We start from the raw sequence: 64,136 nt of genomic DNA on the forward strand, positions 1-64,136 counted from the left end.
TAGGACAATTATGACAAATTCATGATTATTTAATGTAAAGCAGACGACCTCATCAGAGACCGTTCAGAACTTATTTCGTGCCACGAGGGATTTCATAATTTATAGTGACTGACCTTTGTAAATATTTGTGTAGACTATTGATTTTATTTGTGCATGATTTGTATCTGTACTTGTGTGTTTAATTATTACGAAGAACCAAAATGGAGATTGAATACACAGTCATAAAGTGTCATATCGAAAAAAGCCACACTGTTCATTGTATCTAGTTTACACAAATCTCATACCGTATTTCATGCATTCCAAATTTATGACGACACACTCGACCTCGGATGAGTCGAACCTCGGATGAGTCGAATACTTTAGTCCGGTCCCTTCGACTTCGACACAACGAGGTTCAACTGTATATAGCTTACTCATATTGTCATACTGAACAACCAAAATATATTGCTTACACCTATGGCCTCACTAAACAACCAAAATATATGACTTACTCCTATGGCCTCACTGACCAACCAAAATATATGGTTTATTCATATTGCCTTAATAACCAACCAAAATATATGGTTTACTCCAATGGCCTCACTTACCAACCAAACTGTGTGGCTTGCTCCTATGCCTCACAGACCTACCAAAATATAATGAGAACCTAAGTTAGGACCCCAGAGTGGACGCACAGACAGAAAAAAACTGGATGCACCTAAAATCACAGATTATCAATAATAGTACACAAAAGATTTGACTACTGTTTGATCCAGGTATGAAATTCAATAAAGTTACAGAGAAATAAAAAACTTAGATAATTCTTTATTTTCTTATAAAATGACAAATGATTTATGTGCTAATGAATCATTTAACTAATAATATAAAATATATAAACACAGATCTAAATCTATTTAAGGGATTTCATCCTATAAATGAAGTCACAATATAACAGTAACAATATAGGTTAACAAATACATCAACAAGTTTATTTTATGGGTCATAACTGTCTCGCTCAATGAAGTCTAGAGAAACTATAGAAATCTAACAAAGTGTACTGGGGTTACTTTAATAGTCCTTCTCTCAAAATTATTACAATTAAGAATTTGACTTTAAAATAATACAGGAAGCAAATACTGTAAATTCACAAATTATTGCGTGCATTTATTATTGCGATTTTTGAAGAATGAACAAAAATGTGAGTTTAATAGTTGAGATTTTAGGAAAGGCTACACATAGATGTATGTATCTGTTATCAGAATGCGAGGTCTTATTATTGTGATATTGAAGAAGTCACATTATAAACATTAATAAAAACCTCACAAGAATTTCTGAATTTACAGTACTTCCCTTGCTAGAAAGAAATAAATGTTTACTGAACAGCACAAGGGGGTCAAAAGCAACTAATCACTGATTTTTCACTACAGGGAACCAGTCCTACTTCTTAAAAAGGGAAATAACGTACTTTATATTATACTTTCAGATTCAGATAGGTTGTTTTGAAATAGCTACATTATAAGGCAAATATATGAATGTTTATCAACATTTAGTATGGTAACACTATATTGGTGATTACATAAAATTAAAATTTTTGTAGTCTTTCCCGTTATGCAACTAGTTTTTATTGGTAGAGGAGGCCGTAGGAACCCACTGACCTTCATCAGGAAAACAAGTAATCCTAGTCAAAAAAGTTCAGAGTAGAACTCACCTTGCCAAGAGCTGGGTTCAAAATCACAATCTTTTTGCACTAAACACCAATGAAGAGTTAATGCGAGGACAGTGTTGCATTTTGTACTTGAAGCAGAAATACATAGATGCTAAAACAGGTGCATACCACCAGTCTATTACAAGTACTTTTCCAAATACAGAGCTAATCAGGCAATTTTGAACCAAATCATTGCCTCATCTTGACAACAAAATGAACAACAAATGTTTTTAGTGCAATATTCTTCATTTTCACTGATATTTTACGTTGATGATACAAACAAAACTGTAAAGAATTTTCCATTCTCTATTCTATTTTGACTTTTCCCCATTACATAATTCTAGATCCCAGCTTATATTGTCTAATCCAAACATAAAGGCTTCAATTGTTGATGAACAGAACCTATGTATTGTATGTCAGAGACTTATTGCTACAACATTTTGACCTAATAGCATCATATTATACCTTATCTATACATGTATATATATATAGAACTCTTATTGAGAAAGTTTCACACACAACGAAAATAAAACAATAATTTATAGATAGAGATAATGAACACATATGGGTACATTTAAATCTTAATTGTTTGTTTTCCATCTTTCTTTAATCTAACAAACAATAAATACACAAGAAACTGCTTATCCTTCAGAATGCCCATCGATTATAAAATGGCTATAAGCTTACTCTTTGGTTCATGTTTGTATCATGATTTTATGTTCAGCATGATTAAGTTTTATACTTCTTAGTAATTCTTGACCACTTAAACTTGACTAATACAATCTTTTGGCTTTTATAGTCAGTTGTCATGGTAACCAATAGTTTACAACATCTAGGAAGCTGTATCCATGGAAACAAGATTTGTTCTGAATATCACACAGCTATGGCTGCTTTTGCATCAGCTGTGAAGAGAAAATAAAAGAATTTGCAAACTATTCAATAGGTATAAGTATTTACATGAACACATACTTTCCAATAAACTTCATTTTGAAGCAGTTAAAAGTAGAAAAACAAACTGGACAAATGCATTTGAATTCCTTTGAAAATTAGCTTCCAAGTCTTTCTTTAACACAAACAAATCAAGTCTATCAACAATTTTTGGATAATTTCATTTTTTTCCTATATCCTACCATTCCAATTTGTAGAATGTCCAGTAATCAAAGCCATTGTCAAATTCTAAATTTGTTCAATATATCATAGAATTGTACATTTCATATCAAATTGATGATAAAAATATTCTAATTTAACTGAGAAATATATTTATTTTAAAGAAACCTCTATCTTTAATTTCTGAAAAGGCGATATTTTCATGTAGTTATCCTTTTATTCAAAAACATATATTTCATGCAAGTAATTTCAAAATAATAGTTATTTCGTTTCATCAAATACCTATAGAAAGTACATTTATATGTTCCAGGATTAACTATCTTTCAGAGTTCTTAGTTCCTAAGTCAAAAAATTGTTCCAAGTATTACATTTGAATTAAATTATGCTTTTTACAATAAATATTTAGAAGTTGGACGACTTTAAATATTTAGCAGAGGCCATGTTTTAAACATTTTTAATTTAGCAAAATTTACACTACAACACTAACTGAATTTTTCCATCAAGAAAATTAATTTAGTTTTTACTCTCCAAATATAAAAAGACATCTAAAGGGTCATAATCAAATAGCGTTAAAGGTTAGTTAGGTAAATGTAAACAGGTGTATGTCTGTTTTTTCTTATAGATCCTAATCAGCCTTCTTATCACTTATATAGATATAAAACCTACTGATGAACTCTGACACTGGGTCACTCCCATCATCCATTCTGATTGATCCTGTTATATCTTTGTTCTCTATTAATGGCAGAAATAATTGGGCAAAATCAGCAGTGTATGGAGGAGCTATCACATCTAAAACCTAGAAATAATAATAACAAGATCAATGTTATGGTGTGATTACACTTATGAAACATAAAAATTTGTAAAGGGTTCCAAAGAAGCTTGTGTCTCACCGGTGATTGCTGCTGACAGTGTAAAAGTGTAATTGTCAAAAAACTAAATCCATTTATCAGTAAAATATAAGAAAAATTAAAAAAATATCTAACTTTTTTCTTCAGATGCTATTTCTTGATCTTGAAGAGGCTTATTTCCAAGTTTTAAAACATTCCATGAAGGTTCAACAAATTTATTGAAGTCTAAAAATTGTAATCTGAGACTGTATGTAAACGTTAATTGCATTGTAAAACAAGGTCAACTTATCAGTAAAATATGGAAAAATGGAAATTATATTTTCAAAATTTGGATTCGAACAAAATCTTTTCATCATAAAAAGGATTCTGCCAAAGTTTCATTAAAATTCTATAAAGGTTTAACAAAGTTATTGATTACTACAAAACTTTAACCCCAAGCTGTATCTAAATGTTAACTACAAAAAAAGAAACTAAGTCTGGCTATCAGTAAAAATTTCCAGTATCAAAAAATGAAAAGATGTATTTTCAAATTTTGCTGTGGATACTGTCTTTTGATCATAATAAAGCTTCTGTCTTAGTATCATAAGATTCCATGAAGTTTTGACAAAGTTACTACTGTCTGAAATACTTTAAACTTGGACTTTATCTTAACTTTAACTGTGAAAAAAAATAAGTTCATGTATCAGTGAAGATGGGAAAATGAAAATATGCTGTGGGTACTGTCCTTTGATCATAATAAAGCTGCTGTCCATGTTTCATAAGATTCCATAAAGGTTTGACAAAGTTTTAACTTCAACCTTAGACTGTATCTTAATGTTAACTGTGAAACAATCTAAGTCCATATATCAGTAAAATATGGAAAAATTTTACTCAGGATACTGACTTTTGATCATAAAAAAACTTCTGTCCAAGTTTCATAAAATTCCATGAAGGGTTGATAAAGTTATTGAGGTCTAAAAATACTTTAACCACAGACTGAACCTATATGCTGACAATGTAGTCCACGGAATGTAAAATTGCTATGTCATTTCTGCACAAAATGTTACAGGCTCGACAAAAATACAGTAAAGTAAGCAGAACTGGATGCACTTGAAACTGAATCATTGATCCAAAATCAAAATGAATGTATAATATAGGGAAACCTGTAGCTTTGACTGCAAACTACAGCTAAACCTAAATAAGTCAAAGTCAAGGGAAGAAGATATATCTATTAGTTTATCTTCAGGTTATCTGAGGTCGCAAGTTACAACAAGTTCATGTTTCAATATTTAACCTTATTTGTCAAAAAGGTGTGCTAATGTCAGCTTTATCTGAAAACTTTTTTTTAATGAAGATCAATTTGACAAAATAAATAATATTTTATTGATATATAGCAACAGTTTAACAGGAGAAACAACTTCAAAAAGACATATTGATGGCTCCAGTAAAGTTCCTATTATGGGGCTCTAGCAGAGTACTAACCTCTGTAACAAAATGTCTGATTAATGAGATATCTGTGTCTTGCTTGTCCCAACATTTACATATATATGACACAACAGGTAAGACAAATCCTTTACTAAATAGATGTACCATTCTGTCCAGTAATGTCTTCTTCAATTCAAGCTGCAGAATAATAATAAAATAAATACATTGTTAATCATGTAAATCATATAATCTTTAAAGCTAATATTAATTATAGAATTCTGTATCTTTTTTTATCGACTTTAAATTACTTAAAACTTCTTCAATCTTAATAAAAAGTATTGTATTCAATTCTTTATGACTCTTTATTGTGTACTAAACCTTATTTCTAAATGTGTTGATAAACCATCACCTCTCATCATTTTCCATTTATTTTATTATCTATATAAAGTCTATTTGACATTTATAGCATGATAGAAAAAAGTTGTTAAACTCATTAGAACTTATAAGCAACTACCAATTCTATATACTATAATTAATAGAAATCTAATTACTGTGGATTCATCTATTTTCATGGGTATCAATTTACATGGATAGAGGAAATATTGTATTTTTGTGTATATTTGATCTCGTGGTTTTGTCAAAGTTTCAACACAAGCCAATGGAAAGTTTGTACTTTGTGGAACATTAAATTTGTTTTTCACCTATACCCACAAAAAACAATGAAAATTGGTATCCCACTTCACAGTATTTCCAAACATTACAACTAATCATTTCATATGTATCTGCATGACAACTCTATGTAAACAGACTTACTCTGACTAAAACATCTAGTTCTTCAAATGTTGATTCAAATAACCTGACTAGAAGATCTAATGCTTTTTGATGTAACAACACATGATTGGTCACTATCTGTAATACATAGAATAGAAATGAGGCCTAAAGGGGAATAATTCTCTCATTTCATATTATACATTTTCCCTTTCATGCTAATCTGACTAATATTTTGTTTTTAAATCAAGGACAGGACAGGATACACAAAAACATTAGGCAATGACATCACATAACAATACAACAATCTAAAGTTTTCATGTCCATCCATGTCAATTCATCAATGAAATGTGTGTGCCGTCATTCATGCAAATAAACAACTATTGTAACATTTTGCATAAAGAATTGTTTTTAAACGATTTTAATAAGGACTTATAGTTTCAATCAAATTCACAACCCTACTTTCAATTGATATAATAAAAAAAAATTCAATGCATTTTGATTTTCATTTTACACACAAATAAAATAGAACTAAATCAACATGAATTATCATAAAATCTTAAATTTTACCTTCCAAAAGAATTGCATTAAACATTTTAACAGAGAAGATTCAAACAAAAAACATTACATTCTTAAAACAGAAAAATTTGTGCCAGTCAGACTTTTTTTGTCTGATCCCTTAAGACTAAGTAACAAAAGGCAATCATGGTAATCAGTTGGGCATCATATAAACAATGATTGACATAAAAACGATATTAAACCTTGACTTTTGATACAAATTCGATGTACTGATGTAAACTGTTAAATTGACAGTGCATTGATCATTCAAAGTGTCAAACATTAGCATACTAATATCTGCCTTAGAATCTTTATTTGTGCAAAATTACGTTTTTTAACTTTCGTTTTAAGAAGGCACATTTTCTTATACTGGATGTTGACTTGACAATGGTAAAACACGGACCAGAGATGGATACGTAAAATCAGTGTACATTCTCAAAGCACGATTGAGTTTAAGTAGCTCTTTAAACATTATTTCTTCAAGAAAATACTTGAAATGAACGTTAGATAAAGGTATCAATGATAATTTTAGCATTTTTGAAGAATTCAGATGCATAAATTAAATCTTGCACCTGTGCACATGTGCATGCGTGTACTAGTTCAAACAAAGTGGTTCTGACAATTTTTTTGCTTAATACGCATATAACTACCTTTTTCATCAAATCATATTTATATGCGTATTTTTGACAATCTAAATCTTTTTGACTAAATTAATTAGATGGAAACCGCTGAAATTTATGAAAATAATTTTAAACAGACCTATCAATGTCCAGTAAATATTAGTTTACCTGTCATCTGAACAGGTAAATTTCAACTGTCTGACAACTAATTAACCTTGATTGTAATGAGAGGGTATTAAAGTAGGGTTTGTTTTGATAGTACTTATTCACCATGTCACTTTTATGACCGGAAATGTGGCAGTTTAAGGCAAAAGGTCAGGTCGAAAAGATCGCAATAACTTCATTTTTTTTCTGAATTATGTTAAAATGGCAAACCCACGTTAAATGTCCCTTTCAGGTTCGACACAACAAATCATAATTATAATTTATCGGACAAGTCCGGACAATACTACCATTTTGGAAGCCCTGTTTTAGAAGCACGTTTATTTTTCATGTCCTTATAAAGGTAAGTTCTGATAAATATATATATATATATATATATATATATATGTAACACTCAGAAACGTGTCCTTCCCCCCAAACGTGTCTGATTCCCCCAAACGTGTCCACGACGTCACTGAACTGCAAAACATGTCCTAATGTAAAAGGGCGCCAAAGCGTGTCATTTGTATACACACCAAAACGTGCCCAATACCCCAAACGTGTCCAATCCCCCAAACGTGTCCATATCAAGCTTAATTTTTTTCCTTTACTGGAACTATCATTCGTGTCCATATTATAAATTCGTAGGTTATTTGGTTATTGCTTTTTCATTAACGTATACTCATTTTACTATTTCATTAAAAAAATAGAAATAAATTACTTTAGGTCTTTTTTTAACCGGCAGTATAATCTGGGTAAAAGTGCCAATATGTTCGGCTATGTTGGATGTAAATGTAAGCAGCCATGCTCAGTTAATTTGTAGATATTAAATCAAATACCTCGTGTAGGGAGAATGTCACTCTCTCTGCGCATTAAAACCTGTGTAGCAATTCACTCTTTCATGGTGCCATCAGTTGTATTTTGGAAGGCAACATTCTTTTTTTTTTAATTTCCGCAACTTTTATTTAAAACGGCCTCTTACATAACGGAGATTGAAGTAGTTTCTCACTGAAGTCATAAAAAAATTGGTTGTTACTGGCTCTTAATTTTTTTAGATTAAAACCCCAACTAGTGTTAATCCCGAATAACCGTAAAAATTAAGGCCTAATCCTAAATTCCCGGTATGATAATAAAACCTATGTACAATATTTATTGTTAACATGATGTCATTCAAATAATGCATGAAATATTTGGCACTGGACGTTATGTCTCTTGTTTGTGTGTCTTTAGTGATGCTCGAAACCTAAAATTTATTAAAAAACCTGATAAACAGTAAACTTTTGATTTGAAGAGTTTTTAAAATACCAGAACTGTTGAAAAAAGGGAAGTCAATTCTGCGGAAAGCCCGCCGTGCAATATTCGGTTTAATATAAAAGGCATCATCAGAATTTATTAGTACAAAATAATTCACTTGGTAAACGATTAATTCAACTGTACTAAAATTATTTGTATGTTCGCTCTAAATCAGAATGCAATACTTGCAACTTGCATTTCAGTCAAAAGTTAATTCATATGTTACAGATTAAATTTGCAATTATGATAATCATTAACAACCGGCATTGAACAAACTAATGATAATAAATGACCACTTCATCAACTGTGTCCCCCATCATAGAATTGCCGTAAACGTTATTTATGTCATTTGTACATGTATTAGCGCTAAAAGACGTGAGACGTTCTGGCGTTTAACAGTGGACACGTTTTGGCGAAAAACAATTATCAGACACGTTTGGGGGTTATGAAATCGGACACGTTTGGGCAATATTGAATATAACGAACACGTTTGGGGAGAATGGACACGTTTGGGGGAATCGGACACGTTTGGGGGGATGGACACGTTTGGGAGTGTTACATATATATCATAAGTTACCTCCCCTCATTAGGTTGTTTTTCAGTGCTTACAATGCTTGATAGATGCTTTCTGAAATGCCAGTGGCAAATGTTTCATTCATATTCAGGAAGATAAGCTTTAGCGTAAACCAAAATAATACATAAGTTATTCTGGATGTAACTATATATTCTGAAATCAATGAAATGTCAATATAAGGTTTATACTGTTTACCATGGCCTGTCAAGCACTATACAATTTTAAACTCAGACACAGAGAATATTATTATTCTACCTCATCTATAAGGACTAAATGTAGCGGAGTATGGTCTGTGTTTAATTTGAAGTAGTTGGTATCTGAAACTGTATAGTCCACCCATTTCAACACACCATAGGCTATCACAGGAAATCTGTAAAATATAGAATCTATACAGTTATCTTGAATCTTTGGATAGTAATAGCAAACAGACAACATGAAGAGTCAACAATATTAGACACCATGGCAAACTGCTACAACTACCCATATCTACAAATCTACATACATAGGCGGAATCTCACACGAGGAACACAAAGCAGATTACCCTTCCAGAGAATCTCATATGGAGACACATTTTATTTTTATCATGGAGTTGCCTTTATTTTTTTATTTATGATTAATTTTTGAATTGCACTACCTTGGTACATTATAGTTTTCTACTTACAATTAAGAAAAAAATAAAGGCTTGTCTATTTATAAGATAAAGAGTCGGATTAAAAGATTATCTATTGTTCTGAAAAGATGAAGGAGTTTCTCTGCTTCTATCTCATCATTCACCTATTGTGATTCCCAATACAAAGTATAACTTTTGCTAGAAAATTTCATTTCATCACTGTTACTGTTAAAAGTGTCTCATCCAAGAGAGGGAGTAACTCTTAGTTAGCCTTGAAGCAATTCAGAAAAAAACAATCACACAATGGATCAGCTAATTAGGATTTTTGTGTAGTTTAGACAAAACTTTGAAATTTATATTATTAAATCATAATTCCTTTCATATGAGTTATAAACCAAAAATATTTGTAAATGTGAAAAATTAAAGTGTTTGTCTTGAAATATCCGGAAAGTAATTATTGAATTTGGACTCTTTTTGCTAGCATCTAAGTTTTCACAAATTTTCGTTAACTGACGAATACTACTAAACTTGTATGAAATTCTTACTTTAAATTCAGAAATAATACATTGACATCTGCAATAAGTTCAGAAGAATTTTTGTTCTCAGCACACAATGACTGAACCTTCTCTAAGGCTTGTGTAGTTGGTTTCAATTCATCTTTAATGATTGATTTTCTTTGTCCCTACAAAAAAAATTTTTTGTTATAGCATTATTTTCAATGAACTTAAATCTTGTTAATGTTTGTAATGGTCTAAAACACCAGTACCATCTAAATCTCACAGACACAGAGTAATATAAATGATGTTATATTTTTAGTAAATTTGAACACAACAAGAGATAACACTTCTATAGGATGGACAGACAGAAAACTTACATCTGACACAGAGATATGTTAAAAGCTGAAAATGGCTCCTTTTACCAGCTGTGCTGATAATGAATACAAATGGTGATGAAAGTTGGCAGATTTGAAAATTTACAAAAGATCACTTTGTGATGTTACAATAAATATTGCTTTGTCCAAATTTTGAAATGGAAGAATTAAAATTTGTATATATTTTCAATTGCAACACATTAAACTTCAACACAAAATACAATATGCAACATATATAAACAAAACCAGAGGCATAGTAGTACACAATTCACAAATGTATCACTTTTCAGAATAAGTCTGATTATCAGGGGTTGTCTTCCCATTTTTCATCTTGACACAGTAATATGTATTGATGACCTGGGGACAACCTTTTGTCTCACTCTACAGGATAATTTTAGGGGTTTCCTCAGGGATAAAAACTGATTCCCTTCAATTTTTGCTTTGGAAATGTCAAACATACATTACCTTTCCAATTCAGGCACTCAAAGGTATTAAATAAATGTATGCTATTTATAAGCATTTATCAATACCTTCTTATATGTTTCTGTGACACTTGCAGCATATGACAAAACATATATATATTTAGCTTTATGTTCAGGGTTCACTTTTGATACTGGTTTGAACATGGCATCTATCAGTAAATCTGAAATTAAAAAATGAAATAAAACATACTGTTAAAGTTCTATACCATGAATATTTGTTAGTAAATAAAGATGAATTTTTCCATTGACTTGTGTGTTTTCACTAAGACAATGAATTAAATCAAAGTGCCTGTGAGCACTGAAGAGTAAATATTGCTTTCATTTTGCAATTGAAATTATACATTGAATTGTATTTTGCAATTGAAAACATGTAAGCAAATTATATATTTTGAATTAAAGTTATCTTTCTTTGTTTTTTATTGTATAATTGTAGTCAAACCTATTTGGTTTTTTTTTAATAACAAATTGATTCATATGTCATGTACACATTATGTAATTTTTAAATAGAATAGCTTTCATGACAAGTATGGTTATACAAATACACATCTTTTGTAACTTGAATAAATATCTGAGTATAATATATACTGTGGATTCATTATTATTCGTTGGATACCAATTTTCGTTGGTTTCGTGGGTACAGTTGAACCAAGAATTCAAATGTTCAACGAATTACAAATTTTCTATAGGTTTTGTATGCAGAGATTGGCAAAACCATGAAATCAAATATCCACGAAAAAACAAGTTTTCCTCAATCCACGAAAATTTATACCCACAAAAATAAATGAATCCACAGTAATTAATAAATTGTATGACATTGGGTAGATAGGATCTTAAGCATGTTTATCTCACTGCACTTTGTTTTTTTAACAATAAAAGTTAGTGATGAGGCCTGGAAGATATAGATAGGAAGCCAGTAACATAAGGGTTTTGATTGCATTTCAGGCAATTTTTACCCTGAAAAATCCCCACAAACTATTTAAATGATTTTTCAACTAAGTATAAAATTGGATTCCACAGATAAAATTATTTCAACAGTAGGAAGAGGATATATTGAAATCTGTTGTATAAGACTTAGTATCTAGTCCCAAGATATATCAGACTGGGCTTGAGGCTCAGTTGTTACCATGACCCTCTCCATAATCAGATATACACATTTCAACAACAGATTTTAACCCTGACCCCCTGCTTATTTAGATACACACATTTTAACAACAGACCCGACTTTTATTTGTATCTGAGAACAGACACCAGATAATTACTTTCTGCAAAACTTATAACTGATTGACAAAATTTCAATTTTAATAAATTCAGTTATTCCATGTAGATTGTTCTTCTCAAAGACTCTTCAGTCTCCTTGTTTCCCTACTGCTGAAATTCACAATTCTAAGTGCAATAAAATGCTTCGCTGGGCGCAGCTTGATACGACCGCAGAGGTCGAACCCTGAACAGTTGGGGCAAGTATGGACACAACATTCAAGCTTGATACAGCTCTGAATTTGGATTGTGATTAAATATTTGACACAGCATAGGTTTCTGACACAGAAAAAATGTGGTCTAAGAACTTCAATATTTTTAATTTACCTATTATGGTCCAATGTCCAAAATCAAAATAAATGGTTAGATTCAGCATATCAAAGAACCCCATATATTCAATTTTTGTTGAAATCAAACAAAGTTTAATTTTAGACCCCAACTTGGACAAACTTGAAAACTGGTCCCATAATCAAAAATCTAAACACATGTTTAGATTCAGCATATCAAAGTACCCCAAGAATTCATTTTTTGTTAAAATCAAACTAAGTTTAATTTTGGACCCTTTGGACCTTAATGTAGACCAATTTAAAAAACGGGACCCAAAATTAAAAATCTAAAAACACGGTTATATTTGGCATATCAAAGAACCCCAATAATTCAATTTTTGATGAAATCAAACAAAGTTTGATTTTGGACCCTTTTGACCTCAATATGAACCAATTTGATAGCGGGCCCACAAATAAAAAATCTAAATACAAGGTAAGATTCAGCATATCAAAGAACCCCATATATTAAATTTTTGTTGAAATCAAACAAAGTTTAATTTTGGACCCCAATTTGGACCAACTTGAAAACTTGGCCAAAAATCTAAAATCTAAATACATGTTTAGATTCAGCATATCAAAGAACCCCATATATTCAATTTTTGTTGAAATCAAACAAAGTTTAATTTTGTTGGACCCCAACTTGGACCAACTTGAAAACTGGGCTCATAATCAAAAATCTAAACACATGTTTAGATTCAGCATATCAAAGAACCCCAAAAATTCAATTTTTGTTAAAATCAAACTAAGTTTAATTTTGGACCCTTTGGACCTTAATGTAGACCAATTTAAAAAACGGGACCCAAAATTAAAAATCTAAATACACGGTTAGATTTGGCATATCAAAGAACCCAAATAATTAAATTTTTGATGAAATCAAACAAAGTTTAATTTTGGACCCTTTTGACCTCAATATGAACCAATTTGATAGCAGGCCCACAAATAAAAAATCTAAATACATGGTAAGATTCAGCATATCAAAGAACCCCATATATTCAATTTTTGTTGAAATCAAACAAAGTTTAATTTTGGACCCCAGTTTGGACCAACTTGAAAACTGGGCCAAAAAACTAAAATCTAAATACATGTTTAGATTCAGCATATCAAAGAACCCCATATATTCAATTTTTGTTGAAATCAAACAAAGTTTAATTTTGGACCCCAACTTGGACCAACTTGAAAACTGGGCTCATATTCAAAAATCTAAACACATGTTTAGATTCAGCATATCAAAGAACCCCAAGAATTCAATTTTTGTTAAAATCAAACAAAGTTTAATTTTGGACCCTTTGGACCTTAATGTAGACCAATTTAAATAACGGGACCCAAAATTAAAAATCTAAATACACGGTTAGATTTGGCATATCAAAGTACCCCAATAATTCAATTTTTGATGAAATCAAACAAAGTTTAATTTTGGACCCTTTTGACCTCAATATGAACCAATTTGATAGCGGGGTCCACAAATAAAAAATCTAAATACATGGTTAGATTCAGCATATCAAAGAACCCCATATATTCAATTTTTGTTGAAATCAAACAAAGTTTAATTTTGGACCCCAATTTGGACCAACTTGAAAACTGGGCCAAAAATCGAATTTCTAAATACATGTTTAGATTCAGCATATCAAAGAACCCCATATATTCAATTTTTGTTAAAATCAAACAAATTTTAATTTTGGACCCTTTGGACCTTAATGTAGACCAATTTGAAAACTGGATCCAAAATTAAAAATCTAAATACATCGTTAGATTCGGCATAACAAATAAATAAATGTGGTCAAAGATTTTACAAATCTAATGCGCCATACTGTGCAATTAAAGATTACTTCTTGAAATTTTTCAATATTTGAAATTTGAAAAAAAAATAATATTTGAAGAATAATTCTTTTTAATTTCTGAAATCTGAAATGAGAAAAAATTGACCCCCCACAATTTCTTTTTACCCCCCCCCCCCATTTTTTCCCCCAAACCATAATTACCCATTTAAATTTACCATAGTGCTAACTTAATCTATTTTATAATAGAATTTAAAATATAGTGTCAAATCTTTCATATGGATTTTTTTGTAAAAAAAAAAAATGCAACATTTGCAGATATTTTTACTGGTCTTCCTTTATAAATATGCATTTCTTTAAACATAATTTAAAAGCAGTGTAAGGGAAGTAACCAAAACGTTGTATTTGGATTACCTCCCTTACACTGTTTTAAATTATCTTAATTGTTCATTAACCATTACTTTATACATAATTTAAAAGCAGTGTAAGGGAGATAATTTCAATGATGTATTTGATTTATCTCCCTTACACTGCTTTAAATTATGTTTTGTACTAAAGTATTTGTCCATTAACCAGGACAACCTTGTTTTTCCCCCTTTTTTGCCCCTAATTCTTAAACGGTTTGAGCCATAACCCCTCAAAGCAAATCCTAACCATCCCTTTGTCGTATGGAAACTTGTAGTATAATTTCAGAGAGATCCATACACCGTTCCACAGTTATTGTCTGGAAACTAGAAAATGCATATTTTTGGCCCCTTTTTGGCCCCTAATTCCTTAACTGTTGGTACCATAACCCCCAAAATCAATCCCCATCTTCCTTTTGTTGTATTGAACCTTATGGTAAAATTTCATAGAGATCCATTCACTTAAACTAAAGTTAGAGTGCGAAAACTAATGCGTCTTCGGACGACGACGACGACGACGACGCCAACGTCATACCAATATACGACCACAAAAATTTTTTTGCGGTCGTATAAAAACCATACCAAGATGCAAAATTACACAATATAAGATGTATCTCAATATAAGATATATCCATTATGTGTTATTGGAAAAAGAAACAGGATTATTGAATAGATTTGAAACTTGAAAATAAAACTGTGATGCAAATAAAGCTGATATCTATTAGGTTTTGAAGTCAAGCATAAAAGAAATATCCTTGTGGTCCCCCACCTCCATTTTTTGAATTCAAGTAAATATATCTGCATTTAAGTAAATCTTACCAAGGAACGCTGGTACCCTGATCAAATCAACTGGTGGTGGGTTCATGTCTGTGTACATTTTGTATAACTGAAAAAGAAAACATTGTTGACTTAGAAATTTTAATTTGCCAGTAAACAAGAATGAAATATTCAAGAAAAATTGGTCATATCTTTAAATGAAGTTATTATTGATAACTAAGAATCTCTGGATGTTTCTGAAAAACCATTCGTGTGTTAAAAGATACTATTAATTTAGAAATTAATGCGTGCATTTGTTATTGCGATTTTTGCAGAATGGACAAAAATGTGAGATTAATCATCGTGATTTCAGGAAAATCTGCAAACAGAATATGTATCAGATATCATAATGCGAGTTTTTATTATTGTGAATCTCTCTGTTGCATTATTTGCATTAAAAAAAATCTCACAATAATTTCTGAATTGACAGTATTCCTGGAAGTGGGAAACTTTATTTGTTTTTTTTTTTAATTTTGTTAGCTGTTGAAATCAAAATTGCTTGAGTAACAAACGGAAAATGTTTTCCCTTGTTCAGTATGTGGACTAAAGTCAATCCTTTTTTAATATGTTTCCTATCATTCTATACAAATTTCGAAGTTTACAAAAAAAATACTTTGATCTCCTTTCCCAACCAATTTTTATGAAATTTTCATCATTAAACTCAGAAATAAATGCAGTTTTCCAGATAAAATTTCATATTTTTGTTTAAATCTTAGTTTTTCAGAATTCATAAGTAAAACATCAACTTATTATTTGATGCCACAAGTTTCTTCATATGAGCTATGACACACTTCTAAATCAGTGGTGAATGCTGTAAAGAATAATACTGGGTAAGAAGAGTTTGATACATACAATAGTAATATCTGCTGGATTTAATGCATTCCTTGACAACATTGATGATAAAGCTTGACATGCCCTGGGGTAGGCTGCTGCACCACTCAAGGCTAATGTTATAGGGGTTACATCCAATCCTCTGTAATCACAATAATATATATATATATATATATATCAAGTAGCAGTGTAAAGATAAAGTTTGACAAGCCCTTGGGTAGGCTGCTGCACAACTCAAGGCTAATGTTATAGGGGTTACATCCAATCCTCTGTAATCACAATAATATATATATATATCAAGTAGCAGTGTAAAGATAAAGTTTGACAAGCACTGGGGTAGGCTGCTACACAACATATAAAAGTTTATAAACTAGTACATGCAAATTTGCATATTGAGGTGGTCAGGATATATGGGACATTTTCAAGATTAATGTTGTAATGTTAAAAAAAAATTGTGACAAATTGATCAAATTTATCTGGTCTGGCACATGACATTATTTTACAGTCAGCTCCCCTCTACCAGTATATTACAGTGACATCTTATCACTAAATTGTTATCCACCGTTTATTAAAGTTTCCACTCAATGAACGCTATTAACATATTAAAGTATAAAGATAATAAACAATCTAATAAATTTTGTTGGATTTGCAGTCCCAGTGTATGTTACTCTATTTGTTGCTGTTGAACTGCTGTCTTACTAACATTTAACACAATATCTGCCTTTACTCTTCCACATATGATGGACCATAGTGACATGTAGAAACTAAAGAGTAGCCAATCCTAATATGAGGAGCTGAAGGACGTAGGGATTGGTCTTTTATTTTTGCGGGAGACTCTGGAATTAATGATCAATTTTTTCGGGATCCAGGAAAGAATGCTTCATTTTTCAAGGAACTCCTACCCCCTCTAATACATGTAATATATAAATTGAAAACCATTTACTGGGGAAAATAATGTTTACAAGTGAATACAAAATAGATTTCAAATCGATGATTTTAGTGGTTGTATACCTTTCATTGGCAGATTTCTGTAGTTCCTGACACAACCTTCTAATATTAGATCCACCTTTTGGTTCCTGTGACAATATCTGCATTAATACTTGACTGTACAGATAGGTATGTTCTCCATGACAAACCATTTTCTAAAACAAATACAATACATAATTCAGCATATCAATAATTTTGGTGGATTCAGTAAAATTGTCATCACGCAAGTCAGGTGTTAGAGATAATGTGAGACAAGACAATATCTGATGTAGTGATCCAGATGAAAGATAAGTGCGGTGTCTAAGGTAAATGATAGTACTGTCATCAATGACTTATTGCAACTATTTTTTATAATATTTGATTTTCCTGAGTTATTTCAATTTTTAAAAAGATTTTACTACCAAACATTTAAGAGCAGTTTTTGAAACCAAACCACTTTTGATAATAAGATATAAATATTTTTTTGTATGGAAGTGCATGGAAACAACTAATTAAGGTTTGAAAAATGTAATTAATGATAATTATAACAAGCATAATTCTTACTGTAAATTCTGGGAGATTTTTTTCCAACAATTCTTCTCCTCCATTTAACAGACTAGAAATAGTGGTCCGTAGAACTCTGGAGAATACTTCTATCTGATGACATGCCGTAGAGACAGAGGTTATCTCCCCTTGGAATCCTGCATCTGAGATAAGCTGTAACAGAAAATATTGTGTATACAACAGACATTATACATTGGTCTATCTAATGACAGGCTGTAGAGACAGAGGTTATCTCCTCTTAGAAATTTTGCATCTGAGAAAAGCTGGAACAGAAAATATAGCATCTACAACAGACATGGTACTGTGCGCTACCTCATGGCAAGCTGTAGAGACAGAGGTTATCTTCAACCTGGAATCATGCATCTTAGATAAGTTGTAACAGAAATAAAGTGGAAACAACAGACATGGCCAATTTTCCAAACATGTTTAGTATGTGGTATAGATTTCATTTACCATGTTTACCTTAATAGTTAGATCGTTTGTTATTATGAGATATTTTAACTTTAAAAATAAGAAATTTTGTTTACAATTAATAGAGATATTTTGCCTACCTTAACAGTGAAGTTCAACATTAAACAATCTGGATATTCCTCCGCTAATCTGTAAAATAATCCTCTCCATGTAGGGTATTCAATCATCTCAGCCAACCAAGAGGGAGTCTACAAAATACAAAGAATTACAATGACCTAATTGTTATCTACAAAAGATATGGTCACTTGAGGTTGTCTTAATAAAATAATGTCTTGTTTTGTCATATACATGATTTAAATTATTTGGGGTCACACTAGGAATTGTTATTTTTACCTGTGAATTAGTTAATCATATGGATGTATGATCAGTGCATGATATTAATTTTTTAAAATTACTTTCAATAAAATGGATTTATATTTCTACAAGTACTTTTCATATGAAACTCTATATTGTACATGCTAAGAAACATATTCACAATCATCCTCAATAACAAGGTGTTTCTAATCTGTTTCAAATCTTCATGTAAGGCAAGAATAATTGGTATAGTTAATAACTTAGATATATGTCTACTACTTTTAGTTTTCAAGCAAGAGAAGAATAATAGACATTGCTCTATTTGCTAACTTAGATATACCTCTCCTTCATCTGTAAATATAGAATCTGCTTTCTTTGGATCAAAATGTTTTACAATCATTGTCTTTAGATGGTTCTCAACCATTTCTTGAACAACTTTTATATCTACTCCTAAAACCAAAAAAATGATCTGTTAAATATCAAAATAGGTGTATGATAAGAAAGAAAACAAAATATGAATTGCATGAAATGTTTTTTTTTCAATAACATTTTTCTGAAAGTGGGAGATTGAAAAATTGAACATAAGGACAGGAGTTTAATGAATAGATAATATTATTATAGTGTCTGTGATTTAACATTCATGACATTATATCTCAATGTTCTTGACTATAAAAGGAGTTGCGTAAAACTAAATAATAAAATAAGAAGTATGTGTCCATGGGATTTTTTCTATTTTTCTATTTATAAAGGGACATAACTCAAGAACAGTGAAAGTGAGGCCACTCTAATTCAAACTTGACCTTCGTTTGGTGGTTGTAAGCATTGTGTATAAGTTTCATCAATTTGCCAATCTTTCAATTTATAAAGGGACATAACTTGAGAACAGCTTAAGTGACGCCACCCATATTCCATCTTGATCTGTGTTTGGTGGTAATAAGCATTGTGTATAAGTTTCTTAACATTTGATTCAGGGAAACTAAAAACTAATTTTGGGACTACAGACATACAGATGGACAATGGTTAAACTTAATGCCCCCTCCACCGCAGCGTGAGCATAAAAATCCTTTTAAATACAACTGTTTTATCAACTTGAAAGTCATTTCAACAACAAAATAACTAGGTTTAATTAAGCACTCGTCCCATCTCCCAATTAAAAGATGACCTACAAGCATATATGAGCTGTCCTTAAAACAATGTCACAATTTTACTTTCAATAGTAAAATAAAAATATCTGGACACTGCCAAAAAGTCAACTTTCCATTAATAACCAAATGATGTAGATGTAAGCAACTTTAGGTCACAGTTCAAGTCTGTATGTCATAATAAGGAACAATTACTAACCAGCCTGTATGAGCCATTCTGCTAACAAATTCACAGTCTGTGCAACGGCTTTGTAGTTTTCTGATAATAACTCTACTACTTTCTCTGGTGAACCTCCAGCTTGTAAAAATCTGATCAAAATAAGAAGTATAGACAATTATAGATGATCTCATTAACTCTTTCCTAGTACTGATTAAGTTGGAGGTAAAATAAGGTTCTATGCTGCATCGAATCTTATCTGGTAATATATAATCAGCTTTTTATATTACATTGTAGCATGCTAATTAATACTATTCAAATAAATCAATCAATTCACTATCATGACTATGGATACTGCATTCATTTATTGTAATAGTTTGACTCATTTGATAATAAAACTGTTTGTCAATGATAGGTTTATGCTAAATATATAGATGATATTTACGTTTTAAGCATGTTAAAGACTCCTGGTTCCATGATGAAATCACTGGCGGAGAATATCTGCAGACAACCATCCTGTATGGCTTGGTTCTCTTCTTCATCTTCACCATCTATGTCATGGTCAGACATCTACAAAACATATATCATTTTGTTTATACATGTAGTTCTCTTTTCATTCTTCTGATTTAGCTGTTACATAGCCATCTACCACCAAACCATCAGTGACTCAAAGTTAAAATATTATTTTTTTTAAAAACACAGAATTACATGTACAATGTACAAAAAACCTTTAGCTTGATTCCTAGAAATGCAGACAAACGAGGAAATAAAAAGGCTGACACCCTAGCAAAAGAAGCAGAAACTTTAACATTAATATTAAAAAAAGAGACAACAATTACAAAGCAGGATATCAAAACAGTTTCAACAGTAATTTATTACTGTTAATACAAAAAAGCTAAAAAATGTGAAGTTGTCATTAATTCAGATTGCATCCAGATGTCAAAATAATGTAAAGAAAGACTTCCCATTGAAGAAAAATGTTCAAATAGATTGTTTACAACCAGTATTCAAAGCTCAATGCATACAAGGCTATTAATAAATCATCTCTCAAAAATGTGCAGCCTGCAACCAAAAGGAACATATAAATGCAGGAGAGAAAAAAACATTTTATAACCTGTCAGTTCTATTAGTTTAGATAATTTACTTTAGATAGACATCAGCAGATTACATAAAAACAAGGAATTATTTGAATCTGGAATAATTTTGAATTCTGGAAAATTGATAACAAATGTTTGATGGAAATCAACCCAACTAAATAGGGTTAGCCATGTTTGCATGGCTACGGGGGAGGGGGGGGGGGTAGTTAGTTCATAGTGAAATATCAATGAAAGTAACTTGAACCTTAGCCATGCACGCATGGATAACCCACTAAAGTTGGGTTAGTTTTCACCATACATTTCTTATCAATTTTCAAGAATTCAAAATTATTCCAGATTCAAATAATTCTTTGTCTAAAGGAGACAGACTGTTTAAGTGGATCAACCGAAACATAATTTTTGTTTAGTAATATACAATGTAATTTTATTTGTCACTTTTGTTCATGTTGTTACTTGATTTTACCCATTTATATTTGTAAATTATAATAGATGACTTTGCAATTTCAGTTTTATGAATGAACTGCCCTGGTAGACATAGGGTCATTTGGGGAAAAACGTGTCATAGGACATTGTAATGTGAAGATATTTTTGCTAGATGGCTTTGTGACGTCAAATTTTTCCTGAAAATGCATTTATTGGCTGAATTATCTTTTTTTAAAGCGCCACTGACATAACAAAGTATACTGGTCGAGTACCAGTAACCATCACAAATTCAAAGTTTTTCTAAAATAAATGTTAACAGGAAATGCTTTTGGAAATATTTTTTTAACATGGAAAGGGTTATCATAAGTTAGGTCTAGGACCACAGGCTGGGACTAGAATTCCTCTTTTGAACAATAAAAAGCAGGTTGCTAGTTTGCCGATTTTTGCTTGAAATTTTATGGGTACGAGGACCAATCACTGTCACTTATGAATCTAGTTCCTGAATTATAGAAATTTCTTATTAATTTGAAAATTATTGTCATATTTTGCTGTTTTGAGGCAAAAAGAGATGGAGATTTGTCAATTGAACCAACTATGTCATCCTTCTGTCCATAAGTTTTGAATCTCTCAGACTTTCCCACAATCTGAACTGATCTCAAATTTATGTCACCTGGAATCAGTAAGTTTCATTACAATGAAGGGGATCATAGAAATTGATTCTAGAATTAATTAACTTTTTTTTTTTAATCAAAATTACAGTCAGGGGTACTACTTGTACAAGTTATTTTTATTTACTTGAAGAAGTAAATATTAATATATTTATCATGTTTATATAAGTAAATTTGTAAGATACTTCTTATACAAGTTTATTTTATTTACTTGTATAGATAAATTATTTTAATGGCTTAGTTTTGTCCCTTAGACATTCAGATTTTTTTACTTATACAAGTAAAAAAGTTATACTATCTTCTTTTCTTGAATTTCTCAGGACATCTTTGCTCTAATAGAATTTTTAATTGTCTGTCCTTTGCAGATGTCTTAACTAATCATTTAAGTGTAATTTCATGGACAATGAAAATCGCATTTGTCTGTCATCTTCAAAACACTGTTCTTTTACAAGCCTCCAAGGGGCAATTTTTGAAGGCCTTGTGCAATTAATTAAGATCTTTGCACAATTAGTTTCTTTGTTGAATTAATGAGATGAAACATTGAACTCTAATAAAAAATTATGAGCTAACCAGAGAAAAATTATTTAAGACATGTGTTACATCCCAAAACTTGAAAATTTTAGGGATTCTAAAAAAAAAAAACTTATTCAAGTACATTGATTAAGCATGTTAAGGGGAGATTATTCAAACCTTGTAAGAAAATATGAATATAACAAATATACCTATATAAGTATATGAGTATTTATTTCTTCAAGTAAATGAAAATAACTTGTACAAGTAGTACCCCTGACTGAAGACAATGAAGTACATGTAAGCCAAGCTATTTCTTTATAAGACTACAGTCAGTTTTCTAAAATCGATGGCGTCATAAAGTGATGATGTCATGTCACTGCACCTTATCTTCTCACAAGGTACGTGGTAAAAGAAAAAAAAAAGAAAATTAGAATTTCCAAGTCATGAAAATTGATTGGATCAAACAAAACCAATTTTAAAAATAAAATCAAAGTATTTTTAAGAAGATAATAGAAGTATGCCAGATTTATGCAATGGGTTCAATATTGCATGATGAACCCATCACGTCAGCACGAAGTACCGCACGAAAAGTATTGATAGATCATAAGGAACGTTTCAAACAAGCACTTTTACAACAAGACATTCAATACGCTATGGAGAAAAGATAAGGAATGGAAAAAAACTTATTTATAGCTATACACTAACCAAAACATGACTAAACAAATATTCAACACAAAAACGTCACTTTATTTCGAAACAATGAAAAAAAAAACTTTATTTATAGCAATACAATAACAAAACACAATTAAAAAATTATTTTAAAAACACAAAAATCGATTTTAGAAAGTCACTTCATTTTGAAACAATGAACAAAAAAAAAATATTTATAGCAATACACTAACCAAAAAACAATTGAAAAATTATTTAACACAAAACCAATAAAAAGGGTACAAACGTGTAGGGTGCAAACGGACCCAGGGTGCTAACGTGTAGGGTGCGACCATGAAAGGGGGGCGAACGTGAATGGGAGCAAACGTGTTTTTGGGCGAATGGACCCAGATTCATAAACTAGTACTCAAACAGTATACGAGGAGAAGTGATTGGTTACTTATAATAACTACAAAAATAAAAGAGAGCTTGTCAATTATTGAAGAGTTCAGTTCAGTTCAGTTTCTTGTATATTCCTCCATTAATTTTGGAGCACTACCCATAGGGTATAATTGTAGCAACTATATACACCTTAGAACATAAGGAAGCATTTAATTATGTACAGATGACTGAATTTAGGCAATAATAATTACTAAAAATTAATATTATAACTAATTCATAGGATTGTCATCATGAAATTTTAAAAATAATATTCATAATGTGCTGAAGTGTAAGAATAAGTTAAGTAAGAACTGGATATATTTACAAATAAGAATTTAGAATTTAAGTGGTCTTAAATTAAACTTTCTTATAATTGAAGAGTATGACTGTATGGTAGTTACAAAATATTAAAAAAAATAATAAATCACAGGCTCTCATAAGCTCGTGTGAATATATCACTGAAATAGATTCACAAATGGTATTATAAATATTAACATGTAGAGGCATAAACAAATCTTGAAATCAACAATGCTCATCATGATCATAAATTATTTATAGAACAGTCACCTCTCCGCCTATCTCCTCAGGGTCCCACACCATATCTTCATCATCCAACTCTGACATTATAAATTTAAATGCGTTTTGAATATATAGTCAACAAATATATTATAATCTACAGGAATATAAAAAATCCGAAGCTGAAGACAAAAATCTACACTGAAGTGTTAATTTTCCTCTCAATTAATTACGACATGTGTATTTATTTTCAACATAAATTTGAATTTGTATCAAAAGGATTAATATTGATTGAATGTAAATTATCATATAAATGATAAAGACTTGTTATTTTTATTTTTTGGCTTGATTCATAACATCAAAAAGATAGAAATCCAACATACAATGAACTCTTTATAGTACCGTTTTTTTCCAAAATTCTGGGTACACCCAAATTAATAAGAAGTACCTGATCATACCTTTATAAATTTGTATTTTTTCAAAGATTACAACTTAGTTATTTTGCTAAAACATTTTTATAACATTAGTTCATTCAAGAGAATTTAAAAAAAAAAGTTGTTTAATTTTTCTTTCAACATTTTAACTGAGATTGATTTTATGTATTTTCCAAGGCACTTTTTCCAGGATAGACAGACTTAATTTGCAACAATCACAAGAAGGAAAACCTTTTAGTTAATTTTTTACAAGTTTGTACGTTATAAATATGCAATATAATATCTTTTTGCATAGATGATAACTTTTCAGATTGTTTGAAATCTCAATATTTAGTCTGAATATTGAAAATGTTTCTCTCTTTGAGTTAGAGAGAGAAAAAAAAAAATCCCACAGGCCCAATATCTCAAATATTTTAGCAAATTACATGTTATTGTTAGTAGTTTATCATGTTAAAATAAAAATAAAAAGCCAAAATACTGTTTGTATTTACAACTGGAAGTGCCCAAACTACTGGACATGATATTAAGTATGAGGCTCAGGCAGATGCAATCGAAGGTTATTGGTGCATGTTTGTTTTAAAATTTTTCATATTAATCATGCACAGGGCTCGACATTACTGTTTGTCTGATTGTCCAGGAGGAGTAAAGTAGGCGTCGGACAAGTAGAATCAACATATAAGACGAGAGAAAAATCATCAATAGACCACTTTCGATTAATGTTCCTCACCGGAAAAGTTCCGTCAATTATGCATGCATTTATGACGTAATTTACCAGATAGAGGGGATTGCTTGTATCCCTGCACTATTAAAGTTCATCAATCGTCTTTGTGATCATCATTGTGCAGGATAAACTAGAAATAATGTTTGTTCCGTAGGTACTTAATCGCAATTCCCGAATGACAGCAGGGCTGATGGTCAATTATAAGAATTTGATTTGCTGAATAATTCGTGCAATATAGCATCATATTTTTTCAACTGCTCGCTCAACATTGGAAGGAATGACGATACCCCTAAACGCACAAATGTCAAATGATGTTCACTAAAACCAAAGTTTTTGACGCAAATGCAACAAACTCGAAAGTGGTCTATTAGAACTTATTCCCTTGATTGACCTACTATTATTAAGTTTACATTATTTCTAAAGAGTTGCATAACGTAATTATTAATTTACAGTGGTTTGCAATCATTCAATAATTAATTATCTTCTTTGACAACTAGATTGCAGGTAAACGTGCGTAAAGGTAAACAAATTTCTATTTCTTCTGGTTTGATAGGATGAGTGTATACCTGTCATGTGATCAATGGGATCATCACTTTTCATTTCTCTTGGAATTTACCATTATTGCAAGCATGCATGATAACTGAAGTCAATTTCTGGTATATATATATTGGTATAAATATATTGACAAGCATATTTTTGGATACTATTTAACAGCTAAAGGATAATATTGATAATGATAAGAGTCAGCTAATGTAACCAGGATGCATCCCAAGGATGCACAGATTAATGATATGGCACATCTAGACAAAAAATCGTGTCCAAGACTCATATATGCGCTTTGATAAGGACACCGAATTATATGTCAAAAAGACATAAAATTGGAATTTTGTAAACAATAAATTAATTGTGTATAAAGCGATTGCCTTGATCATGTTGATTAATATTCATCAGGAGTGCTTGAGAGATCTAAAGTTTGTATATCTAATAAATGTATCAGGAGGGAAGGACACTCACAGCATTATTTAAATTTTTGAACTTTTGATTTGGGCAAGTGAGTTTTGAAGTCGGACAAGTTGATTTTCTTGCAACTTGCCCAAATGGACAATTTAAAAAATGATAATATAGAGGCATGATACATATATGTGCCTTTGTGAGGGTATGAATGCCCTTTATCATAAAGCGTCAAACGTCTGTTTTTCGCTACCATTAGCGTCAAATTAATTGTCATTCATCAAATCTCATTTTGTAGCTACTGTAAGAGTCAAATGGAGTAAATTTCAGTAAAATAACTTAATATTGTTAACGTTTTAACAAATATTTTAATGTCAATCTTCATTAGGGGTACCCCATTCCTACCCTCCTTTATGATGTTTTACAAAAAACCCTGAAAAGGAACAAATACTGGAAAGAGTTTTATTGCCTGCCATCATGTTTCCACCATGATGTTGAAGGTCTTTCAGTACCATCATGACCATAGTGGTATAGACCTACATGTAATTGACTATTCTAACCTGTTTGTTCCCTTCGTCCAGCATATAACTAATTGCAAAGAGATACCAGAAGAGTTCATACGTTAATTAATTATATTCCGCTGCTCTACAATGGCTACATTAAGGCACGAATGCACAGTCAATCTAAAAAGGTTGGGGACAACCTGCCAAATGGGGAACTATTCCCCAAATGAGTAACATACCCTCAAATGAGCAATCATTTGGTAGTGCTAAAAATAAAATTTTCTTAAAAAAAGTTAGTCATGTTAGTAGGGCTCTTGAAAATTTATGGAAGTTTTCATAGGCTATAAATTATATAACTTCTTATTAAATCTAGTTATGGCTATTCATCTTATGGAAAATTTGCTGCATTTTTCATGAATATGCAGGGATTCAAATTAACATTTGGTACTGGAAGGTCCAGGACCTTTGACACTCCAAACTGAAAGGTCCACAACCTAAATTCCAGGTCCTATTTTTACTTGAAATATTTCCTAACATAGTAAGATACAAGTAACAAAATTAATGTGCTGTTGGTGTTAGGTCAACTTGTTTCATTGTCAAAGTCACTGTTGTATTAAATATTTAATAACAATTGTAATTGTCTTGTATATTATAAATTCAGATAATATTTTTTTTTGTTATTGAGGAGGGTGTCACCATGGGTGGGTGTCTTGTCTCAACTATTGGTAATTTATTACTACTTAGTACTTAAACCATTTTATAAAACAGTTCAAATTCAAAGCTCTTTAAGCAGAGACGTATATACATGTGTATATATGTCTCTGGTTTAAGTGTATCATATCTAGTTGCACTATTATAATGCATTAGTTCCTCTGTGAAAATAAGATAAGAAACTTCCAGATTTGTACTGGTCCTTTAAAATTGAGAAGAAATTACCTCTTGGAATTGTAGTAATACGTTTACACTATACAAAAATCTACATGTAATATCAATATTTATTAATGATAAAGAAAATTACTGTCACATTTTTTTGGATTTTGAGATGAAAATTTATGAACTAAAAGTAATTTTGAGTTTCTGTAAATAAATATTTCCTACTTTTTCTTTCTTTTCAATATATCTTTTGGTTTTCAATTCTAGTGTTTATATTTTATCATCATAGATGTATTTTGTCAATTGCCTGGAATTATTATTTTTTCATTGTATTTGATCGGCAAACCCGGAATTACCCTTATCCGCTCCGGAATCGGATCCGTTTTTTTTTATTTTCTTAATTTCCGGTTTTTTGGCATCCAATGTTTTTCAATGTTGTTTTGTCTGTCAGATACGATTTTACTCGGATTTACACATTACTAGTTGTCAATTTTCGGCATAAAGCTAGCGGTTGAACAAAATGAACAGCGCTGTCATGAATAATAATGATGAAAATAAATTTTGAGATTGTTTGGAAATTTTTGTTTAAAAAGGTCGGCAAAGATTATTTTTATTTTCTTTCAAACCGAAGGTCCGTCGGGCGTAGCTTTTAACCAAAACGAGAGTCCGACTGCAAAAATGGAAGGTCGCGGACCTCGGACCACCGCTAATTTGAACCCCTGAATATGTGCCATTTGAAGTATAAAATGTGTATTAAAAAAATTAGTTTTTTAACACTAGGAAAGTTTCCCTCATATCAGGGATAGATACTCTTTTTGGGAACTATTCCCCATTTGGCAGGTTGTCCCCTACCTGATAAAATCATCAATTCATCATTCAGATTTAACTTGTGAATTGCCTATATCTAGATATAATTGAGCAGCCTGCTGATTGACTCTCTTGTCCAATGAGAGTGCCAATCAAACTTCAGGATTCAGGATTTAAATATAATTAGTTCAGGCCCTTGCAAGTAGGAGTGATCAATTATGGAAAGGGACAGAATTATTCTGGTTAGCACAAAGAAAAAGAAAATATAATTGAAAAACAACCAAAAACAGTGCTACAGCAAAGGAGTAAGTTCATGAAGGATTAAAACTGGCCCTAAGATTTTAAAGTTGTTTAATCAGTCCAAAATACTACACATAAAATAGTTTAGACAATACTATTTATACAAAACAATTTTTTTTGACAAATCACATTAAAAATAACGAAGTAACGACCCCTTAAATATATGCATTATTTGAGTTGTAACGTCAATTTTGGTCAAATTTTCAATAATTCTTATAATTTTTTAGCATAATTTACTTTGGCCACCACCCCTGATCCAGAAAGTTTTTGTGTTTAGGGATTCAAAATCATCATTGGCAACTTTTGGTTATAGAAAATTTTGGATCTTATGTTGCTGCCAAGGATTTTCTCAAGCTTTTATGTCCGACAAATGCACAAAATCATCGTATTTTGACAATATATAAAAAATATGCTGACTTTGAAGTTTAGGGTGACTCTTATCATGCTTATATAGAGATTTGTTTAACCTTTAAGTATTAAAGGCTTTTGAAATGGATCCATTTATGAACTTAATTATGGCCATTTTGAAATTTTATGATAAAGATAAAATTCAAGTCCATGTTTGGCTTAAAGTGAATGTTGCCCTTTGCCTTTGAACAATACATGTATATACTAGCTAGCTAGCCTTATGTATCCCATTATAGATTTTTGTAAAGTATACACTTATGTCAAAGATATTTATCTCTTTTACAGGAAACAGACAATGGAAATATCACAGCTGATGAATCTTAAGAAATTTAACTTTAATTATGTCATATTTATTGTACTGTGTGCAATAATAGCGTATGTTTTTCGAGCTGGTGACACTTACATAATGAAACCTGTATGGAGGAAAAGAGTAGAGCCTCATTATTATAGTAACAAGGACTACCCCACATTAGAGGACCGGTTACCATCACCAATTATTACTGATTTAGAAGGTGATGGTGTAAATGAAATCATTCTAATATCTAATGACTATAAGTTGACGTCTCTAGCTCTTCCCGATAAAACTGAGGATGAAGATGATCTAACATTACCTCATGTTGTTGTTAAAAATAAAATACAGTTACCAATAGCAACCAAAGAAGATGGTGGAACAAGTAGACCTGTTGTCATGGCTACAGGATTTACTGTGTCTTATCAGTCCATGATTCAGATTAGGAAACAGGTACATTTGTATTAGCATTTGGAGATTATGTAGAAATAGGTTTTGGGGAGAAAAAAAATTAAGTTCCTAGTACATGTACTGTGGAAGTACTTTTATTTGTGGGTATCAATTTTTGAGGTTTGAGCAAAAGTTACATGTTCATGGGTTCTTAAATTCATGGATTTTAGTTTTCCGTAAAAAATTGAGTGAAGTATTTGAAGCAATCACAAAAGGAAGATAATTTGAAAATTGTCATATGTTGTTTTATAATGATTTGTGGGATATTGCAAAATAAGGTGTTCATGGTCCGAGGACACAGTTATCATCCTTAGATTTTCGTTGTCTACAAATAAAGTCCCTAGTGCATGTAGTGTGGACAGTGTATAACTAGCAAATTTTGTTCATACACTTTCCAAATTCATTTCTTTATATTTTATGCATGAAATACTAAGTAAAGGGATGAAATTACATGTAAAAAAAATTTGGGTGCTGAATCTTTAAGAAAATTAGTGATTTGGTCCAGTTAAAAAAGGTCAAAAACTAGTATGCCTGAAGCTGTCAAACTGAATTTTAGACCCCCTTTACATAGAATTGTCAATATTTTGAGTTAGAGCTGGTAGACTTTTCTATAATTTTGATATTATTTGTCTTAATAGTAGTACACTACACTGTAAAAATCTTTTTGAGATAGAGCAGGTGCGATTTTTTTAATTTGACTTTATTGTCTAAAAGAAATGCACTACGAAATAACTGTGTTCTTGGGCCTAAGATCATGTTCACTTACTTGATCGTCTTTCATTACTAACAACATTCAATTTTTTTATATATGCTTTCGGAAAAAAAATGATTCATCTATGATTACAAATTGTCGCGATTGAAGGAAATTGCAAAGTAAACATTTTAAATGTTGCACGCATGTAATTATAAGTTATGAAACTAATTAACCAGAGATTGAATGATCAACAGTTTAACGATCATCAAAGGTGTTAATTGGGCCATAAACATGTCACTTAAAGAAAATGGTTACATAAAAAAAATGCTACAAATGTACTTTGAATTGTAGAATTATATCTGATGAAAAAAATGTTAAGCCCTATATGAAATTTTTTTTTTTTTCATATGATATGATACTAAACCCCTAACGGGAGGTATTGTACCTGATTTTCATATGATGAAGACATAATCTTTCAATCAGTTTAATTGAGGTTTGGAGCTGGCATGTCAGTAACTGCTAGTAGTCCTTTGTTAATTTGTGTATCATTGTCATTTTGCTTTTTTTCTTTTGTTACCTATTCTGACATCGGACTCAGACTTCTTTTAAACTGAGTTTTACTGTGCGTATTGCTATGTGTTTCTTTATTCTACATTGGCTAGAGGTATAGGGGGAGGCTTGAGATCTCACAAAACATGTTTAACACCGCCACATTTTTGCGCCTGTCCCAAGTCAGGAGCCTCTGGCCTTTGTTAGTCTTGTATGTTTTTTTATTTTAGTTCCTTTATATGTTTTTGAGTTTAGTGTGGCGTCCATTTTCACTGAACCAGTACACAATTTTATTTAGGGGCCAGCTGAGGACCACCTCTGGGTGCGGGATTTTCTCGCTGCGTTGAAGACCCATTGGTGGCCTTCAGCTGTTATCTGCTCTTTGGTCGGGTTGTTGTCTCTTTGACATATTCCCCATTTCCATTCTCAATTTTACTTCATCATTGCAATTTTTCATCAGAATTAAAAGGTTAAAAGTGGTTCAGTTTAGGATTTTTAAAGATTAAATGGGTAAACTCCTGTCTGAAGTTGTATATATAGTTTATAGTGCGTTTGCTGATATTCAAAGTATTCTATAGATTATATAAAATTGAGAATGGAAATGGGGAATGTGTCAAAGAGACAACAACCCGACCATAGAACAGACAACAGCAGAAGGTCACCAACAGGTCTTCAATGCAGCGAGAAATTCCCGCACCCGGAGGCGTCCTTCAGCTAGCCCCTAAACAAATATATATACTAGTTCAGTGATAATGAACGCCATACTAAACTCCAAATTGTACACAAGAAACTAAAATTAAAAATAATACAAGACTAACAAAGGCTAGAGGCTCCTGACTTGGGACAGGCGCAAAAATGCGGCGGGGTTAAACATGTTTATGAGATCTCAACCCTCCCCCTATACCTCTAGCCAATGTAGAAAAGTAAACGCATAACAATACGCACATTAAAATTCAGTTCAAGAGAAGTCTGAGTCTGATGTCAGAAGATGTAACCAAAGAAAATAAACAAAATGACAATAATACATAAATAACAACAGACTACTAGCAGTTAACTGACATGCCAGCTCCAGACTTCAATTAAACTGATTGAAAGATTATGTCTTCATCATATGAATATCAGGCACAATCCTTCCCGTTAGGGGTTAAGTATCATACCATCATAACATATATGAGAAGAACATAACCCGTGTCATGCCAACAACTGGTTTTTAAATAAATGTGTTTAGTGCCGATGCAATGCCCATATCCATGTAGTTAAACCTACATGTACATGTAGATGGGTATCTTTCTATGTCTTGATTTGGGACAACAATTGTTATATTTCATTGGACACTTAAATTCGTGAATAAAGCCATCCACAAAAACCACAAAAATTGGTACCCATGAATAAAAGTACTTTTACAGTATTTACAATAAATATTCATATTGAAAGTAAAAGGGTGTTATTTGAACTGGATTATATATGATGTGTTAGATTTTTTACGTGTCAGCTTGATTCATCTAAAAGGTTACATTTGTATTTGACAAACAGAAAATTAAGAAACAGGATTTCTAACCAATTTCAGCAGATAGAGGGGAATAATTTATATTAATATATATTGTACCATATAGCAAATTGATGCAATTTACAGAATCTTTGCAAATATGGTGGATAGGAAATAAACATGAAAGAAAAAAATATTGATAATAAGTGCTTGAAATAAGAAAAAAATAACTTAAAGACAGTAAAAGATGTTCTATATAATACCTGTATTAAACATTTTGCTTATACTTGACATTAAAGAAACATCTACAAATGGGTCTATGGGTTTGTTCTTTGCTAACAAGATGATAGATATTGTAATACAAATGAACTCAAATGTGTATTCAGGATAATTACAACTAAATGCCACACAGATACACCCTTTATATTTTATCATACTGTGATGTAAAAATACTATTCACTATTTTTGCAGATCATAGTGATAGCAACTGATGACTGGCAGGTTTTCTGTTACTCACATGACTTCCAATTACTATGGAAACAAAGACTGATGAGCATTGCCCATGTACGATTGACCTACAAGATCAAAGCTATGGATGTTATGATCACATCACATAATGTCAGGAAAAATGATGAAGGGCTGGTTATTATTGGAGGAAGTTTCTCACACACAGTACATGATACCAACACAACTAAAGTTTCAAAGTGAGTATTGTTCAAGGATATTGTGTGTTCTGAATATTTTTATTGTTCAAGGATATCATGCGTTCTTAATATTTATATTGTTCAAGGATATCATGTATTCTTAATATCGTTATTGTTCAAGGGTATCATGTGTTCTTAATATTGTTATTGTTCAAGGATATCATGTATTCTTAATATCGTTATTGTTCAAGGGTATCATGTATTCTTAATATCGTTATTGTTCAAGGATATCATTTATTCTGAATATTGTTACTGTTCAAGGATATCGTGTGTTCTGAAAATTGTTATTGTTCAAGGATATCATTTATTCTGAATAGTTTTATTGTTCAAGGATATCATTTATTCTGAATATTGTTATTGTTCAAGGATATCATGTGTTCTTAATAGTTTTATTGTTCAAGGATATCATGGGTTCTGAATATTGTTATTGTTCAAGGATATCATTTGTTCTGAATATTGTTACTGTTCAAGGATATCATTTATTCTGAGTATTGTTATTGTTCAAGGATATCATTTATTCTGAATAGTTTTATTGTTCAAGGATATCATTTATTCTGAATATTGTTATTGTTCAAGGATATCATGTGTTCTTTATATTGTTATTGTTCAAGGATATCATGGGTTCTGAAAATTGTTATTGTTAAAAGATATCATGTGTTCTGAGTATTGTGATTGTTCAAAGATATCATGTGTTTTCAGTATTTATCAAATCCTAAAGATTCCAAATCACAGGGATGTTTAGCAACTAAAGATCACCATCTGAGTATTGTTCACAGATATCATGTGTTCTGAGTATTGTTCAAGGATAATGTGTATTCAGAGTATTGATCAAGGATATCATGTTTTCTGAGTATTGTTCACAGATATCATGTATTCTGAGTATTGTTTAAGGATATCATGTATTCTGAGTATTGTTCACAGATATCATGTGTTCTGAGTATTGTTCACAGATATCATGTATTCTGAGTATTGTTTAAGGATATCATGTATTCTGAGTATTGTTCACAGATATCATGTGTTCTGAGTATTGTTCACAGATATCATGTATTCTGAGTATTGTTTAAGGATATCATGTATTCTGAGTATTGTTCACAGATATCATGTGTTCTGAGTATTGTTCAAGGATATCATGTGTTCTGAGTATTGTTCAAGGATATCATGTGTTCTGAGTATTGTTCAAAGATATCATGTGTTCTGAGTATTGTTCAAGGATATCATGTGTTCTGAGTATTGTTCAATGATATCATGTGTTCTGAGTATTGTTCAAGGATATCATATGTTTTGAGTATTGTTCAAAGATATCATGTGTTCATATTGTTCAAGGATATCATGTATTCTGAGTATTGTTTAAAGATATCATGTGTTCTTGAAAACATCATGCAAGTGAAGAAATCATATTGTTATTGTCTTTTGTTATATCTCAGTGTTTTTTGTCACTTAAAGAATTTGGTTTTTATGTTAGTTCTATGGTAGTCTTTGTAAAATTCACATCTTGCATGATCATAGAGTGATGTGGAATTTGTCATATTGTATAGAGTTTTCTTTATTGTTGAAAACCCTATGTTAAACTCAAGTTGTTCTTTATGTTGTGTGGTTGCTGTCTCATTGAAACATCCTCAACATCTTTTATTTATTATAAGATTATAGAAGACAACTTTATTTGAGAATCCATTACTTAAATGATAGTACATGTAATACTATAATATGTAAAAAAAATCATGTACTTTATAAGAAGATGTGGTATGATTGTTAATGGTACAACTTCAGCAGAGAATTGATAGATATTTATTTGATTTTATATATTTTATAGTGACACAACATCAGAGAATGCGACCAAGGAGGATAACTCTTTAACACATTTCTCTTCTTTTGCCATAAGTGCAAAAGATGGCTCCACCAGGTGGCACCACTTACCAGGAGATTTTGGAGAGATAGATACATCAGGGAAGGTATGTGCAGGGGAATTGGTTTGCATAACAATTCAAGGTTCTTTTGTTAACTGTAATTTCAGAAATTATTGCAAGATATTTATTAATGCAAATAATGCGATTGGGTAAATATCAAAATAATAAGGACGTGCATTCTAATATCTGATACATATGTCTTTATGCAGATTTTCCTGAAATGGCAATAAATATTATAATCTCTCATTCTTCAAAAATCACAACGATAAATGAATGCAATAATTTCTGAATTTACAGTATTGAAAAATTATGCAAGCTTTTCTAAATTTTGATGTACTTATGTGTGATATTTATATACAGTCAACAAAATTATTAGCAATCCCAGTATTTCAGAATCCTGTTGGTTTTACTTTGATTATGTACATTTAATTGTTGGAATGAATGACAAATGTAGGTCAAGTCAAATTGATGGAAGGTGATCCAAGGTATGAGATTATTTGCATGCTGACATATGTAAATAAACTCATCATAGATACCAGGATTGAAATTTTATATTTACGCCAGACGCGCGTTTCGTCTACAAAAGACTCATCAGTGACACTCGAATCAAAAAATGATAAAATGCCAAATAAAGTATACGGAGATGAAGGGCATTGAGGAGAGACTTCCAATAATCTAAAAAAAACTTGGTGGGACCCATGCTGTTTTCCATACAAGAATGACTTAATTTGTGGCTTTTACACACTACTTTATATTATATAGATGATATGCGATGAATATAGATTTAAAGTAAATATTCTATTAAATGTCCAACAGTTTAAAAAAATGTAGTATTTGATGACAGTATGTTTCTAAACTTTAAAAGATTATTTTAGGGTACAAGTGTTTTATTTTTACAAACTTTTTCTGGATGTTACATTTCCGTTTAAAAATGATAATACTTCTTCATCCTAATGCCTTATGGATTTCTTATTGTAATGTCATAAGTATTCTAAATCACTCTTGATTTACTGTGGATTTTAGAGATAACTGTATTGTATTTGAAGCTTTGCAGACGTCCATCGGTAGTTTTACTGTCGCAAATATCCGTTTACCTGTCTCTGCGCGGTACATTGATACAAAATAATTGCATTAGAATTATTATTCATGGGATCCCAATTTTCATGGATACCGTGGGTAAAAGTGAACCTAGAATTTAAATGTTCAAGAAATTAAAAAAAAAAATCTATAGGTATGTATGAAAACTGTGTCAAAACCACAAATCAAATATCCATGAAAATACAATTTAAATTACAAAATTAGATCCACAGAAATTGGTAACCATGGAAATAATTGATTCCATGGTATGGTTATTGTTCCCTGTTTTTTTCATTTTATGAATTAGGATATACATGGTGACCACCATTGGAAGTTGGCTCTGAAGAGACACAGACTCCATGTAGGAGAAAGTCCTTGGAATCTTTATAAACAGGAAATCTGGAAATATCTGGTAAGGTAGAAAATCATAATTGATATGAAATTATTTTGAATATTCATGTTTCATATTACAACTACATGTCAAGTTAGTAATTATTTTTATTGATACTACCATTTGCATCATATCAACTTGAAATTCTTATTCTGAATCATCAAGTCAGGTATTTTAACGCAATTAAAGTTGTATGGACTTGAAATTCTTTTTCTGAATCATCAAGTCAAGTATTATTTATATCGCCATTTACACCAGATGAATGTGGAGTAAGGCTATTTGGACCATGTGTAGTTTGTCTTTGTTTGTATCTCTAATTATTTGGAAGGAGTTTGGCCTGTTATAGCCAACTTATACGGTATGGATTTTTCTCATTGTTGAAGGCTGTACAGTTACCTATAATTGCTCCCATCCACTTCGTCTGAACTTTGATGGATATTTGTCTCATTGGCAATCATATAACATCTCCTTATTTTTATATTTAGGTAGTTGACTGTGTGGTCTGTTGTAGTGGATAGTTGTCTCATTGGCAATCATATAACATCTCCTTATTTTTATATTTAGGTAGTTGACTGTGTGGTCTGTTGTAGTGGATAGTTGTCTCATTGGCAATCATATAACATCTCCTTATTTTTATATTTAGGTAGTTGACTGTGTGGTCTATTGTAGTGGATAGTTGTCTCATTGGCAATCATATAACATCTCCTTATTTTTATATTTAGGTAGTTGACTGTGTGGTCTATTGTAGTGGATAGTTGTCTCATTGGCAATCATATAACATCTCCTTATTTTTATATTTAGGTAGTTGACTGTGTGGTCTGTTGTAGTGGATAGTTGTCTCATTGGCAATCATATAACATCTCCTTATTTTTATATTTAGATAGTTGACTGTGTGGTCTGTTGTAGTGGATAGTTGTCTCATTGGCAATCATATAACATCTCCTTATTTTTATATTTAGATAGTTGACTGTGTGGTCTGTTGTAGTGGATAGTTGTCTCATTGGCAATCATATAACATCTCCTTATTTTTATATTTAGATAGTTGACTGTGTGGTCTGTTGTAGTGGATAGTTGTCTCATTGGCAATCATAAAACATCTCCTTATTTTTATATTTAGATAGTTGACTGTGTGGTCTGTTGTAGTGGATAGTTGTCTCATTGGCAATCATATAACATCTCCTTATTTTTATATTTAGATAGTTGACTGTGTGGTCTGTTGTAGTGGATAGTTGTCTCATTGGCAATCATATAACATCTCCTTATTTTTATATTTAGATAGTTGACTGTGTGGTCTGTTGTAGTGGATAGTTGTCTCATTGGCAATCATATAACATCTCCTTATTTTTATATTTAGATAGTTGACTGTGTGGTCTGTTGTAGTGGATAGTTGTCTCATTGGCAATCATATAACATCTCCTTATTTTTATATTTAGATAGTTCACTGTGTGGTCTGTTGTAGTGGATAGTTGTCTCATTGGCAATCATATAACATCTCCTTATTTTTATATTTAGGTAGTTGACTGTGTGGTCTATTGTAGTGGATAGTTGTCTCATTGGCAATCATATAACATCTCCTTATTTTTATATTTAGATAGTTCACTGTGTGGTCTGTTGTACTGTCTAATATATGTGTTTATTCCTGTTATCACTTTTATGTGTTGTTGAAATTTTAATTCTGATCATAAAGCTTGGTTTTTTTTTAAGCTATTTTTAATACATTGTATCAAACTTAGAAGTATAGAGCAAAAGGCCAAATACTTACTTTCCCATTACCACTCTCATTTTGTTTTTACTTTCTATCAATAATCATTACAACCACCTGATGGAAATATACTCTGCATATTGATTGATTGAAAGGGGTTTAATGTCACAGAAGTACACATGTTGCAAAATAGTTTTTCATGTATACCTTTATACGTAACAATGAACAGTTAAAATTTGTATGAGCAAAAGGAGATTTGGGATTAATCTTGATTAGACAGCAACCCAACAACACAAATACCGTGAAAGTATTTTCATTCCTTGGTATTAATTTTCATGGTTTGAGCAAAAGTTACATGTTTGTGGGTTCTTAAATTCCTTAATTTTCATCTTGAAAATAATCATGTTGTTTTTTAATGATTTGTGGGACATTGCAAAATAAAGGTGTTAATTTTCACTTACTTGTTTGTCTTTCATTACTGACAACATTCATCAAATTTTTAATATGATAATTACTTTTGGAAATAAGCTGATTCATCTATGCTTACAAATTGTCTCGAAGGGAAGGCCATTGCAAAGTAAACATTCGAATTGTTGCACATGTGTAATCAGAAGTGATGACACTAATTAACCCGAGATCGAATGGTCAACAGATAAACGATCATCAAAGGTGAAATTGGGCCATAAACATGTCACTAAAGAAATTGGTTACATTAAAAAATGCTACATATGTACTTTGAATTGTAGAATTAATTCTTATGAAATATAAAAGCAAGCCCAATATGATATTATTATTTTTTTTTTGTATGAGAATTAGGAGGAGATAAAATGAACACTTCATCATCACATAAGACACATATCATAACTGGAAGTCAGACTTTCATTGATCAATACTAATTTTGAATGAGAATTAAAAGATAAAAAGTCGTACAGTTTAAATTTTTTAAAGATTAAATGGATGAAATCCTGTCTAAAGTTGTATATACATGTAGAGCTCATAGTGCATTTGCTGATATTTTGTTGTATTCTCTATATTATATGCCCGTATCCATGCAGTCAAACCTATATGGTGATTTTCCTATGTCTAGATTTTGACTACAGTTGTAATATTTCGTTGGACACTTAAATTTGTGGATAAAGCCATCCACAAAAACCACAAAAATTGATACCCACAAATAAAAGTTCTCTCACAGTATAGCAGTCATCTAGAGGTCAAAATACAGTCTTCAACAAAAGACAAGAGTCTAAACTATATGTCAAGCTCTAAATCACACTGAGTGTGAAAACTTTAATCATTTTTAACAAAGACTATAAAACATCTGCCATCAACAGGAAAATTTCTGCATGACAAAAAAAAATTTAGACATGACAAAAGACAAGCAATGATTAATTTTTACATGGGACAGACACATGAACATGGTTTAAACTAGTATTATTTAGATCTCTCCTGGCCCGTTTTAAACTTGATCTGTTGACTATTAATTATATATAAAAGATACATAAAAGAGCATACAATAAAATTCATAAAGGAAAAGCATTTTAAGTTAATGATAATTTATAAAGTATAAAAAAACATAAATACAAACAAAACAACATGTATCCTTTGATAGACAATGAAAATGGGGTCAAAGGGTTTAAAAATGCTCACATTTACAAAAAGCAAGCTCAAAATACTATCCTGCTCATATAACATCATGTCCACATACACTGTTAAATTGCTTGCTGTACTTTTCAGAGTACATATTTTACAGCAACGTCATATATATGTAAATAGTAATACTTCCACCACACATCTCTTTAATCACAAAATTGTTTTTGCAGCCACATTTCTGGAATAATATAGAAGATACAAAGATAAAATTAGGTCGTTTTCAAAAACAAGATGAGGCTATTATGGACAATCAACAAAAACAGAAATCTGCGCTCAGACCAGAACATATTATGGGATATGCTTATGGTGGTCAACGACCGCACACAGACGATGAACATATAGTGAATCCTAATGTAGTGGTCATCCATAATCATAATGGACTTGAGGTACTAAATCTACTGACAGGACAACCAGTTACACAGTTTCCATTAGCTTCTGATGGTGCCATCTACCTTGATATTGATTATGATGGTTACGTTGACAGAGTTTCATGGGGGGCAGAAGAAGGACGTAGTCCCTGTTTTGTTGATATCTGGAGATTACAACCAGTAAAGGAGAAAATGGAAGGACTAGCTGTATGTAAACTTTTCCGTGTCTTTTTCTCGTCATCATGGGCTTATGATGAGGATATTCTTAAGAAGTTACCACCCATCATCATTAAAAGGTAAACTTACTTAATCATAAAGTTCTTTCTTTAATAAAAAAATCACAAAATAGTCAAAACTTTAAAAAAAATATTAAAAAAAAATTAGATTTACTGTTAATTTATTGTTAAAATTATTTTCAGCTGAAGACTGATAACAGCCAGTTTATAATCTGGCATATGTTCTCATCTTTTGATCAAACTTGAAATAATCAAAAGAAAATGAATCCTAGATCAGCAAACAGTTCTAGATGTCTTTTCATTTTTTGTGTGTGTGTTGTTTGATACTGTCACATAGATGTAAACCCTACACCTCTTTTTATTCTTATTCTTTACTCTTGAATTGACAAATCTTATCATTTAGATATAGACTTTCTTTGTTTACAGTATATCAAGAAAGACGGGTATCCTGAGACATTTACTTGGACATCATTTACCAACCGATAAGCAACCCTATGACATTATCACTATGGGTAGTTATGGTCGAGTATCATCTTACGACAAAGAAGGAAATGTAAACTGGCAGGTACGGATTATGAAAACCATATTACTCATTTCTTATTAAATTCAGAGGACATTTTAACATTGATGGGTAGCTATTTCCATATTTAAATTTTGCTTAAGGGTCTAGATCTAAGCGACTGTAAGTCATAGAGGAATGATGTGTTGTCAAGAAACCCACCCTGGTTATTAACAAAGATTCTTACAAATAACAGTCAAAACTATAGATGGTAACCATTTTTTTGGCGACTCATATATATACTGTAGTAAAATATTATACCTAAAACAAGCTGTTTTAAATTGGTAATGTACTGATTTCAATATATGACAGTTTTTGATAATAGCTGTACATAAAAATTCAAGATGAACTGACCATTTCAAAGGAAGTTGGTCAACTTTTGTATATCATTGATATAGATATAAGTCTTCTTTACAAATATTTAACACATGGACGACTCTGGTTGAGTTTTAAAGATATTAACTGTATCAATTACATTATTATCCTGTTTTTATGTGAATGTTTTTAAAAATATATGTAATTCATATTTGATCTTCTGTTTATTCACATTAGTTTATCTGTATATAAACAACTATGTATTTACCAAAATAAACTGTTTCGGTTTCTTTACATCCTTTGCTTTCTAAATATTCAGCTTTGAGCGTTCTTGATGAAGGTAAAAACAGAAAAGCATTTCAGATGCATAAAAAGTTATATCGTATTATTATTATTTTTTCACAGCATCTAATTTAAAATATCTTTAATCAGTATTCTGTAATAACATTAACAGTATCAATTTTACTCCACCAGATGTGTCTTTCGAAAATAAATGCCTCTTTATTAATGCTCAAAACCAACATATTTGAAAATCCCAAACCTTGTGTAAATGTAGAAGAGCTGATGAAACCAAAATGGATCAAAAGAATAGCCAAACATAGACAAGGAAATAGAAATCTGCATGAGGGTTTTACATTCCTTAATTTAAAATTATTTCCAAAATTATTTAACAGCAAATTTCAATAAACAAAATACATATTTTTCATGCCAGTATCAAAGTACTGACTACTGGGCTGGTGATACTCTCAGGGACTTACACTTCACTTATATATATATATATATATATATATATATATGTTAACATACACAGCTTTAAAGACATTTATTAGTTTGCATATCCTTACAAAATTTTGAAATATAAACCTGTTTGTATGTTGGTAGGTGGGAACACCAGCCAGTTGGTCTATAGAATCACAGGATAGAAAGAGAGAAGTAGACAGTGCACCTGAGAAGTTACAACAATATATGGACAGTTTTTATCCAAGTAGACAACTTATGTCACTGCAGGTCTATGGTTACAAGGTAGAAATTTATTAATTTCCTGACATATTTCTGTTTTTCCGTGTGATGAGTAGGAGTACACCATTTCTACCTGATTAAACCATTACTGCTGCTTATCAGCTAGATCTTTTTATTTCATTCATAATACATCAATGAAACACAATGAAACAGCATCTAAACACTGCAAATGTTTTATCAAAATTTTTTTATGTTTAATAATCATTTTGGGCATTAAGCCAGATAAAGGCACTTCAGAAATCCACTCCATATAATTTGATTTGCTGTTTTTAGAGACAGTTTCTGCCTTTTTTGTCACATGATGCCATATTAGTTACTGACCACTTGAGTAAAATTGAGAATGGAAATGGGGAATATTTCAAAGAGACAACAACCCGGTCAAAGAGCAGATAACAGCTGAAGGCCACCAATGGGTCTTCAACGCAGCGAGAAAATCCTGCACCCGGAGGTGGTCCACAGCTGGCCCCTAAATAAAAACGTGAACTAGCTCAGTGAAAATGGACATCATACTAAACTCCAAAACATATAAATGAACTAAAATTAAAAAACATACAAGACTAACAAAGGCCAGAGGCTCCTGACTTGGGACAGGCGCAAAAATGCGGCGGGGTTAAAGTACATGAAATCCGATTTAAAATTTCTTGACTTTTACATTTGATCTCTCTTCTTGAAATAAAAAATGGTTTGAACGCTTGGTCATGAACTGGAAACATACCAATGAAATTGCATGCAGAAGTGACCTCTATGAAGCCTTCATAAATGTTATAAACAGACTGACACAGGTAATAGAGATGACTAGATAGTTATATCATGTCTGCATTTTCACTGCAAAAGAACATTTTTTTAGACATATAATTAACCATGTAGTTTATTGATTATTATTCTGGCAGTTTTTCGTTATTATTAAAGATATTTAGATAAATTTATATATCTGAATTTATGATTGTATATTAATGATAATACTTTTGTATTGCAGGATACAATGGTAATGTCTGGCTGGTCAAATATAGCCATTGTTGACCTTAAAGAAGGAAACCTGCTAGCTTCTCATTCATTACCATGTCAACCCAGTAGTCCCCTTGTTGTAGGTGACTTTGATAATGATGGATTAAATGACATTATAGTAACATGTAAATTAGGGTGAGTTATAATTAAAAAAAGTATGGTAAGGTTATAATCATAGTCCAGTTTTCATGTACATTTAAATTCTGTATTCAATGTACAGAACTGATGGTACCAACGTAAAGACCACTTTTGTATTTAAATTTTTTTACTGTGGATTTATTGAAATATATTAGATACCAATTTTCATAGATTTAATTGGTAAAGATGAATTACTAATTTAAAAGTTGAAAGAAGTACAAATTTTCTATTGGCTTGTATGCAGACTATTGGGAAAACCAGGAAATCAAATATCCACAAAAATACAATTTTTCCTCAATCTATGAAAATTGGTACCCTCAAAATGATTCCACAGTATAAGAATTTTTTCATTATTAACTTTCATACTGCAGTAAATATAAATAGTAATATAGACCTGTTTCATTTCATTTGCTTGAAAGGTTCAAATAACCATATATCCATTATAGAATGTCAAAAGTGAATCTCTTAAAAAAATCCTGTGTGAAAGGGGGAAATTCATGGGTGTAACCCCCAGAATACGGGTCAGTTGACAGGTATGCTCTCCTTGTAAATATTTACCCGAGCTTTACTGTATACTGTAGATGCAGAATCTTTTTAATGCATTTGTTAAGATTTTTTAACAATGGACAAAAATTCAAGTTTTATTATTGAGTCCCATAGTCCCGTATTCCCTACATACATTTTTTTTTTAAATAGGCCCAATTTTAAACTTAGATTGTAACTCCATTAGTCCAGTATACCTTAGAAGATTTTGGCTATGCTGTTTGACCCTGAAAATCCATGCTTATAAATGTATTATATATTAAGCTTTCCCATTCGAGTGTATCTGTCAGGTGAAGCTTTTTCCAGAAACATTTGTCATTCACACTGATATTGGTATGTTACGATTATATAACACATACATTGTAGATCTTTTAATAAGGGTTCACTAAAGTAAAGGTTTAGTTTATACATTTCTTTTAATATCTCTGGTTGTTTTTTGACACAACTTTATATATAACAGGTTCTGCTTAGAAACACTTAGTCAAAATGCCTATAAACATCATATTTTATAGGAACTTTCAGTACACTAGTATAGCTTTAATATTATTATTCATTTACAGTTTTACCTGCCTTTATGTTACTTACTACTGAAATTAATAAGGAATTTGTCTATATTTTCACTTTAGTCCTACTGCTTTCTGTTTTTTTAAATCAAGGACAGTATGTGAAACTGAAATATATAAGGCAATGATGTCACATAACAATGCAGTAGTGTCACATTTAAATGTCTGTCCATGTCAATTTATTAATAAAATCCACTTGACCTCATTCATACAACTGAACATTTTTCTATTTATACGCCTAAAAATAGTTTAATTAAATACTTTAGGTAATATCATATTTTATCCCAAGAAACATAGTGTTAATACAAATTGTTGATGCAGAAGAAAAACTGAATTTTAATTTGGATATTGACTTCAAAAGGGGTTCCATTTATATTCTTGGTAATAAAGCTTGTATCAGAAGAGAAAATGCCATTATTTGAAGTATATCTTAGATATTAGGACTAGTTGTCTTCCAAAATTAAGTGTTAATCATCAAATTCTCAGAGTAACTGCTGCAAATTATCTTGCTCTTTTAATTCTTTCAAGTGGATATGACAGGAACTCTCTGTTGAAGAGTTGTCTCATTGACAATCATACCACATCTCCTATTTTTATAGTGACAGGAACAATTGCTTCTATCATAACAATCTTGTATTTTAACATTTTAGGTATCTTGGTTTTTCCTTACATCATCATACTAACCATATCTACACCATGTTGTATGCTGGGATGGTATTTGGTGCCATCTTAGTCCTGTCGTGGTTGTGTTCACCTGCCACATACTACAGTAATGAGAAAGAAGAAGACAGTGAAAGTGATGAGGACAGGATGGATGATTATTGAAACACTTGGATACAGTAATGTTTTATAAAGAACCAAATAGACAAGACAATGCTTGAGCTTGTCAAGGAGCAAATCAGGGTTGTGTAATCTAGCTTTGGAAGGAGTGTAAGAAGAGGGTCGTAAAAGGGGAATTTGCATGGACGAAAGAGAAATAAAATGGCCATTTCACGATGAATGAAAAAAAATAAGAACTTGCATGTTGCTTTTTCACCAATTTACATGAAACACAGTGAATAATGTCAGAGATTCAAGCATGAAAACATGTGAAATAAAAATTGCAAACATGTTGCACGAAAATAACCTTTTACCACCCTCTGTCAAGAAGACAGACAGTGTGATAAAAGAATTTAATTTATATTGAAACTAATGTGAAAATTGTAGAAAGAGTCTTGTTTGTGACACTAAAATGCATTGAAAGTTCACAAAAGAGAATGTTGTGGAAAAATGCCTAGGCATTCTGTATACAGTAAAGTTGCGCGACTTTGCACTGTCTAAATCAGTTTATAGCATTGTCATAAAATATAAAGCATATATTTGCAAGTAGCAATTGTTACATAATTATTATAACAGGATGAAAATGCATTTTACTGCAATTTGTCAGATTTTCTTTGTTTAATTTTATACAAAAAAGAAGATCTAAAATTTCATAAAAATGTTAACAAGAGAAACTGAGGACACATTTGAGACAAAATATTGTGAAACATTAAAATTGGTAAAGTTTTATCACAACTGAGGTGTTTCATATTATGTTCATTTAATTTGTATTCTCAAATCACAACTTGCAATTTAACCTTACCTTATATTCTGCTGTTAATGATGAATGTTTTTTTTTATTATCCAATCCATTCATTATTCCATTTGGAACACTTACTTTACCAGCAATTTTATTTTTATCAAACTATCAGATCATTATATTGTGTACATCTTATTTCATTTTTTATCAAAACCAATTTTGTTGTTTCTCATAATACTTACCTATCAAGCAATTTAATTTTAGTCAAATTATCAGATCATTGTATTGTGTATATCTGATTTAATTTTTTTTCAAAACATAATTTTGTTGTTTTACAATGACAAGAATGACACATTGCCTAAGTTTAGGCACCTTAGATCTCGATTAATTTTTATACAAAACTGAATGAATAAAAGAATTTAATCTGATTGACTTTGTTATTATCCCTGGAATTATGTATATTGTGTGTGAAAAATTGTTGGCATCACTCAAATCATAATTCTAGGTTGCTAGCTTGGTTGTTTCAATAGCTATTTATAGACTTGAGAATGGAAAGGTCAGTTCATCCAAGTAGAACAATAGGGGTACGGTTTCATACCATTTACATTCTCTTAAAGGGGCACTAGCTGTCAAATTCATGTTCACCGATTTGACTCAAATTCTCATATTCAATTTAGAACAATGTAAAACATTTATCCAAATTATAAAAAGTCTAAAATAAACAATTTACAGGGCATGGGGTTGATAATATGTAACTTCGTTTCCTGTCTATTTTAGTCTAGACGCCATCTAATTAACTATCGATTTGACCTCTGATGGCCATATAAGGAATATAAACATAAATAAAGATATAAATAAGATAGAGAAAGCGTGCAATTGGATTTTTCTAGGTCTGTTTAATTTCGTATTATAGATTAAAACTATATGTTAATCGTCGTTTTTACCTGTATAAGAATGATTTTTTGTGGATCGAATCAGTCAGTCAAATGATTTACCTTTGTTTTACTTTCAATGTTGACATTCTTTTCCTTTAAATAACTTGACACGCACAATTCATGCGTTATCCATCTCTAGCTAAGGGGTTAAATTGAAGTTCACATGAATACAGATTCAATGAGGTCGAATTATTCACTTTCAAGTGAATAATTCATCATCAATGTTTCTGAGCTTATTTTGACAAAATTGAACCATACTGGCTGCTAAAAGCGAATTATTATTTCACTATTTCACTTTCATTAATGATTGAACAAAAGACAATCATATTTTAGATTTTTTATATATCTCGTAGCTAGTGCCCCTTTAAATTCATGATATTGACATGAGACCTTTTATTTAATATATTAAGACCATACTTAAACTGTAGTTTAAGCTTGACCTATTTAAAACATAGGTATAGTTTACCCATCAACATCTAGCACTCAGTACTAGCAGAAAATGTAGATTAACCAGAAATTTAAAATTGACATAGGCCAACTTTAAATGCAATACCATTGGAAGTAAAAAATAAACAAGACTTTCAATTTAAGCATTATTTTGAGGGAAAATTCGTAATCAATCAAACTTTCCCCAAAATGTTCTTGTCTTCACACCTAGAATGTTTGACATCATATACATCTGGTTAAGTAAGGATACAGTGTCATATATATATGTTCATGTATACTTTATTGTTGCAGCAACTACATGTCAAAGCTTCTTGATATACTTCATCTAGATTCTTCAGATTTATTTTTGCAACTACAAGTCATAGCTTCTATATATATCTGGTTAAGTCATTCTGTTTGACATATTTTAGTTCCTTTTATGAACTATTTCCTGTTTAATGAAAACTTAAAACCTATCTTTGCTATTGTATCTTTAAACTGTCATGCATAAATATAAAACTTTCAGCTTTTCACATTACCCAAAAAGGGCCAGTGTGAGATATTGCCATCAATTGCACGAGACAGTTTGTAACACTGACGTTCGCTGAAGACACAAGTTCCTCAAGGGAATCATAATCAATCGCAGATGAATATTGATGCCCTGATAGAAATTTTCTTTACAATAATGCTGAGGCAAATCACTGCAGTGAATAAGTCAGTGAAACAATTAACATGTAAGTTGTTAAATTTTCAATAGAAAACCAAAATCTGCAATGAAATATTTAGCATTTAAAAGGCATTGTGAAATCTTTTCCTGCATATTATAATCTTCTGATGGAGTTTTCCTCACCCATACAACCAAACCATTTGTAATACTAAAAAACAAGACCATAGTAATTATCATGATTCAGGGCAATTTGGATGAAATGGGAAGGCAACAATTAAACCACCGCTTTTCTTCCGATGTAGCTGTCCAATATTATATCTTGCTTTTATTGATTTACATGGTTTTTTAAATTATTTTAAATACAACATGTTTGTTTACAGATTTCCATTGTCAAAGAAAGATTCCCTTTGGGCAACATTTTTTATAACCATTGTTGTCTAAAGAGATTGATTCCTCTAAGGCATTATAATATAGAGATATTATATGATTTGCGTCCGATAGAAATCTACCTTATACAAATGAATATCAATACATCTGTTAACATATTTTGGGTTGAAAAAATGTCTATGCAAAGTCTGTAGCTTTTTGAAAATTGATTTTATATAAGAACCCTACAAAACAGACCAAAATTCATCTTTCACTTCATATTTGAATGTTCCAACATCAAGCAAAGTCTTATACATGTACACGTTTACGTGCACTTGCATAAGGCCGATATCTATTTGACGAAGCTCATATATATACTAGTAACGTAATTTCTCAACTGGCATAATTGTAAATGGAGATTCCCTTTGGGCATCTGTAAATACAAGAGTTTTGTTTAGAGAGATTCCCATTGGCAAAGAGAGATTTTCTTTAGTCATCATTATAGATTGGCATTGTGTAAAACAGAGATTGATTCCTCGTAGGCATCATAATATACAGAAATTGTATACAAAGTGATCCCCCTTGGGCTTTATTGTATTGAGGCATTATGTAAACTTAAGGAAGATTTTTCTTGGGCATCAGTAAATACTCCACACTGAAGAATTATTTCAATATTCATCTGCGGTTGACATAATGGTTGACAATGATTCCCTTTGGGAACTTGTGCCTTTATTGAAAAATTTAGCATTACAAACTGTCTCGTGCCCACCACTTGGCTCCAATCATGCATTGTCTTCTGTCATCTGTTTTAACGTTTCAAGAGTCTTCTCTTCAATTGTTTCGGTTTTATACATCCTTGGCTTTCAAATATTTGGCTTTGAGCGTTCCTGATGAAGGTAAATCCAGAAAAGTGCTTCGGACGTATTAAATTTATAACCTGTTGTTTACATTTTTTACAGCACTGGGTCGATACCTCTGCTGGTGGACTATCAGTCCCCGAGGGTATCATCAGCTCAGTAGTCAGTACTTCGGTACTGACATGATTAATAACAAACCTTTCTAAATTTGCCCGTTGATAAATTTTTAAATTATAAAGAAACAAAGGTTTCAACTCCCTCAGGCAAAGTTGGCCTTAGAAGGATTAGGCTATTGTTTTAGGTCGTGTTGTTTACATTTTTTTTCTCTGAAATAACTTGGCCAATCAGAATCATCAATTTTAGCATTGTTCCATAATTTCTTGAAACATTAGATAGATTGACAAAAACTGTAAACAGCTATAATATAAGTCCAGCAATACAAGATTTACAAAAAAATCAATTGAAAGTTATCTTAAATGGACTCTTTATTGGAGAAAATGAACTTTTTATACGCCCATCAAAATTTTGACGGGACGTATTATGGTATACAAATGTCGCCTGTCCGTCTATCTGTCTGTCCGTCTGTCTGTCGCACCGTAACTTGAGAACGACTTATCCAAATTTCATGAAACTTAAACAGTTGTTTCTTATGATGGTCAAACGATCTGTATACTTTTTGGTGAAAATAAGATTAAAACTTTTTGAGTTACAGGACTTAGTAACTAAAACAGGTGTGTGTTTTTTTTTCACATGTTGCGCCGTATCTCAAAAACAATTTATGATTATTGCTTAAAACTTTACACACTTCTTAGTTATATTAATCTTAAGATCTGTATACTTTTTGGTGATGATTCAAAATTTTATTTTTGAGTTATTGAGTATTTTGTAAAAAAAGGGGGAGGGGTTTTCACATGTCGCGCCATATCTCAAAAACGATTTATGATTATTGCTTAAAATTTTACACACTTCTTAGTTATGTTAATCTAAAGATCTGTATACTTTTTGGTTTTGATTCAAAATTTTATTTTAGAGATATTGAGTTTTTTGTAAAAAAAAGGGGGGTTTTCGTATGTCGCGCTGTATGTCAGAAACTATTTATGATTATTGCATAAATATTCACACACAAGACGACGGGAGTATCATGCACTCATGGCGCAGCTGTTTATTATGTTTTGGTTTTTATCGTGAAAACTAGAATAGAAACTTTGACAAGGAATGATGATCAGCTAGACAAGATTTTTCAACCAACAATCGGCATTTCCATGGGAACCAACTGTGCTCCTCTTCTTGCTGACTTGTTCCTTTATTCATATGAGGCTGACTTAATACAGGAGTTTCTTCTGAATAATGTAAAGAAGCTAGTATTATCCTTTAACTTTATGTTCCGCCATATAGATGATGTCCTCTCACTAAATAATTTAAAGTTTGGTGACTATGTTGAACGAAGCTATCCCATTGCACTTGAAATAAAGGTGATGCTGGAGTGTTGCTACATAGAAATGGAAAGTTCACTATTGGGAAGCAGAAATCAGAATGAAGAATAACACATTCAAAGGCCTAGTCAATATTTTGTGGTTGTGTTTTTTTAAAAAAAAAACCAACAATTAAAATATATCATTTATTCTAATCAAAAGATTTTGGTGTTTATTTTATCTCATATATAGATATAGGAAGATGTGGTATGAGTGCCAATGAGACAACTCTCCATCCAAGTTAAAATTTATAAAAGTAAACCATTATAGGTCAAGGTACGGCCTTCAACACGGAGCATTGGCTCACACCGAACAGCAAGCTATAAAGGGCCCCTAAAAATTACTAGTGTAAAACCATTCAAACGGAAATATAGTTTGTATTTTAAATATAATGTATATACTCCATTCTAAACAATTGAATATATATAGTAATTACACCTTATGTAAGAATCCTGGGTTTTGATTGGTTGATAGCCAGTGTATTTTTCACCAATTTACTGGTATCAAATGAATATCGTTCATTTTTTAATGCCGCCGGGGTATATGCAAAAAGGATATGCCTTTTTTACCCTCTCTGCCATGGTATTTGCCAAAAAATACTCTATCCGACTGGACGCTTGTAACGTCACGATCATCAATGCGTTTTGAACGTTAACATTCGGTGTAATTAAACAGATATAGCATGTTCTTGAGGGGTATTTGAGAAAAATACCAGTCTTGAGAATGAATTTCCCTCGCCTTTTGGCTCGCGAAATTTAACATTCTCTCGACTGGTATTTTTCGCAAATACCCCTCCTTAACATGATATATCTGTTCAAAATTTTTTGTTTTCTATTTTCTATGCTGAATAATTTCGGCTATCAAGAAATTTAATGAGATGTGCTTCAGTAAATCTGTTGTCATTTTCGATAAATAGTACGGTGACAAGTAAGGTAAATTTAAAAATTTAATGAACCGAAATACCTCACGGCTAATTTTGGTCTTATTTTGAAGATAAATATAACACCCTTTGATTAAGGCATGTCGTAGAGTGCCGAAATGGTGCTGATTTTTGAAAACTGTGGTCAAAGGTTAAAAGGGGGAATTTTAAAAAATCGCAATATTTTGACATTTTGGACAATTTCTCGGTAGTCCCTCATGATAGCTGAGAATTTTTTCTATGGGATCATGCTCTGGGAATGCTCCCGCTTCCAACACTGATGTAAGAAACTGAAAACAAATATCTTTATCTACGGAATTTATCGACCAAAAATCAAAAATATTCCTATTTAATATTTAGCTATGCAATAATATATGACAACATATAAAGATATTTTTGGGAAAGTTTTGTTAAAATGCCATATAGAACAAAGGAGAAATAAGTACTGTAAAGCGAACACCCGGTCCATGATTTAATGAAAAAAATGATGAAATTCATTACTGGTTATTTAAACCCAAAAGAATGTTGGAACTATAAAAAATGGTCTTGATGCATAAATGTCAGCATGGACACGATAGTATATGAAGTTTTTTTTGTATTTTAATAGGTCAATCAGTACAAGAACAATAGCATATTGAGAACTTGTGTCCCCCTTTTTGTCTCCTTGACGGGGTCAATTTATGGGGAACCACTTGTGGTAGGTCAATGATATTTGGTATGCAGTTTTATAAGCATTGGCATATCTCATATCCATGGAGATTATTTGGCTCCGCCCCCTTAGTCATGGTCTATAGACTTTGAAAATTTTGCTAAGTTAACATGTATTAGTTTGTGATTAGGTCAGTTCAAGGGGAACCATTAGTAGTAGGCCAATGTTAATTGGTGTTCAGTTGTATAAGCATTAGCACATCTCATTTCCATGGAGAATATTTGGCCCCACCCCCTCAGTCATGGTCTATTTACTTTGAAACTTTTGCTTAGTTTTCATGTATTAGTTTGTGATTAGATCAGTTTAAGATGAACTGCTAATGTTAAGTCAATGATATTTGGTATGCAAATTTATTGGCATTTGCAAGTATCGTTTCCATGGAAATTATATAGCCCCACCCCTGATCATGGTTTATTGACTTTGAAACTTTTACATAGTTTACAAGTTAATGTTTGTGTTTAGGTTTGTTAAAAGGGAACGACTTATAATAAGTCAATGGTATTTGGTATGCAGTTGTATTAGCATTGTCACATCTCATTTCATGGAGATTGTTTAGACATGTACCTTCAGTCATGGTTCATCGACTTTGAATATTTGCATAACTTACATGTTAAAGTATTGCTATTTTAATTTCAACATTTGCATTATCAAAATTACAAAAAGGCGAGACATATCTCTGTGATAACAGTTTATTTATAAAACAAGACAAACAATGGCACATATATCAGACGTTGACTAAAACCGATTTGAAAGCCCGATATATATGTGAATTACAAACAAACACGATTCACAGAGACATTACGCTACAAGGGAAGCTGTCTAAGTATATAATACACTAACACTAGACATCAATATGGACGTCCATTTGAAAAGGTAGTAGCGGAATACTAAGAAAAAAAATATGTGGATGTCATGGTATGTAATACTTCCGATACAAATATTTGATACAAAAATATCTCCAGTTGGTTTGAAAGCGCACCAACTGCGTCAAGGTCCGAGACCACTGGCAGGTTTGTTTGTTTGTTTGTTTGGTTTTGGTTTGCTTTGTTTTTTTTTGGTTTTTTTTTAGAGAGAGCTCCCCAACCACATCAAGTCACATGCTGGTGCACGACAAATTCTGTTCGTAGCATACGCAAGATTGCTACAAATAGTTTTGCCTTTACATGTAAAAACACGGTCCTGTAAAAAGTTAAGATGACATTGGATTCAAAATACTAGTATACTGAAACTATGGAGCTATTCCCAAAATCCATATTCCAATGGTGACCTAGGTGGTGGTTTGGCGATATAAGCATTCATCCAGACGTACACTCAGAGTGAAACTCGAAGAATGTGCTATCTGTATGATGCATCTGAAGGAGGTAGTCTCTATAATTAAGCACCCTTAGAAAGTACCGAATTCACTCTTGATTTTATTCAGATCACCATATACTGATTGAGCATTGCTTCTGGGCTCATATTGATCCGCGATGAATTGGCTTTTCACTTCAACAGATGTGTCAATATTAGAACCAGCTAGATCGACAAACTTTGATACATGCATGGGTTTTGTTTCGACGCCTTGTAATTGTCGTTTTTGCCAATTCCGATTAAAGAAGACGTGTCGCATCCTGTAAGAGCGTGAGCAGCTGGTAGTGTGCCAGACATCAGTGGACCAATAACTAAAAAAAAGTTGCATATGTCGTGAACAGGTAAAAACCGTCTTGCGTCTCTGGTTGAAGAAACGCTTCCAGTCTTAAACCACAATTCACCATGTTTGACATCTGAGGAAAAGACCTTATTAGAAATAAAACATATGTGTCTGATGATTTTAGTATAATGCAACCCCTGGAATAATTTTTTACTATCTGTTCATTTGCAAACAGAGACGGCAGAATAATTCTTATATCTGCCTCTTCAGTCACTTACAGATCCGGCATAAAATTGCTTCACAGTCTATAGATTTTGAAAAGATCCCGCTAGGAATATTTCGTCATGGTCTCGCAAATCAAAATCATTGTAGTGCGGGAGTGCATAGTCACCTACAAATCTTATCAACCCCTGTTTATTTTCAGGTGCACAAAGAAATGTCTTACAATCTCTAATTCATCTGCATTCAATGACTTGAAGAACCTTAGAAGTACCACCATTTGAAATAGACCTTGTTGTCTCTTTGACGCATCCCTCGTTTTCATTCTCAATTTTATTCCTTATTCTTTCTGCTGATTTTGTAGAATGTTCAACATCATATCGATCAAACACGTCCAAATCTCCAAAACTGTTGTATCCTTTTTACATAAAGACTTTGTACAATATCCATACCATCTTTGATCAGGGTATACTGGTTTTTAATGCAGGGATATCACACACTCAGCTAAAGGTATACATTTCCATACAGTATCACATGAGAGTGCATTATAATCATTATCCATATGGAAATAATTGTCATGTGCTAACCAGGCAAACATGTTTATCAGAGAGGTAGGAATAAATTGTAAAGCAGTTGGAATACTAAATTTTGACGGAAATAGATATTAATAATTTGAAATTTCGACGATCGTAAACTGCTTTTCACAATTCTTTCCGCATCATTTAGGATCTTGAAGAGAAGAACAATATGTATCTAGCAAAATATACGACAACGAAAATACTTTTTTTTTCACAAACATATCATCATGTAGACTTTCTGTTGGTTTTTTGGAAAGCAACATCATGCTCCAACTGATTTGAAGCATCGGAAGCAAGTTTTTTTTTTCATTTCAGCCAGTAGTTAACAATGCATGCTGAATGATGCAGCGCCTTGTCCTTGAAGTAATCTATAGAGTAAACTTGCCACTGGATAGTCTGCCTGGTAATTTGCGTCTTTTATAAAACATAATCGGCACGCTCAAATGACTCGACATGCCTTAATTGCTGATCTCGTTGTATGACTTTTGTCTGCAGAATAAACATTTGGACCAGTCTTATGGTAATGCCATGTAGCGTGTTTTAACGAAAGTTGATTCATCATTACACGCATTGGTTTTCCCTAATTCAAATGTATCAACTGTATTCTTCTTGTGCATGTATAGGCTCTATAACACGCCATAAGCTACTTTACTTGTTCTTGTTAATGGAATTAGCACCAGCTGTCCATAATTTTTCGGATTAATTCGGATGTGTTCCAATGTGGTTTAAAATTAGTCTATTCGAAAAACTCAACAAGAATAAAAACACCTCAACAGTTATTAAACCTTAACATCTGTACTTATTCAAACACCTAGACACAAACATTGGTACAAATAAGCATATTTAATTCATTGTGAAAAACACAGCAATTCATAAGTCAGGGGAAAATAGGAAAAGGGAGCGTTACATGACTTATTGAGGTGAATATTGAATACTGCATAGGCGGATCCGGGGTGGGGGGGGGGGGGGGGGCGGGGGGGGGAGTCTTGGGGGCTCGGGCCCCCCTTTCGTGGGAAAAATTTGGTTGATTATATAGGGAATCACTGAAGCATGACTGGAGAGGCCCCCCTTAGGTCAGTCAGCGCCCCCCCCCCCCCCCCCCCCCCCCCCCCTTATGAAAAGTTCTGGATCCGCCACTGAATGGTAAAACTGCTATATGATGAGTATTATAAAAGGCTTGTAAAAGTTGATTTGTATGTTCTATCAAACTTTGATATATATATTAAAACTTCTTAAGTATTGGTTGTTCCACTATTTTTTGTCAAAATCGACTACGGTTGATGTATGTAAGAAATTTAATATACTTTGACAGACGGTAAGATTGAAAAAAATGGCACATGCAATTGAAATTCATCAAATTCACTCTATGTGTATTTTCATATGATTTTTAATTTTGATATTAAATGAAAGCTGATACATTACTCTTTCATTTCATAGCAAATATTTGCTGATATCTTCATTCAGGAATTAATTATAATCGTTTCCGTGTTTGATAATGAAAAAAAAAATAAATCTGGAAATCACGCTTTACCGCGATTTTACAAAAAAACTGCACCGTGGGAAAACTGTACGACAGGGCTAAAATGATAGTATAATGTTTACTCTATCATCATGTGGATTTTCAGCCGTGAGGTATGTCGGTCCATTAAACTCTTAAAATAAGCGATTTGTCACTTCACTAAAAGGACGATAAAACAATTATTAGACGAATATACAAATCAAGCTAATATTGTGGTACGTGTAGCGTTCAACTAAACTTGTGAAGAAGAATTCATTAAAATTATTAGATCGTGTACCTATGTACCAAGCTAGCTAATGTATGCGCTATGTGAAGTTTTACCAAATAAAATTAGTAAAGAATGACTTATTAATTAATATATCTAGATTTGTCAAAAATGATAAACATAGCCACTAGAGTAATCACTTTTAAAATTAATGCTGGAAACATAATCCTCGGTTTCAGATTGTCAGAGATAAATTGTAAATAGATTTTTCGCACAGTAAGAGAAATTCATTTTTAAGATACCCGCTTATGTGAAAAGATCTATTTTTAAGGTAAGATTTAAATAATTTAAACGATTTAAATAATCTATTTATTGTTTCTATGATTTTCATGATTGTTATCATTTTTATAATGCTTTCTATCAGAATTTTCTTGACAAAAAGTTGCCGCTTAAACGGAAGGACCTGAACCAAGGCGTTAAAGGGTAAATTGCAGTGATCCCATCGGGAATTTAACGAACTCCGTCAGGAATTTGCTGTGAAAGATATTGTATTCCTCTTTCTATTTCATTGAACGGAAACTCGAGAAAATCGATTTCTAATATAAAAGATACCCGTTGGCGGTGTGTATATTTCCCCACTCGTCTTTATATCAAAATAGGGAGATGTGGTATGATTGGTTGTGCCCATATCTGTAGTGACGATCTTAAAACACGTAACCTTATGTATAAAAAGGAGGCGGACGATACCAATGGGACATTCAAAACTCATATGTCGAAGAGATGCTGATAACGCCATGGCAAAAAACAAAACAAAACCGAAAGACAACGTAAAGACAACAAAATCCACCCCAAAACCACTTCATTATAAACTAAAGACCGAGCAACACAACCAAAAGTTGAGGGTGATCTATGGTGCTCCAGAAGGGTTATTCCACTAGTGGCACTCATCATGTTCATGGTAAGCAAAAATTCAGCTATGAGTTTCATTCGGAGATGTCACACTCGAGGAAAAGAAGATGGGATTGTGGCTATATTATAATTATAATATATCATTGTTGTCTGTGACACATGTATTCAATAACGACCAACACACTCGTGATGGTGTTCATAAAAATTTATAAGAAATTACATACTTCACTGCGTGGACACCTTGATAAAATAGCTTCCTTAATTATAAGCAGCAACCATCTATCAAGCAAACCATGATATGAAACACAAGCTTTGGGAGATCGTTTCAACTGGGAGAAATATGCAGGCGCTGCTGGAATGGGGTTTCCATGTAGGATATTCCAACAAAGCCTGCATATGGAGTATATGTCTCTCAAATGATACGATACTCTAAAGCTTGCGTTTTCTGACATAATTTCCGTGATGGTGAGTTAAGCTTACTACGAAGCTATTATAAGAAGTGTTCATATTTGAAAAATCGTAGCCATTCCTTCTTAAAGGAGTAGGTCCGGTAAGGGCCGATTTTGGCCTCAAAATTCAGGTTCATCTGATGAAAGATTTTGGACACTTTTTTAACACTTAAGTGTCTACTTCAGTCGATTCAATTCATTTATGTGAAAGATTTGAACTGATTAAGTCATTAAAGACGCTCAAATTCAAGCATAAATATGAAAAATCTATCAAATATGTCATAATATGTCACTTTTCAGATGGTTTTTGTCAAAAATGATAGTGGCCGCATCCGTGTTCATTCTCAACCTTTATATATGTTATGTATTATCATCAAATACAACTTACATTTAAATGTTAAGAATGAACACAAATGCGGCCACTTCCATTTCAGACCGAAACCGTCTAAAAATTAACCAAAATGCCAAAATTTCGACGATTTCAGTAATTTAGCATGACTTAATGATGCTAGTACCCGATACATGTGCATTGTATTGTCAAAAACAGCCCATATTTATGTAACAGAAGTATTCTTCTTTCCAATGAATAGCTAAAAATTTACATTTTAACAATTTTGTAAAACTGCTATATTTTGGGGCCAAAAATGGCTCTTACTGGGCCTACTCCTTTACAGATAACAGATAACAAGGTATATGTTCCAACACTGATTAAAAAAAAATTGTTCAGAGAACAACTGAAGGTCTTTCCACCGCAAATGCACATAATTTGATAGGAAAGTATTCAATTCCGGTTTAAAATGTAATTTTTGATGTGAGATAAAAGCTTAATTTACGCTGATTCCAAAAATATATAGTTTTTGTCTCGCCTGCGACGAAAGTCGCGGAAAGCGAGACATAGGGATTGTTTGATAGGAACCACTTGTGATAGATCATTGATATTTACTATGAAGTTGCATTACTATCAGTACATATCAGTTTGACGACTATTTCGAGGTCCTACCCCCTTAGTCATGGTCCAGTGACTTTGAATTAATAAGCAATTTTCAATGTTAAGTTTTCTGCTTAAGTTAGTTTGATAGGATCAACTGGTGATAAATCATTGATAATTTGTATGAAGTCGCATTACTATCAGTACATATCAGTTTGATGACTATTTCGAGGCCCTGTCCCCTAGGTTATGATCCAACCACTTTCAATTAATATGCAATTTTAATGTTAAGTTTTCTGCTTAAGTCAGTTTGATAAGAACTACTTGTGATAGATCATTGATATTTGATATAAAGTTGCATTACTGTCAGAAAATATCAGTTTAACGACTATTTTGAGGCCCTGTCCCTAGGTCATGGTCCAGTGACTTTGAATTAATTAGCAATTTTTAATGTTAAGTTTTCTGCTTACGTCAGTTTGATAAGAACTACTTGTGATAGATCAATGATATTCTGTTTAAGATTGCATTACTATCAGAAGATATAAGTGTTACGACTATTTTGAGGCCCTGCCCCCTACGACACGGTCCAGTGACTTTGAATTAGTTAGCAATTTTCAATGTCAAGTTTTCTGCTGAAGTTAGATTGATAGGAACTAATTACAATAGACAACGATATTTTCTATAAAGTAACATTACTGTCTGTACATCTCAGTTTGTCGACCATTTTCAGGCCCTGCCCACTCGATCATGGTCCAGCGACTTTGAAGTAATAAGCAATGTTGCTGTCCATCAGATGGTCTTTTTCTGAATTTTATGCCAACAGGCGAGACATATCTCTGTGTCAGCAGTTTTTATATACTTTTGTTAAAATTAGGGAGATAATTAGGTTCTTCCGGCTAACACAATTTCATTTCCGGTTTCGTTTGAACGTTACTGATGATGGATGGCTGCTTAACGTCCAGTCTCCTAGGTTATCATCAGCTCACTAGTCAGTACATCGGTACTGACATGATTATTAACAAACCTTTCTAAAATTGTCCGTTGATAAATTTTGAAATTATAAAGAAACTAAGGTTTCCACTTCCTAAGGCAAAGTTGACCTTAGATGGATTTGGCTATTTTTTAGGTATTTTTTTTTTGTCATATAGCTCTTCAACTGTTTCGGTTCTTATACATTCACGGCTTTCAAATATTCGGCTTTGAGCGCATGTTGCTCAGTCTTTGGTTTTCTATGTTGTTTTGTGTATTGTTGTTTGTCTGTATGTCTTTTTCTTTTTTGGCCATGACGTTGTCAGTTTGTAATCGATTTATGAGTTTGAATATCCTTTTGTAAAAAATGATAACAACGCGTTCAATAATTTTATGCGTCCGAAGCACTTTTCTGGATTTACCCTTATCCTTCGCCTCTTATTTCCTGATGAGGGTAAATCCAGAAAAGTGCTTCGGACGTATGAAAACATTTAACGTGTTGTTTTTATTTTTTTTCAGCACTGGGTCGGTACCTCTGCTGATGGTCTATCAGTCCCCGATGTTATCATCAGCTCAGTAGTCAGTACTTCGGTACCGACATGATTAATAACAAACCTTTCTTAAATTGTCCGTTTATTAAATTATAAAGAAACTAAGGTTTCAACTCCCTCAGGCAAAGTTGACCTTAGATGGATTTGGCTATTTTTTAGGTATTTGTTTTTGTCATATAGCTCTAAAACTGTTTCGGTTCTTATACATTCTCGGCTTTCAAATAATCGGCTTTGTGCGTTCCAGATGAAGGTAAATCCAGAAATGTGACCGGACGCATGAAATTATTTAACGTGTTGTTATCATTTTTTGAACGTTACTTCCCACTGACTTAAAAAATATAAAGTTCTAGTTACTTGTACATGAAAATAATGCAAAAAAAAGCTACCTCCGGTTTACAAAAGGTCACTTAAAAAAATCTAGAACATCAAATATAACTTTGACTTTGACCTCCAATTTAAGGTCATAATTAAAGCAATGACCTCAAATCAAAAGACTGGGTCTCTATTATATATGGTTAATGATTTATATCACAATACAGCAAGTTTTAAATGTAAGAAGGTAGAAAACTCCCATTTAATGTCAACGTACCCTTTCAACTGAAATATATGTGTTACGACATGTCGCAACTTACAATTTAGTAAAAATATTGTGTAGGTATCTTTTACGGTTTCTTAGGAGAAGTAATAATAAATCAAACTCATAAAATTTAAAACATGACCTTGACCTCATTCCTTTTTGGTGGACAAATGACCTCAAATCAAAAGACCCATGAGAATGCCGATTGTTTGTTGAAAAACACGTCCTCCAAACGTAACAAAAACGTTGTCAATCAAGAAATCAAGCATCTTGATAATGTCAGTTTCACGGAATTATTTGTTTGAATCAGAGAGATTTATTTACAAAGAATGCTTTATCCTTCCTTTAGACAAGATACTCGTATCTACGTTAGCCATTCTTTTTGATGAACCAATGCCTTCAATTTGTCTTTTAGATTTGAATGGGGGATACTTGTGTAATAGATGGTAAAGTCAAATGTTCTAATACTGTTGCAAGTTGAAAGTCTTAGAGTGTATGTACTCTTACAGATCTTAGAAATGTTTTAGTATCCACATTTGATTCACGCCGCCCCTAGAATATGTAGTTTCACAATATCTTTGAAGCCCGGTTTTGATTGCTGATAAAATTGATGTTAATAATTTAGAAAACAGTTTGGTGAAGCACATAGAAGACCCAGCAATATAACGTTGTTTGCGAGGACACTTATGTAATTTAGGTATTTAATACATTGAAAGAAGATCCAGTTCTTTATCTTTGGTTGAAATTCCAAAAGTACATAGAACAGAACTATGATTATTCAAGATTTCCTCCTTGTGAAGTGTCTTTGGGGTATATGTTAAGAGTACAAGTGAATTGTCAATACCTAATCATTCACCGAGCAGTTTATTTAATGTTGTTGTTTTGGCTTAATCCTCAAAGACTGATGTAGCATGTGTATTCATAGATCCATTCATTTTTTGTTTGGTTCTGATTTGTATCAGCGACCTCACAGCCTTAATCCATTCGGAAATAGTATGTACGTCCTCTTTCTCGTGTTTAGCCCATTTAGCGTTTATGCAAATATTCAATGAATTATGGATATTTTTAATTGAATACACATTTTGATATTTAAAACAATAGTTTTTATCAATAATGTATATAAACAGTAACAACAATTTGTTAATTTTACTATAGTATATAGGTTGATGAAACTTATACTAAAGTCAGGTCACTCAGACCTTGACTTTGAGTCTTTAGTTTTCTATGTTGTGTTTTGTGTACTGTCTTTTCGTTTTTAGCCATGGCATTGTCAGTCTGTTTTTGACTAATGAGTTTCCATATCCCTTGGGTATCTTTCGCCTCTCTTTTGACATTTGACCTCTATTAAACATGTTAAAGTATATCCTTGTCCAATTCATGTCTAGCTCATAACTTTTGTACCTTAAAAGTTAGGTTAACCAAACTTGGTATACAGTGCCATCAAGGGCTGGCGGTTTGTCACATGCATTTATCAAATAAAACAGAGTATACGTGAAAGAAAAAAAGTAATGAACTTGCCAGTAGAATAGATTATTTTCTTGTCAGTCAAGATGTAAGACCAATCGTAGTTCAAACAGAAATTATTAAATATATATGTAACAGGTATTTTTTAAATTTAGACATTTTGTAAAATGCCTTAAAACTTTAGGCATTTTACATAATGACTAATTTTTCAAGGCATTTTACAAAATGCCTGGAAAAATAGAAAGGCATTTTACAAAATGCCTTAAATCAATTTATAGAATGAAAAGTTAAAAAAAAAAACAATTGAAAGCTTTGAACAACAGAGCAGTTTTATTTATGATAATTACTGAATGTTAAAGGTTGCAATTTGATAGTTTTGATAATCAAAAATACGTTCTACTGAATTATTCCAAATTCACACAAGCAAAGTACTCAACAATTATTTGTTTCTTCTTAAAATGTTTGGATGACAGAGCTGTTACACATTATTTGTCCTAATTTTTTTGAAAATACATTGTTTGGCGTAAAATCTGGTTTAAGCACTTAAACCTGGATCATGACAAATTTAGCTCTTTCATTACCTTTTTTGTTAAAACACTTCACATTTGACAACATTGGGTTTCGCAATAAGCACACACGTCACATATCTTCTCTTTAATACGTTCCCAAAAGATTCAAAGTACATTATCATGGTTAGTTTGACTTGTATCTTTTGGCTTATAAATTTTAACGGACTGAAGCAGATCTGCCAATGATGGGTGATGCATCTTTAACAGGAGACGCTTACCCTGTCAATGCACCGTTATTTGTCTCTTCTTGATCGATTTTCGAGATTTTAACCACAGTTAACTACTGTCTCATGAATACATCAGATTGCAAAGACCCAGGAATTTCCTTGAGGAAGAATGAAGATGATGATACTCATATATTGGCATCACAACCAAACACGGCCCTGTATGGCGAAACCCATGCTATAGAGGGGCAATCGGCAGTCGAAATTCCTGTCCTTTATCCAGGTTAATCCGCTGCAGAAATAACCTATATGAATTACAACCAACATATTCTCGTCTAGAAAAAAAAAGGAAATATTTGCTACTGAAAGCAAACAAACAGCAATCAGTCAGTTAAAAACAAACTTTATTTTCTCTGCTTCATATGTTTCACTTCACTGTTTTAAATCTGGATTTTTCCAAAAATTCATTTGTAAATTTTGTTCTATTGAAAGAACAATTTGTTCTCCCGCCATCATGACAAAATAATCATAAATTTACTATCTGAAATACAGAGTGAGTACATACTTAACATAGTTTCACTAAAAGAACA

The 64,136-nt window shown here is 31.8% G+C and overlaps 2 protein-coding genes across 2 annotated transcripts; one reads left to right on the forward strand and one right to left on the reverse strand.

Annotated features, from left to right (window-relative positions):
• Positions 1–788: 788 nt before the first annotated feature.
• LOC127700665 (negative elongation factor D-like) lies at positions 789–24,458 on the reverse strand. The gene is made up of 16 exons (XM_052204233.1): positions 24,318–24,458; positions 20,406–20,530; positions 20,003–20,112; positions 19,002–19,111; positions 18,448–18,555; positions 17,897–18,049; positions 17,378–17,508; positions 16,388–16,508; positions 15,539–15,605; positions 11,009–11,121; positions 10,153–10,289; positions 9,253–9,367; positions 5,857–5,952; positions 5,101–5,241; positions 3,458–3,587; positions 789–2,586 (listed from the first exon to the last, which is right to left on the reverse strand). Exons 1-16 carry the CDS (start codon positions 24,372–24,374, stop codon positions 2,558–2,560), a joined length of 1,743 nt encoding a protein of 580 aa, XP_052060193.1. The 5' UTR covers positions 24,375–24,458; the 3' UTR covers positions 789–2,557.
• A 5,088-nt stretch (positions 24,459–29,546) lies between these two features.
• On the forward strand, positions 29,547–46,892 carry LOC127700664 (uncharacterized). Its single transcript, XM_052204232.1, has 9 exons — positions 29,547–30,005; positions 33,203–33,435; positions 35,246–35,384; positions 36,724–36,828; positions 40,330–40,823; positions 41,190–41,328; positions 42,520–42,660; positions 43,634–43,797; positions 45,557–46,892. The coding sequence occupies exons 1-9, from the start codon at positions 29,559–29,561 to the stop codon at positions 45,729–45,731; spliced, it is 2,037 nt and encodes a 678-aa protein (XP_052060192.1). The 5' UTR covers positions 29,547–29,558; the 3' UTR covers positions 45,732–46,892.
• The last annotated feature ends 17,244 nt before the right edge of the window (positions 46,893–64,136 follow it).

Source organism: Mytilus californianus, unplaced genomic scaffold (assembly GCF_021869535.1).
Source record: "Mytilus californianus isolate M0D057914Y unplaced genomic scaffold, xbMytCali1.0.p SCAF_5, whole genome shotgun sequence".
NCBI lineage: Eukaryota > Metazoa > Mollusca > Bivalvia > Mytilida > Mytilidae > Mytilus > Mytilus californianus.

What these genes read in the sequence shown, in the direction of transcription:
- LOC127700665 (XM_052204233.1), bottom strand. Translation starts at nt 24,374, where the DNA reads ATGTCAGAGTTGGATGATGAAGATATGGTGTGGGACCCTGAGGAGATA. An exon ending in AGAATGGCTCATACAGGCTG is followed by an intron (nt 19,112 to 20,002) that starts GTTAGTAATTGT and finishes TTTTGGTTTTAG; the next exon opens with GAGTAGATATAAAAGTTGTT. An exon ending in CCCAGTGTCAGAGTTCATCA is followed by an intron (nt 2,587 to 3,457) that starts GTAGGTTTTATA and finishes TTCTCTTCACAG; the next exon opens with CTGATGCAAAAGCAGCCATA.
- LOC127700664 (XM_052204232.1), top strand. Translation starts at nt 29,559, where the DNA reads ATGGAAATATCACAGCTGATGAATCTTAAGAAATTTAACTTTAATTAT. An exon ending in TGATTCAGATTAGGAAACAG is followed by an intron (nt 30,006 to 33,202) that starts GTACATTTGTAT and finishes CTATTTTTGCAG; the next exon opens with ATCATAGTGATAGCAACTGA. An exon ending in TGCAGGTCTATGGTTACAAG is followed by an intron (nt 42,661 to 43,633) that starts GTAGAAATTTAT and finishes TTTGTATTGCAG; the next exon opens with GATACAATGGTAATGTCTGG.